This window comes from Sinohyriopsis cumingii, chromosome 1 (genome assembly GCF_028554795.1).
Source record: "Sinohyriopsis cumingii isolate HCF-2022 chromosome 1, ASM2855479v2, whole genome shotgun sequence".
In the NCBI taxonomy this organism is placed as follows: domain Eukaryota; kingdom Metazoa; phylum Mollusca; class Bivalvia; order Unionida; family Unionidae; genus Sinohyriopsis; species Sinohyriopsis cumingii.
In genome coordinates this window covers 69,677,349-69,749,437 of record NC_142961.1, presented here as the reverse complement: position 1 = coordinate 69,749,437, position 72,089 = coordinate 69,677,349, and the positions used below count along the sequence as shown (strand labels likewise).

At 36.6% G+C, this 72,089-nt stretch overlaps 1 protein-coding gene across 3 annotated transcripts; it reads right to left on the bottom strand.

The window, feature by feature from the left end:
- Positions 1–20,091: 20,091 nt before the first annotated feature.
- LOC149807078 (uncharacterized) lies at positions 20,092–63,602 on the bottom strand. Of its 3 annotated transcripts, XM_089961588.1 has the most exons (7): positions 59,380–59,486; positions 58,083–58,199; positions 46,972–47,056; positions 42,629–42,766; positions 21,920–22,060; positions 21,153–21,293; positions 20,092–20,535 (listed from the first exon to the last, which is right to left on the bottom strand). In XM_089961588.1, the coding sequence occupies exons 3-6, from the start codon at positions 47,021–47,023 to the stop codon at positions 21,166–21,168; spliced, it is 459 nt and encodes a 152-aa protein (XP_089817714.1). In that variant the 5' UTR covers positions 47,024–47,056; positions 58,083–58,199; positions 59,380–59,486; the 3' UTR covers positions 20,092–20,535; positions 21,153–21,165. The 3 variants fall into 3 exon arrangements, with proteins under 3 accessions (XP_089817714.1, XP_089817705.1, XP_089817696.1); XM_089961579.1 differs by lacking the exons at positions 58,083–58,199; positions 59,380–59,486 and adding an exon at positions 63,468–63,602; XM_089961570.1 differs by lacking the exon at positions 58,083–58,199 and having other exon boundaries at positions 59,380–59,516.
- Between the last annotated feature and the right edge of the window lie 8,487 nt (positions 63,603–72,089).

Sequence of the window (72,089 nt, the reverse complement as noted above, 5' to 3'; positions counted from 1 at the left end):
ATTCAAGATGCAAAAATGTAAATATATTTTTGCCATTCTTATTACCAACTTAACAAAACATGCTTATGCCTGGTCACTTGCATGCTATTGGTAGGGACCACAGCTAAGTTATGACCTGTATGGCGTCTATCGCTAGTCCAAATCCGAAACATTGCATCAACAAAGTTAACGCAGAAATAAGAATTCTTCGTCGTCATGGCTTATTGGCTCTGAGGCTCTTTCTTTTCTTCCCAAACCTTCAGTTGCATTTATCCCCACGAATTTAGTACTTTCACTTATAAAATGGTACGTCAATGATAGAGATGTAATAGTCCTTGTCCTCAGTATGCTTTTGTGTGCTATTTTTATATACCCAGAGAGCACTGGTCATTGTCTCAACCATTCCATTAACGAAAAGTTGCAAACAATTCTCATAAACAACAGTTTAAATGATCAGTGTGGTATTTTCAATAATGCGTCTCTCACGTTTTTTGTGGACATTTCGAATATCTCGTTAATTCATTTGCTTGTTTGCAATTTTAATTTGTGACTCATTAAACTCTTCCACACTGTTCACTGTATCATCTCTACTTTCAAATAAACGAAACAGCTTGTGTAGTTCTTCCACAAACACATCTAATAAACTAAAACCTAAAGTCGACTGCATGAGTGTTTATGGTTTGTTTACAAAGTAGTCCCTAATACATTATACTGTTTTTACTCACGTGTGTCGTGCACGTGCGTGCAATATCAAGGTGTTCAGTATCGTAGAATAATGCACATTTGTGACAATGTAAAGTTAATGGAGAAATAAAAGGAGTATATGATAATAACTTGCTTAATATTACTACATGTGCTTATAACCCGATGATGATGATGGTTATTATTATTATTTTTATTATTTATTTATTTATTTATTTATTTATTTATTTAAAATTTGACGTGCCTCTACATTGGGACAACGTACCATACTGGTGACAGTTTCAGATCTTCTGATGGATGCAATACGTGCGGCTGCAATAACGGGATTGTCTTCAGCAAGGAAGGGGATTGCTTTTGTGTCATCGGTTAAACTAGCCACAAGTCAAATGGTCTTGTTCCTAAAGAAAACAAATATTTAAAAAGTAAACGGTATTTTGTTATTATTATTATTATTATTATTATTATTATTATTATTATTATTAATTGTAGTAGTAGTAGTATTGATGCTGAGTGTCCAAATACACAGAGAGCATACTAGAAGGGGCAAATGCTACTGCAACGCTCGTGACTGCGGTAATGGGATTTTCGTAAATAAAACGTAAAGCCCTTTTTTGTATTTATAAATTCTATTTTAGCCATTTCAGTGATTCTTTAATATTCACTTGGGATGAGAAAAAGTAAAAACGACAATGTTCAAAAAAAGTTTGTCTTCCATAAAGTTCCTAATCTTTTAAAAGAAATTACTAACTAACGAACGACCGAAAATTCTTCACACTGAAGATGATTCTAATTATTTACGTCTTCATTCGTTTTTAGTAAATGTACTCCCGAATGACAATAAAATCTAATTTTAAACTTTCTTTTAATCACAAAATTAGTGATTGTGCATTAAATTGTCTTACAAGACTGACGTAAAAATATCACCTCATCAGATGATAACATGGTTTACAAATCTGGATGATTTTAATAACTATAAAAACAACGAGAACTGCAATAAAAACAAAAACGAAAAGACAACTTTTGCAATATTACAACATTAACAGCAGGAGTAAAATCTCCACCAATAGCAGCAAAAACTGCACCACAGTAACAAGGAACACAACATCAATAATAATAATAATAATGACAATGTTGAGTTAGGGGAGAAAGAGGAGGAGAAGGAAGGGGAGAACGTTGTCCACACATGCTGATTGTAGTAAAAAGCATAGTTTTCATAAGTCTCTTCTTTTTGGACATTCATTTCTGGCGTTATTGATATTTCCATACTTTCAAAAGCATCAAAGTTGGCGAATAATATAATTATAATTAAACACTGTTTGTACCCCTTTTGTGTTGACCTGTAAATACTGTCCTACCTAGTGCAGATATTTGGAATGTAGACAAGCGTGCAGCATGCTTGAATCGTGTAAAGATTGCAGCACGATGAAGTTGCCGTGTATGAATTCATTCATTGATTTAGCTTAAATGTGTCAAAGGATTATAGTGTGTGTGTGCGTGTGTGTGTGTGTGTGTGTGTGTGTGTGTGTGTGTGTAATTTGGACTTTTAACGTAGCTTTAAAAAAAAATCAGTCTGTATTGTGGTATTTTATAGTGATGTCTAGCACTGGGGCATCATGCTGCAGACATGTAGCACATATCCCGCTCAGTCACATTATCCTGACACCAGGCCGACCAGTAACCTCTTAATGTTGAGTGCCAAGCGAGGCAGCTGCTAGTAAAAACTTTTTTTAAATAAATCTTTGGTATTTCTTGGCCGGGGTTCAAATCAGCGAGCTTCCGCATCCGCGGCGGACGCTCTATTTAGACCACAGGAGCGGTTTCAAAGGATTATACAAAGAAACGTACGTTTGCGCGCAAGAAAATTTAAACACCTACAAGTCTAACCAAATTTTAAACCTATTAATTTGGAAATTAGATCTAAACTGTGGGTTGAACGCATTCCGTATGTGCATGTCAAACTCTCTTCCTGGTATATTTGCCGCCCCTCATAAAACACGACGATATCATTTCCGCTCACGTTTAATGAGTCCACTTTTGACCAAAGTTTAAATGAGTCCAAACTGACTAAAGTTTGCAACTTTATAGAGCAGAAAAATGATTCAAATCAAGCGTTTCTTTTCGTAAAGTTGATAAATGTGGGTAGAGTCATTAGATAGTAAATGTCAGCGTGAACATTGTTGGTAATTTCCAAAATTATTCCCACTTCGTGTAGGGGTACGAGAAGGCCACGAGCACACTTGTAAATTTATAAATCACTGCCATCCGGTAAAGAGGTATGACAACAGACCCCCCACACTTGTACATTTATATAGCACAATATTCATCGTAACAAATGTTATATATAATATGGCACAGTGAGTGAAAACATTACAATACACGTCTCCAAGAGAAACTATTAAATATCCCATGACCGTTCTTGGCTGTGTCCCAAGGAAATGCAAATTTTAACAGAATTAATCAGTTATTTATATATGTTAAGAAACGTACATCACCGCAATTTATAATTTAAGGTCCATCAGTGATATTTATTGAACTTATTGGTACAATTTTATGCAAAATAATCGAGAACTCTATCTTTATTTAGTGTATCACACACAGCCTTGCAACGTTATATTCAAATCATCCTGCTACCAATAAACGTAGGTTTTAAAGTACAGGCAGACACTACATCAAAGAAAGACAGGGTCCACAACCGAATGCTGAGTGTGCAATGTATGACGCAAAGCCCATCAGTGATATTTATTCCATGTATTGTATGTGAGAAAATGATATGCCAAAGTAAATGAAACCGATGACAATTGGAATCATTTTTAATATTTCCATAAAATTCCACCAGTTACATCAAAATACAATTTGAACAGAGAGATAATTGGCTTGACAGATGTCCGATTAAAATCGATATTGTAACAATTATTTAAACTGAAACTGATAAATCTGTAAATGCGTATAAAATATTGGAATGACAAGACAGAGGTGTGGATATAGACTATATTAAACCTGTCAGAAGAACTAATAAAGAAAAAGTCGGACACATTGCCGTGTTGATTCATATTCATTCCAAACAATTACAATCATAGAATGTATCATTATACTGAAATTATATATATTTTGTAAAATTGGGTTCGTTACAAATAAACACACATTAATGGAAGAAATATACGTATAAAAAGTGCTTGAACGTTTCTTACACAAGAGAAAAGTTATCAGAACACAAAGACTATTTTAGAGTGTCGACAACTCGATAGATATAATGCCTTTTTGAGGATTCAGTTGTAAAATGTTAAATCATCATCATTAGTTAAATGCTTCGTCTGTTCTTTTCATGATTTCAAATGCATTATCATTCCACAACATTACAACAGTGTCATGCAACAAGCATGCCGCATGCAATATATAACCTCTGGTATGGCAAAGGTACTACGTTCCAAAGGAACAACAGCAGAGCTGGACAAAGTAAACATGTTAACCTATTCCATCAACGTTCTGTACGTACCCCAAGTCATTAGATAAATGCTATGGGCCAATCGTTTACAGAGGTCTTAAGGTGTTTTACAACTGGTTGATTAAGACCACAAATATAGTGTGCGACCAATTAAGTCCCGAAATGTAAAACCTGTGGTATTCACAGAAGATAATGACAAATATAGTTAAGCAAACACATGTTATATTTGTGGTGAAATAATATTTAAAAACAGTGAATCTCGAGCACACAATGTTATTCATTATGTACCCATACTGTAACACTTTATAAGAATAGATCACGAGGAAGTAGCTTCAGATAAACGATACTAGTAACTATCCCATGCAAAACATAGTAGATACCTTTCAAACGACCAAAGATGTTGGTCCATTCAAGGATGAACTAAACGTTTCACGAACAAGAGAGTTTGTTTGTTTAAGGTCGAAATTGAATAAGTCAGACGAAGACGAAAATACTCTATTATATTTGCTGGACGCATTTAATTATATTCCTAGCAAAACAAAGTTAGTTCCCTTGCTTTGTTTCACTTTTTTGGTGCACCAGACAGATGCCCCCCCCCCCCCACTTAGCTAAAGCTTTTAAATAGCTTATGTGTATTTGTTACCCCCAAAGGTGTGTTGTTTGTGCTGTTTTTAAATAATTTTTGAAAACTTTTTATTTAGAAATTTGGAATGGGGAATTTCTAAGTTTCCTTAGTGTGTCTATAGGGTTGTTCATTCGAGAGTGATTTCTATTATCCTCTCGGAATTCCTTCCCTAGTAAATTTGTCGACCTTGCTAAGGTCACCTACGTCCCATGTTTGCTATGTGTGTGTGCTATATGTTCTGATTGCTATTTTTGTTTCCATGTTGGGACAGCAAACTATGCCAAATTTAAACAGAAAAACCCAGTTGTCTTATCTTCTCCGGTGTTAATATTTGTAAAATTGGGTTCGTTACAAATAAACACACATTAATGGAAGAAATATACGTATAAAAAGTGCTTGAACGTTTCTTACACAAGAGAAAAGTTATCAGAACACAAAGACTATTTTAGAGTGTCGACAACTCGATAGATATAATGCCTTTTTGAGGATTCAGTTGTAAAATGTTAAATCATCATCATTAGTTAAATGCTTCGTCTGTTCTTTTCATGATTTCAAATGCATTATCATTCCACAACATTACAACAGTGTCATGCAACAAGCATGCCGCATGCAATATATAACCTCTGGTATGGCAAAGGTACTACGTTCCAAAGGAACAACAGCAGAGCTGGACAAAGTAAACATGTTAACCTATTCCATCAACGTTCTGTACGTACCCCAAGTCATTAGATAAATGCTATGGGCCAATCGTTTACAGAGGTCTTAAGGTGTTTTACAACTGGTTGATTAAGACCACAAATATAGTGTGCGACCAATTAAGTCCCGAAATGTAAAACCTGTGGTATTCACAGAAGATAATGACAAATATAGTTAAGCAAACACATGTTATATTTGTGGTGAAATAATATTTAAAAACAGTGAATCTCGAGCACACAATGTTATTCATTATGTACCCATACTGTAACACTTTATAAGAATAGATCACGAGGAAGTAGCTTCAGATAAACGATACTAGTAACTATCCCATGCAAAACATAGTAGATACCTTTCAAACGACCAAAGATGTTGGTCCATTCAAGGATGAACTAAACGTTTCACGAACAAGAGAGTTTGTTTGTTTAAGGTCGAAATTGAATAAGTCAGACGAAGACGAAAATACTCTATTATATTTGCTGGACGCATTTAATTATATTCCTAGCAAAACAAAGTTAGTTCCCTTGCTTTGTTTCACTTTTTTGGTGCACCAGACAGATGCCCCCCCCCCCACTTAGCTAAAGCTTTTAAATAGCTTATGTGTATTTGTTACCCCCAAAGGTGTGTTGTTTGTGCTGTTTTTAAATAATTTTTGAAAACTTTTTATTTAGAAATTTGGAATGGGGAATTTCTAAGTTTCCTTAGTGTGTCTATAGGGTTGTTCATTCGAGAGTGATTTCTATTATCCTCTCGGAATTCCTTCCCTAGTAAATTTGTCGACCTTGCTAAGGTCACCTACGTCCCATGTTTGCTATGTGTGTGTGCTATATGTTCTGATTGCTATTTTTGTTTCCATGTTGGGACAGCAAACTATGCCAAATTTAAACAGAAAAACCCAGTTGTCTTATCTTCTCCGGTGTTAATATTTACATCGGAAGTGTTCATTTAATTTTGAATTTTGGCGAAGAGTGTTATTATATGTATAAATTTGAAACCTTATTGGTTTATATGTGTGAAATAAATTTATCACTCTCGCATATAAAATAAGATTAAACTGTGCTCGAGGTGGGGTTTATACTTTCTTTATTTTATGTATGTCTCCCATCTCGAGCAGGTCTATCTTTTATTTGAAATTTATGCCAAAGAGCCAGAATATTTCTACATGAAGATTGTCTTCCCTTTCGGGGTGGTTTGTGCAGTATAGAGCTGTACTATTGTTAGTAATGATAAGTAAAAAAAGTAAGAAAAAGTAAGATATTTTTAGAATATAAGGGGAGCCTAAGTTAATTAAATAAAATGTGTAATGTTGTTTAAAAGTCCATTCCATATGGGTTCCTTTTCCAGACTCTTTTATGGGCCTGTTCACTTCGCGTAGCGCCATGTGACATTGCCCCATAACGTCCTTATCTGTACTTTTCCTCATGATGGACTTTATCACTTCTTATCTATTATTATAACTTGACCGCATGCTTTCATTGTTGTGACTATAAAATTTGTTATTTTGTATAGTGTGTTTTTGCTAAAGTTTCCATCTGGATATAGGATATTTTATGGTTTGTATGCATCTTTTTTTTTTGTATTTCTGTTATTACTTTTTCTGTATTATCTTTTGTTTGTATGCATTGCAGCAATGTATGTTTTTTATTAAAGGAGCCTTTTTTTACACAGCGCACATTTGGGCGGTACTCTGACCATATGCAGCCTCTCCCGTCAACCACGCATCATACATGTATTTGAAGCAGAGGCTTTGAAGTTTTAGGGAGCCTAGTTTCGACCAGTGCCCCCTTGCCCTTTTCCAATTAACATACATATGCTCTTTTTCTATTTTACATGGTATTTTTCCTGTTATTTCCTCTCTTATCCAAGAATAAGTAAGTTTTTCATCAATTTCCCATAACTCTTTCCTATCTGTATATTTAAATTATAACTCTTTAATATTTCTAAATTTTCTAGGGTTTTCGAGCAGTTTGGTAAGATTATTCTTTTTTATAAATATCAATCCTATTCCTTAAAATAAAACCAAACCAGTATATATATATATATATATATATATATATATATATATATATATATATATATATATATATATATATATATATATATATATATATATATATATATATATATATATATATGTATGTATGTATGTATGTATCTATGTATGTATGTGACTATCTATCTATCTATCTATCTATCTATATATATATATATATATATATATATATATATATATATATATATATATATATATATATGTATCTATCTCTCTCTCTCTCTCTCTCTCTCTCTCTCTCTCTCTCTCTATATATATATATATATATATATATATATATATATATATATATATATATATATATATATATATATATATATATATATATATATATATATATTCCCTCCTACGGTAATTTGGGGTCTGCGTTTATTTTTTGAACCCATTTAAAATATTTGTTATTTTTAAAAGTATCGGGCTAGGTATTCCCATCCCACCCCTTTCATTGGCCCTATATAAGGTTTCTTTATTAATATAGTGCATTTTAAAATTCGATATGTATTTTATAATCTGATTATCTATATTATTTAAAGTAAGGTTATTTATGTCAATAGACGTCATGATATAATTGATATTAGCATACATATATGTTTTTGCCACTTGGGCTCATTCCATGATGCATAGCGGCGTTAGTGCCCAGATATCAACATTTTTTAAAATTTCATTTTCTATTTTTTTTTACAGTTTTCTTTTTTCTTCATTTAATCCAAAGTATACACCTAGTGCTTTAACTGTATTTTTAAAAAGATGTGCTGGTAAAACTGAGTGTTTACCTCGCCAGTTACCTATTTCTAAAATTTCTGTTTTGTCCTGATTAATTTGCGATCCTGATGCTTTGCCAAATTTTTCGAATTCCTTTATTAAGTGTTTAAAGGAATAGGGATCTTCTATAAAGTTTGTACAATCATCTGCATGTTGTAGCATTTTCACATCATCTTTTAAATTTTGAACTTTTATACCAACTATTTCTTTGTTGAGTTTTATGCTGATGCTTAGCATTTCAATTTCTATTACGTATGATAGCATAGATAGTGGGCATCCTTGCCTCACTGATCTTTGTATTTCAAATTTATCCGTCATGATCCCATTAACCTGTACTCTAGAGGTTATGTTATTGTACAGTATTTTAGTCCATTTTCGGAAATTGTCTCCGAAACCGAATTTTTCTAGAACCTTTTATATATAGTTATGTTCTAATCTATCAAAAGCTTTTTCTTGATCGAAAAGTACCATAGCAGCTTTTCTTTTATTTTCCTTTAGATAGTCTATAATTGTTTTTATATTAAGGATATTATTTTGTATATTTCTCTTTGACTTGGTCAGCAGGAAGGGCCTTTTTGAACTTCTGAGTAAGATCGGTTGCCCCCCAAAACTCCTCAGCATGATAATCTCTTTCCATGCAGATATGAAGGGAACAGTCCTGTATGATGGATCATCCTCAACTTCCTTCCCAATTAACAGTGGTGTGAAGCAGGGCTGCGTGCTGGCACCAACACTTTTTGGGATCTTCTTCTCCCTGCTCCTGTACCCTACGCCTTCGACACGTCCACGGATGGCATATATCTACACACCAGGTCTGATGGGAGCCTGTTCAACCTGGCACGACTGCGCTCAAAGACCAAAGTGAGAGCTGTGCTCATCAGGGAGATGCTTTTTGCAGATGACGCAGCTCTTGTGGCCCACACCGAGGAAGCCCTCCAGAGACTGGGAGACCGTTTTGCTGTTGCCTGCACGCACTTTGGTCTCACAATCAGCTTGGAAAAAACAAATGTCAGCGTGCAAGATACCACCATTGCCCCTTCAATCAAAATCAGCGGTGTCACCCTGGAAGCAGTCAACAACTTTACCTACCTAGGGTCAACCATCAGCAACACTCTCTCGATTGATATGGAGCTGGACAGAAGGCTTGGAAAGGCAAACACCATCATGGCTCGATTAACAAAGAGGGTTTGGGAAAGCAACGCGCTGACAGAGCACACCAAGGTCCGAGTCTACCAGGCCTGCGTTCTCAGCACCCTTCTATATGGAAGTGAGACGTGGAGTACCTACATGAGGCAAGAACGCCGGCTCAACTCCTTCCATATACGGTGCCTAAAACGCATCCTGAAAATCAGCTGGCAAGACCGTGTTCCACACAGCGAGATCCTGCAGCGTGCAAGAACCCCCAGCATGTACTCCCTGCTAATTAAACGCCGCCTTCGATGGCTGGGTCACGTCCGACACATGGAGGATGGAAGGCTGCCAAAGGACATCTTATATGGACAGCTGGCCACTGGCATGAGAAGAGTCGGACGCCCCTCACTCCGTTTCAAAGATGTGTGCAAGAGGGACATGAAGGCATGCAACATTTCACCCGATGGCTGGGAAGAGCTGGCTGAGGACCGAGGCACCTGGAGACTGATGGTAAACAATGGCAAATCAGTCGCTGATGCGAGGAGAGGCCAGTTGGTGGCAGAGAAACGTAAGAGAAAGAAGAACGCAACAGCAACCACAGTAATGCAGACTTCCCAGTATGTCTGCACCAACTGCAGTAGGGACTGTCACTCACGTATAGGCCTGCACAGCCACAGCAGACGTTGCCAACAGAGACAGGCAACACCCCAAGGGCGCTGTTCGCATGGTCTTTCGAGACCGAGTCGCCAATGATGATGATGTCTCTTTTGGGTCCGCATGTCTGGTGTATATTGATAATTTGGTCCATACCTTTTTTATTCTGTCTGCTAATATCTTACTTAAAGTCTTATAATCCATATTTAGGAGGGAGATGGGCCTCCAATTTTTGAGGTCTTGTCTTTCTCCTTTTCCTTTATATATTAAAGTTATAACTCCCTCCCTCATAGTTTCAGACATTTTATTATTTCTAAGTAGAATATTATTGTATAACCTTTTCAAGTATGGGCGACAACTCCCTACAGAATTTCATATAGAAATCTGCGGAGAGTCCATCTCCTCCTGGTGATTTCCCTTTATTTGCAGTTTGTATACTCTTTTATTTCCTCCTGCGAGATGAAATCATCACATAAGTCTTTATGTTCTGATGATATCACCTCGCAGGGGATACCTTCCAAATATTCATCAATTATTTTTTTCTGCTATATTCTGTGTTTTATATAAATTTGAATAAAAACCTTTAATGTAATTCATAATTTCCCTCTGATCTGTTGTTACTTTATTCTCCGCTAATTTTAGTTTATCCAATGTTCCACCCCCCCCCCCCTTTTCTTCTCTCTTCTCTTTTATACAAACCTTTTGCCTTTTTATAAATTTGAGTAAATTTTCCAGCCCTAATTTCCTTACCTCTCATTTCCTCCTCTATAATTTCATCTAATCTCTCTTTTAGTTTTGTTTCTAATTCACTACTATTTGTTTCTTGAAGTTGAAATTTAATAGATTCTTTATCCAATTTAAATTTCCTACTTTTAATATTTGAAAATTTAATCGCTATTTCTTAGAATTTCTGTTTTAAAATTTCCCATTTCATAATAATGTCTATATTCTCTTTTTGTTTAAAATCTTCTATTTCTTTTTTTTTATTTCATTTACAAAATTAATATTTTTTTAAAATTGAATTATTAATCATCCATTTTCCTTTTCCCCATCTTTTTTTATTTTTTATTTCTATGGTCATGAAAATAAGTTTGTAATCCGAAATTTTTATGTTTGATATCCCTGCTTCTTCAAGTATTTTTTCATCAAAATTTGTACATAAAAATTTATCTAGTCTGCTCCCTTTATTGGTTTTTTATTCGTATGTGTATTCCTTCCTTAAAATATTTAATCTTCTGTATACATCTACCAGTTTATGTTCTCTTAAAAAATGTTCCATCTCAGGTTTAATTCTTAAATCATTTGGAATTAATTCCCCTTCTCTGTCAATGTTTTCTCCTATCCAATTGAAATCTCCCCCTATAATAACATTCTCCATTGTATATTTTTCTAAATACTTTGTTAGTTTCTCTAAAAAGATTTTTTGTATAATCCCTATTGGCTGGCATATATAAGTTGATAAAATGAGTTTTATCAATAATAATATGTAAAAGCCTTCCTTTAAAACATTTATCTTCATTTATTTTTTCCCAAAAAATACCTGTTTTATTTTTAATCAAAATGGCTACTCCCCCCTTTATACCATCTCCTGTATAGTCATTAGTTAAAAGAATACCATTTAAATGGCTTTCACATAGTGCTTTAGTTTCGTTGTTAAAACCGTTATGAGTTTCTTGGAAAAACATAATATCATAATTTATATCTTTTGGAAATTTGAGTAATTTATTTTTGTCTATTCCATTAACATTTATGGACAGGAGCTGTAAGTTCATTCCTTCCATTCCTGTCTCTTCCCAGGGTGTCGCATTGATGGTTATACCTCTATATAAATATTGTGATTTATGGATTTTGTTTTATTGAATTAAATTAAATGGGGGCACTGGTTTCCCCACCCCCCTCGCAGGAGTTGGGTGTGGTTTCATTTTCTGATAATGTTGTTGGGTTTGTTTCCTGTAGTGTGCTGTTAGGTTCACTCGTTGTTCCGGTCATTACTGTTTCCTTTGTATCTTCATTGCTATTGTATTCTGCTTCTGTTTCAGGCTCTGTCTCCATCTCTGTTATTTCCTCGTCTTCTTCATCCTCATTTTTCCCTTTATTATTCTCATTGTCAGTTTCCTCATCTGTTTCTTCATCTTCTCTTTTCTTTTTGGGTTTGTTTTTCCTTTGCTGGGTGGTTTCTTTTCTTGGTGATGTGATTTTTTCTTGCGGTGATACTGAATCCGCTTTCCTTTTGTGTCTATTCCTTCTAGGTAAAGGTGTCGACGTTAGTGGTTGGATCCCCATGATTTCATTTTCCTCCTCTTCTTGTATTGATTCAATCTCCAATCCTTCAAATGTATTCTTTGTACATATGTTGCTCTCTTTTGCCGGTGTGGAAATTTTTCCAGTTTTATTTGGACTTAGGATTTCCTCCCATTCTGGGGTTTTCTGTCCTTCTTCGATGCTTGTTATATCGATTTCCGGTACTGTTCGTATCGTGTTCTCTGCTTGTTTCTCTTCTCTTATTTGTCTGATTAGTTCCAACATTTGTTCTGGGTACTCTGTTTGTTGTTGTTTTTGTTGTTGTTGTTGTTGTTGCTGCTGCAGAGGTTTGTTTGCGGCAGCTTTGCTTGCATAAGTTGCCGCTTTTGGTATATTTGTCCCCGGACAATCTCTGAGGCCGTGTCCTGTCTGGTGACATCTAGGGCACATTATCTCCTTTTCAGACCCCTTATACCAGGATTTAAGCCTAAATCCTAGCACATAAAATTAAACTGGTACTTTCTTGGCATCTTCTCTATTCACATAAATTAGTCTAATCCCAGATTTAATGGGGGCAAAGCCTCATACAGTTGCCATCTTGTGTGTGATAACATTTGCCCCAAACTTTTTTCGATCTTTTGAACTAGTTCGCTGTTTTCTACTTCCATTGGGAGTCACATAATGTGAATTTCGGTTGCCCTGGGCTCTATTTCTCTGATAAAGGGTTGAGTTTTTGTAACCTTGACCTGCATTCCTTTGATTTGTATGGTGTCTGTCTCAATTAGAGTGGTGTTCTGTTTGGGGTAGAGGTCCACTTGTGATTCTCCATTTTGTAGGGCGTCAATTTTCCCTGTTTCTATATCTATAGACATATATAATCTCTCTAGGTTGAAAGGTTACCACTTGTTGAATTCCTTCCATTTTGTTAGCGGCGTCAATTTTCCCTGTTTCTATAAAACAATGAGTCTTCTATCCTCAACTATTGTCTCAAAGTATTGTTTCAGTCTCGATCCCCGTGGCACTGATCTTGCTGGCATTGTTTCAGATTCCATTTTCCACAGGTAGGTGCTTGAGTTGTATTCAGAGATTACAGGTTGCACACTACTATATCTATGTTTATATTACTGAAACCTTGGTTTTTTGGGAAATTTAGGCGGTCAATGTTCCTAATTTTTGATAAAAAAATCTATTTTGAAGCTTTCTTAAGAAATATTTGCTGTTTCCTAAGTGTAAGTTAGGTTATTTACGCAAAAAGTCAAAACCACAGTGTTTAAACGGCGATGAGTATATCTCAGTCTTGTCGACTGCTTTAATCCCAGCGGGATTAATACATGCAGAAGACAAAATCAAGACAAAAATATGATTAAAAACAGTGTCAAAAAATACAAAGGGTATTAGTAATTTAAGCGTCTCACAAAATCCTTACTATGTTACTATGTAGATCCACTATTCCATTTCTTGCTTGGTACGGGCCATTTGCTAGAACAGACTGTACTTCTCAACAAAGAGTGTAAGAATTTTAGTTCTGAACACATGAATTCAGAAGTAATACGTTATATAAATGTATTTCTGCTTAACAAATCAGATTTTGTTTCAAAGCGAGTTTGCTTTGTTTCAAAGCGAGAACGGATACGCTCAAGCATTTCTGGTAGTGGGTTATATATAGACAAAGTATTGCCGCCTGCTGTAGAGTGTTCTATAGAGGCAACATTTTGCTAGTTGGTTGTGCTGAATTTCGTGGTCATTAACTAGATGCATTTTATAGGTTTTGTTATTTCACCAGTTTAGAAAATGAAGAAAACTTGGATGTTTGATAAAATGAACAAGATACCTACATCTGCTTTACCATTACGCATCAGTTCGTGAGTTTCATTTCTTTCACGAAGGATGACTCTATGAAGGGTGACTTCATCATCTGGTGGCGTTGCAGAATCTTATTTAAATGTTCTGAGGTCATTTTTTAAGTTTCAGTGAAAGTTTACCAAGTTGGTTTCCAAGGTCAACTGCACGTGGGATCTTTTGCTTTTTTGAAGTTACCGTTTTAGGTTCTTTGCTATCTTTCCTTTGATCTAGTTTTGCTTTGTTTTGTGATCTATTTGTTTTACAAATAAAGTAATGAGAGAGAAACATATGTCTAAATCTGAACGATTATTATTTGCAAGACGACATCTGATGTTTCTTACAAATAATTAAAACAACATGAAAACTAATTTATTTATAAAGCTTTAATCGACATTTATTTCCTAACAACTTTCTGTCCGCTTTTCTGAAATCTGAATATTTTAATTTATTTAGCTAGAAACCATTGCAGATAGAAGCAAACCTAATTTATGACAAAATCAGGCGAAGGGCTTGTTTCTGTTTGACCTATCGAGTCTTCTTGTATTTTAGTTTCTTAAATTCCGCTGGAAGAATTTTGCAAATTATTAAAGACCGAATTTTATTTATTTATTTATTTTCCAGTTTACCAATAACTTATCTTTTAAGTTTCTTTTGTTTCTCCATCGGTTATGTCTTTGAATGTTGCATTTACAATATATGGGTTCATGTACTATTTGAATTCATCAAATCTGGAACACTTCATTCCGTGACGTTTGTTCCTAGTAACTGGTTAATTATTTCGGGCTAAAGAATATTTCCACAGAACCGAGTTCCCAAAATCAAACAAGTAATCACAAAAATCTAAGAATTCCTTAAAACAGAGCGCTATAGCCAAATAAGCATACTCCAACTTTATTACATTACTGTCAATCTTGCAAAGTGGTTGTGCATATCGAGGTCTGTGACGTTTTTAAGATTTGCAAACAAATGTACTAATATTTCAACCCCACATTCCTAATATCATACATGAAGGCCATGGCATGAACGAAATAACGTACACCTTGGAAAGAAGCACTATCAGAATACGATATAAAACACTCTATTATGAAAAACATAATGGAACGTTATTTCAAATTTCGTTCTCAAATATATTTAGCACCCAGCACTGTAGCAAGTAAGCCTGGCAAGCACTTGTTAATTGAACTAGGTTGGACTAAACGATGTGCTGGTTTTTATTCTACTGACGCTGTGGATCAAAGCTCAATCGTCGAAGACACATTATCTACCAAACTGCATAGCAGCAGGAAGAAAATATCCACTTAAACCCATCTTTTCAAAAGACAAGAATACCATTCCCTGCTGAACAATAAATGCTAATAATAGATGCCGGGCGATAAACAGGTAAGATAATAGGAGGCGATAATTGACGATTACTGTGGAATGATTCAAAGTGAAGAACTTCCACATGCTTTGAAAATATTACTGATTACAGAAAAGTAATGAAAATGAAGGGGCTATGTAAATGACGTAAACGTTGTGAAATCATAGATTTAGTCTATCAAACCTGATCTTGAAACGTACGAAAAACATTCATTTTTTACAAAAGGCATCGATAAAGAACTGACCCAAACAAAGAAGCTGTATCGGGAAGGAACAGTGGAAACGTACTTTAAGTAAACGACCGCAGTGAGTTAAATATCTAATACAGCTGAGAAGCAACATCAGCACAACATTGAGAAAATCTATTAAACAAGGATGGAACAATTACCATTAGTGAAAGGTTGAAAGAATTGTTTAAAGAAAATGGGGTAGCAAAAGGAACACTTGCTATAGGTACAGTGATACCAATGGCTCTATTCTCCGTAGCCCTGTGTATAGCAAATTTTATAAAACTTTGGTGGATGTTGGAGGAAAAGCAAATGGTTGTAATTGATCATCTGGAGTTAAAGATTATTTGTTATTAAACAAAGTCAATAATGACTTAACAGAAATTAATAAGTATTTGTTTCCATTAACTAGAAAGTAGAACAAATGTTGCAAAGCATTTACAAGCGTTGAAGGTTAGTAAACTATTTAAAAAAGTAAAAATAGCAGCCCAATATCATGTATATTACAATAAATAAATAAATATCAGATCCAATATTAGGAACATCGTGATCAATGCCCATCTTCTATACACAGTTAGTACATATTTTGTATTGTTTTTTAATGTTCTCAAGAATTTCTTGTCATTCTGACGCAGGTTATTTATTAGCATTTGGAATATGGTTCTTTACTATTGATTGTAGGCTTTTACCCGAGTTTAAATGAGTCACTAGATTTCCGTAAATTGCTCGTACTTATCACCATATAATTTAGTAACAGAAAGATACCGTCACCACCAATAACACAGTCCAATTTCAGTTTTGATCTAGTTTGTTTTATTTACATGTTATCATAATGTTTTCATTTCCACTGGAACACTGCTCTCCTAAAAGAAACATCTCCGTGAGGTTTTAAACGGTGTATGAAGCTGTCCTAACAGCCTGTGCAGTATAAGGTTTGTTTTGTTTCGTATCTGTGAATCTCAAATAAAAAATCACATACAATGTAATGTGTTGATTAAACCTTGAAATACATTCGTCTAGCAGCTATTGTTAACCTGCAGGAGAAAAAACACCATATTCAAATTGATGGCTCATTTTGTCTGCCATAGAAATAATTTTTAATATCAACAACGGAAAGTTCTCAAGTATTCAACAGTGCCGGCTCAAATATTATATTTCATTTTGTAAGCAGGAAACAGAGCATCAGGTGTAGGCTCCAAATCCTTGTCGTACAATTGTATGTTTTTTTCGGGCCCATAAATCAATCAAGCATCTTATGTAGGCTCCAAATGCTTGTCCTACAGTTGAATGTTTTTCTGGTCCATAAATCAAACATCAGGTCTAAGCTCCAAATCTTTGTCGTATAGTTGTATGTTTTTTTCGGGCCCATAAATCAATCAAGCATCATATTATGCTCCTTATCCTTGTCCTACAGTTGAATGTTTTTCTGGTCCATCAATCAATCAAGCATTGGATTTTTCATTGAAGGTATTGTCACTCCTTTGGTGGAATTTTAAATGTGTTGCAGATCTGATTAATTTGTTTTCTATTATATTGCCATTTGATTTCAATGTATCGTTTTCATGTAAAGACTTTTTGCATTCAAACGGCAGTGTTTACATCTGGATATAAACCTTAAAGTTGTATACAGATTTAACAAACTTCTCTATATTTTTTCTATCAATACAAAAATCAACAGATTTCATGATCATCATTTTTCCATTGAGTTATCACAATCAAAGTTTAATGTGCAGTTATAGAAAATTTGTGATGGCTTGCATGTGAAAATTAAGCTTCGGTGTAGTAAATTTTTGTCCATTTAAATTCATTTAATATGCTAACTTGGTTAGGGTAAGTTAAATAATTAAATGTATAAAAACGAGTTGAAGGCAAGCGTTAGATGATGTACTTGTTAGTTTTATTTTTAATAAGGAATCCATCTATAATAAAGTACAGACAGGCTCTAATTCATCACCTATATTTCGAAAACTAGCATTCTGAATGATATACACCTATACATAGTATACAGAATTTTGGATTTTAATTTTCAAGTACATTGAGGTTATATTTATTGTTGGTTTTTATTCTCCACTTCAGGTGTAATTTTCTTTTGATTGCTTTCTCTTATCCGTGTGTTTCCTCTGTTGTAATTTGTTGAGTTTCGTGATCTATATTTCCTCTGTCAGTTTTTCTCTGTTGCGTTTGTAACAATTTACAACTACGTTTGTCCCTCTGAACGATGCAACAATAAACATACTGTATTTATATGATAGCATCATTTATTGCAGTAGTTTAGTTTCACTTAATGTCAATGAATGTTCTCTGAAAGCTTACCATTTCCATTGCACAAGTAAATATATTTTACCTTTTATTTGGCCTTCCAAATTTGTCACTTTTTGTGCCATCTTTATGTCATTTAGAGATAGCTCTAGTTGGTAAAAATACCATCAGTATCCTATAAATTTTACGTCTCTCGGTTTGTAAACAACCGGGTCACCTAAAATTATTTCCCTGACTTTCAATATGCCATCGTGAGGTTAGGAATGTGTTCTTTTGCAGACTTTTCTTTCTTAAATTTTGAAATTAGGAATTTTACACAAAAATTAATTTTGAATATACGAGTTCTAATATATATGAGTTGCCAAATATATCGAATAGATTGATCCATATTTTTAAATTTGTTTTCTTCCTTGCTCGCTTCAAACGGAGTGATATCTACTGTGTGATTAGTTTCATTGTATGTATAAATTAATTTTGGAACAACGTCAACGCGGTTCTAGTTTCAGTTTGTGCGAAATGCTTTCACATTTAATTCTTTATGAGTGTTGCAAAATCTTTGCATTGCCGATGTGCTATTTTGTCTGAGTAAGTTGCAAAGTACTCAATGTTTCCCTTCGCTATCAAATCATATACTTCACAGTTGAAAAGCACATTCCATATTCAACCTTTGTCTTTAAGTCTTTCTATTTATAACAATTTCTGTGAAAGAGTAGTTTAACGCTTTACTTTTCACTAGTCTTAAATGTGATTTTGAGAAAACATCTACTCCTGTCAAGATATAATTGTATCCATCTTTGTTTCTTTCGTATATTTGCATGTGAACAATATCTGCCTACCACAGGCTATATTCGCATGACTCTCATAGACCTTTTTGCATGTGCAAGTAGATTGCTTAGAGAATATATTTTTCTCAGTCTTCTTATTTTGTTTTCTTTTTGTCCCTAACATTGATTAATATTTAGGTAAGCAGCCGTACTTCTTGGATCGTAATAAAGATGTCTTATATACTGGCGTCATTTGAAACGGTGTAAAACATCAAGCAAATTATGTGACGCTTAACAAATTTCCTCGATGTCATTAGCAATCCAACTGGACATAGATCGACAACAAGAAGTTTTCTTTTCAGCAATCTGCAATATTTCTTTAACACTTCTAAGGTGTGAATGATTTCAGATTTGTTTCAGATTCTTATATTCTGCAATTCCAAGTTTTAGTTCAAAAACAGGTATATCATATTTGTAATTTATTCATTTTTATACCGGACTGTTTTAACATTCTTGCCATCAGAATTGACAATGCATGTTATCAACATTAAAGGTAGTTTGCAAAGCTTTTTTCTTCTTCAAATATTGCAGGATATACTTTTGATGCTTGAAATGTATAAATCAAATGTTTTGATTCTCGCCTAAGTTATTTAAACCATACATAGGTTTGATCTCAACTTCATACAATCAAAACTTGGAAACACAATGCACATTATCTCTTGCCACTGTTAAATTCAAAAAATATTTCAATCTCTGAAAATTTAAAATATCGAAATACAACAGCAATGTGTTATTATTTATGTTAAATAAAATGGAAACTATTTTCTGCACTATTCGGCATTCAGTCTATAGATCAGATTTTGCTTTAGGCAGTAGAGAGCGCTGGTTAAGTTTGAGATATTGATACGTTTTCTACATGTCATCAGTTGGTAGAGCATCGGACTCATAATCCAATGGTCGCTGGTTCGATTCCCCTCCACTCCCATGCTGCTCGCATATGCTGCCTAGGTGGGAAAAACACCTTTCATTTCCTTGGTATGATATATCCAATAATATGTTAAAAGTGCAGTTAAAACTATATATATATATATATATATATATATATATATATATATATATATATATATATATATATATATATATATATATATATATATATATATATATATATATATATATTTCAAATATATTAAAAGTACTAATGAACTGCGATAAAATGAACAGAAAATAATTTAAGAACAGGTTTAAAGGTGTGACGTGTAATGGCTTATTGACCTACCTTAAAATGGGCCCTTTTTAAGACACCAACAATCTTATTTACCTGGGTAATAAATAAATGAACAAATAAAATGCCAAAGTAGCGAACAAACGGGGTTTAATTGCATTGGGCATTTTCTTTGTTCTAAAGCCAGATATATTTGTGCACAAGCTCTTACACATTGCTGGAATAAAATAAAAACACTATTCTTTACATCATATCTCTTTAGCTTTATGAAAGAATACTACACTTTCACGGATTTTACAATTTTATACATTTGTCATCAACTGCAAAATATAAGAAAAGCGATCAAAACACTAACAAAACTAAACAATTTGACTCCAAGGAGAATCTCACCCACCCACAGAAACAAGCGAGTTATACGATCCGTTAATCATGCAATAACACTATTTTCAAACAGTGCGATATATTTTGTCAGTTAACACAAGTTTTCCGTTTCGGCAGAAGCATATGGTACGTCAGTCAAAGGTGTTGAATGTCCTGTAATGACGACAAGTCTTCCAATTGCAAAGGCAGGTGACATCTAATAAAAAAAATAATATTAATACTACAACTGATAATAATAATAATAACGTATACACAACATTTTTTGAGCAAACATCTAGAGTCCATACAACTAAAACTAAAACTACATACATTTTTTACAATGACAAGACTCGTTTTGTACAGTTCGAATATACTGAAATTTTAAGTCCATCAATTCCGAAGTTATAGGGCTCACAGAACAGATGTAAAAAAAATTACAAGACTACTAAAGAACCATACTTAACATACCAGATAGTGATGGCCTTCGCGGGAGTTTATTTTCACCATATTCGTGAGCAACGAGTCCTCCGCGAAAATAAATCCTTCATGAAAATGTAATAACATTAATATTATAATTCTAAAACCATTGAATGAAGTCAAAATAACAAAAGCGCGATATAAAATCATTTTAAAAATAATGTAAAATCGGAGGCACAAAATGTTTGCAATCCGAACATTAACCCCTGTAGGGTATATTGATATTTTCGTTGTGTGCTTCGTGGTTTGAAGTTTTTAACAGCTTAACTTTTACACGCTTAATCCGAACAATGACAACATAATGGCGCATCATGCGCAAAATAGTACTGATATTCTTTCGTTGCATATCATCTTTACCTGATACAACAGGTTACTGACAAGTATGGCCGCATCCATTAGAGCAACACATTTGACCGCCAGGACAGTCTGCATTAGACGAACACTGTTCTACACATATTCCGACGCCAGATGGTCTGGGGCAAGTCCTTGGACTTGTCACTTAAATTAAAATTAGATCTTTCATTCAAATATTTAACGATGCTAACCAAATTATGCAAGCCTGTACAATATTGCCGCACAAGGAAGATAGAGAAATGGAAGAAAGGAGAAACGCTACAGGAGTTTATTCGAATGTGATTCTACTGAATTATGTCACTCTAAGAAATCGAATGTACTTTAGAAACTACTACTAAATTCACGCTGCTAAACTCAATCTCTGCCCAATTCTACCTTAAGAGTTTGACCATTCTCATATTGCTTATATTGTTACAAATGAAACACATACTTGATGGCAGATCAGCAATGCGTAAGCTTAAACTCTTTACCAAGAATGTTGAAACTTTATAATTTTCCTAATTTTATCCTGAAATTTCAGATACAAAATGAAAAGTCTGCATCATAAAGAGGAATAAAATTTAGCTTAAAAGTAAAATAAAATAAACAAATAGTGTTATTTCATCAACTCGATTAGCGACACACTCAGTATTACTGCTCATCACACTGTGAAAACGTTACAATAAATAAAGAGGTCATATTGGCTAAGAAGGCCGTGATTACTTAGCTCCCGAGCCACTATACTTCTATAAGAAAAGAAAATCAGATAAAAAAAGTAAATGTTCCCACACCTAAACCTTTAGGAGTCTGACACGTGTGCCCGCATCCATTGGAACAACACTTCCGACCGCTAGGACATTCTTCGTCCGAGGAACATAGCTCTACGCACAAGCCGATGCGAGGTGGTTTGGGGCAAATCCCTGGTTTCTTCACTTCAATTAAAAAAGATCTTTCTTTGAATATTTAACGAAGTATTTCAGCAAGAGTCATATAAAAAAATATTGCAATGTGGCACAAAAAAATGAATTTATATTAGATCTGTGGTATAAAAATTAATATAAACTCTCGGCTTTACCAGAAAAATGTAACTTGAGTAATGGCAGCAATATTTTCCAACCGTATGTCTTAAATCTAAGCCAAAACACGATTTTGGCGACAGTATATGCTATCCTACTGGTGACAAAAATCGGTCATACCTTTATAATTTAATCTAGCTCATCTTTTGCTATTCTACCGGTGCCAGAGACATTCACAAATAAAGTTTACTAAACGCATTGCGTAAGCTGAAATAAGTCAGTTAACGAAAAGTGATTGTTGGTAGATCTTAGGTTTTTATAAAATTGATGAATGAAAAATGAGGCTGACACTGGAAGACTTTTTGAAAAACGGAATGGAGTGACAGTAAGCTGAGAAGTTTTTGTGATAACATTAAATCTACTCTTGGAAAATAAGAGATGCAATTTAATCAAGTGCAATTTTACAAAGACCGGTTTCCTACTAGAACAAGTAAAGCATTGTTTTGGAGTTGAATTTGTTTTACATGTTTTTCATATTTCATTGTAATTCTTGTTTTGAAAAACATACCACTCACCCATCCCCCATCCCCCCCCCCAGAAAAGAAGTGTCTCTTTCTCTTGATTTGATTTTTAAAGTATGAATAAGATATTCACGCAAACACACACACACACGTAATTTTACATTCTGTCTCTCTCTCTCTCTCTCTCTCTCTCTCTCTCTCTCAGACAGTCAACATCTCCATATTCAATTCTCTATCTCTTTCACCCTGTCTACCACCTCTTTCCCTCCATATTCGCTCTCTTTCTTTCTTTCTTTCTTTCTCTCTCTCTCAATTTCAAGCTTTGGATCAGAGTGCTGTCAGAAATATGATCACTGCCCAAACCCGATGAAAGTCAAGATCTGCAGAGATTGTCCACGATTGTCAAAAATTGATGAATAATATGAGAAAATACAATCAGGCCTTTGACTCAAAGTCTCTGATCTCCCGCTTATTTCTCGATTTTTATGAACCCTGCATACCACCCTAGTTGAAACTCAGTGTGGTCAAATGTACAAAGAAGTGTACCAAACCTGACACAGATGAAAGGAATTAGATTTTATAGATATCCTCTCTCTCTCTCTGCATGAAAGCCTAGGACTCAAAAGTGGTAGAGGAACAGGGAATGTAGTTCTGTATATAAGAGATGTTACTTCTACTTTTGCATACTCTTCGTATACGGTACACATATGATCAACATACGAGTGGGTGATGGTCAATCCTAATGGCGTGTTGAATAATCGGTATAGTTTAAACATTATATTTCACGTTATCTATGGAGACACAAACATGCCAGAATTTTGTTAACAGTTTGTCTTAACAGAAATTTTTCCAATTAAACGTTTGTGACAGGTTTTAAAGCAGCAAAATGAAAACGGGTACTGGGAGTAAGATATAATTTATTCGAGCACACACACACACACACACACACACACACACATATATATATATATATATATATATATATATATATATATATATATATATATATATATATATATATATATATATATATTAATAATACTAATGAGGACTTTGTATAGCGCCTAATCTTTAGAAGCTCTAAGCGCTTTACAACATTAGACAACACGTATAACATAAAAACCATATATAATGATTTGATTACAAAAAAACAAACACCGTGAAATTATTAAACATAAAAAGACATGCAGAAAATATTTAAGGTAGGAAACATTATTAGGTCTTTAAGCAGCAGAGGGGGCGAATCGGACATTTTGTCCAATCGTTATTTTGCTTAATTATTACTTTCTGCAACTCAACGATCTAGTGTCGTCAGCGCCTGGTAAAAAAAAAACGACGTCGTCGTTGGGGGATCATCCAAACGTCATTTGGTTTAATTAACACCTTCTGCGCGTCGATCCCCAGCGTCGTCAGCGTCCGGTAAACATATCGACGACCGCGTCGATGTCATCGCCCCCTCTGCTGCTATGATCTTACAAACAGAGTGATCACTAACTCCTCCTCTTGCAGATCAATTAGGTTATTTGACTGATCGGTAAGTCTGAAATTAATTCTCGTTAAAAACCGATCATGGCATCGCATATAGACCGGATTAATCGGACTCTCAATGATCAAAAATCCCGGAGGGGCTGTTGGTGAAAACGAATAAAGGATATACCCCTGTTGAGCTTGATTTGATTGCTTGGTATCCACCTGGTAACTTCCTTCGATAGCATCACACACTAGATTAATCGCTATCACTGATGCGATATTTACGTTGTATGGAGCAATATGCCTACCACCATCTCCGTTATCGTGTCTGAGGATAGTTGATGGGGGGGTGTCCGCGGGTGGATTCTCAGGCCATCCTAGTATGGTTCTTATTGAACTGTTATAGATATCAACCATATACCCCGGTGTGCTTATTTCAATTGTCGACGATAACGTCGGTTCATGAACCGTAATAGCGATTTTTGATTCCTTTCCTGTGATCGATTTTATCCTGCGTTGAAATTCTTTATTGATTTGTTCTATTTGGTATGACCCAGTTGGTATTGTAACCTCCTTCCAGTCTGGGGTCCCATCGGGTTTATTCGTCCATGCAAAAACCAGCGAGTTATTAGGTTGTTGTCCGTTAAATGCGTCCGCTCGGATATTAGGCCAACTGTGATATACTCGCAATTTTGCCAGCGCTATTTCCTTCACTGGAACCGGTGATGGGAAGTTCACACTGAATTCGGGTTTCGTTGATGTTATCGATATCATATTTGTTTGTACCGGAGTGGTATTCTCCGCGATCCGCTGAAGTAATTGAGACCCTTCGGGGTTCAGCGACATTATTATTATTCGTTGTCTTTAGTGTCTAATTTTAACAACCAGGTGGTTTCGGCTTCCAGTTGAAAATCCTCGATTTTTGACATCGCGGAGCTATACAACTGGACCATCGTGGAGAATTCAACATCGGATACGAACAAATTATCAATCGATAACGAGATCAACCCGGATAATTTCGAGTATGCGTCGGATACTATTTGATGTTTTACTGTATACTCGTTGAGTTTTTTCTGAAAACACGATGATATCTTCCTAGTGATTGCGTTGGCAACTCCAGCAACTGTTGTCATCGCGGAGATAGCGATTGGAACAGCGATCGGGGTTATCGTGGTCACCGTGGATAAAATAACACCGGCGCCAGCTACTATACCCGATACCGAGTACACGACCGCGTCGATGGCGGTTATTTTTCTGCGGTATTTTTTTATTTTTGCACGGTATTGTTCGGAAAGCGTTTTTAAGTTCGCGGAGAATTCTTTTGCGGTATCGAATCGATATTGATGTGACGTCGGTGATACCTCTGATTCAATTTCCTTGGTGGTCATTTTTATTTTAAAAGAGCTAGTGTTTTTAATTACTTAGATTCGCTGCAAATTCCACATACCATGTAATGTTTGCCCTGGTTAAATTTCCATCAACGGCATAAATTGTAAACTGTTCAGTTGCGTTCTTGTCTATAATTGTTGATATTGTATTGTTAAACCCGGATGAACTCGACGATAATATATTAAACTGCATCATTGAAACCAGTGTCAGTCGATAAATGCCCTTAACAGTTGCGGTGATATTTACTGTATTCTGTGTAGGAGTCCAATCGAATGATCCATGCCGAATTGTGTATACTGTGTTGATGATGTTCTCATGAGGGTTTTTTATTTTTTCGAGTTGCTCTGTTATTCTCGGTAGTTTTTCTTTAATCGCTTCAACATCAGTTATAACTATTCCTACTCCCCGCCAACTCGCGTCTATATTATTCTTGTTCGCTGCAACATTAGTTTTGATTGTTTCTATTTCCCGTGTATTCTCGGTTATACTTTTTTTGTTCGCTGCAACATCAAGTTTGATTGTTCCTATTTCATATGTATGCACGTCTATGCCTTTTTTGTTCGCTGCAACATCAGTTTTGATTATTCCTATTCCCCGCCAATACGCGTCTACATTTTTTTTGTTCGCTTCAACATCAGTTTTGATTGTTCCTATTTCCTGTGTATGCGCGTCCACACTCTTTTTGCTCGCTTCAATATCAGTTTTGATTGTTCCTATTTCTTGTGTATGCGTGTCCATATTATTTATGATCGTTGTAACATCAGTTTTGATTGTTTCTATTTTCCGTCCATGCGAGTCTACATTATTTATGATCGTTGCAACATTAGCGCCGATTATTTCTATTTCCCGTTCATGCGCGTCTACACTCCTTTTGTTTGTTGCAACATCAGTTTTGATTGTTTTTATTTCCTGTCCATACGCAGTGATATCATTTATAGTTATTGTAATCTCATCCGGCTTGGTATTTTTTTTACCAAAGAATTTATCAAAGTTGTCATCGATCCTGTTAACATTTTTTCGCAACGGGGGTAAATTGGCCGACATCTCCATAAGATCCGAAATAGCATTTTTTATTATTACAAGATTTGGTTCGTCTGCCGTCGGGGGTCCCCGAAAAAAACTATTGACAATGTCTCGCATTTCGCTGACGTGCGTTATCATCGACCTGAACTGTTCTCCATGAAAGTTAAATTCACCACGTAAACCCTTTAACGAATTTGACATGGTTATATAATTGTCGCCAAGTGTACTTATTTTTCCATTTATTGTCAAGATGGATTCACCCGGTTTGAGTCGTCCGTCGCCGGTATACAACGCGATAGTGTCCTCGGCGGCATCACGCTGTCGTATTAAAACGTCATTCAGCGACACATTACTGGATTTCAATTTACCCTGGCGGTCTTGAAATACAACTATTTCATCTGGGTCAACACTGGTTAAGTTCAACGTATCAGCGATTTCATCCTCAATTAGTTTTTTTATGTCATCGGTGGCGGGCGTTTCCGTGGGCTTTTTCAGCGCCGAAACCGGTCGTCCCCAAATATCAATCATCGTTATTGTAGAAAAAAACGGCGTTTCTAATTAACCCGCCGGGCTTCTACGACCCCACTAGTGTATTCGTTTACAACCACATGAGGTGGTTTCCGCGATGATGAAATCGCTGCGAGTACGTTCAATACCTCGCGGCCACATATCGGTGGGTCACTTAATTGCTGTGTTGGCAGCGTGGAATAAAAAACCCGGGCTGAACACGCCCGGGCTGAACACGCCCGGACATACCGCATGAACTCTTTCGGCGGAGCTAACCCGTATGAATCAAAATAGACGATCGCACGCGGATCAATCGCGTATGCAACCCAATGAGTTCCCGCTCCGGAGGACCCATCGAGGTTAATTATACCGGTTTCAATATTCCTTGGTGCCGCCGGTAATTGATCCCTCATAAAAACACCTCTGAAGTTTTTTATCGCTAGCGCGTTTGCGGCGTCTATTAAATCAAAATTAGACATTGGAGTTAATAAACGGTTCCCGGTAGTCTTAGACCCTTTCCCGAGTACCATGAATACGGGGTTCCCGGTAGTCTTAGACCCTTTCCGGCCACGGGTCGTTTTTTTTTGTAGCCTTTCCCGGTTGCCTTCTTCAATGCCATCCCCGCCGCGGTACCAACGGCTCCTAACGCCGCCGCCTTAGCCACTGCTGGTGCGGCCGCGGCAATCAACGCTGGAATCGCAGCTAACAGCGGAAATATCCCACCGGTCTTTTCCATGTTTTTAATTGCTGCGGCTGAAAAATCTATTTGAACACCCTTTTTATTCTTCATCGCATCATTGAAATGTTTTATTTGACGCGCCGTCAACGATATCTTATGATTACCACCTGCCATCTGTGACGGCTTCAGCGTTATTGTGGTTCCGCATTGTTTAGCCGACTTTGATCGTAATTTCTTGACTTGACCATCAGTCAACTCTACACTGACGACACTATACGACATTTTATTGTAAACGCGTTTTGTGCTTTCAATTACATGTTTTCCACTGGCGCATCAACGATTCTCATTCGTCCACCAACGCCTTCTAGCAGCATTGATTTATCGCTGAGAATGACAGCGACCGCTCTGTAATTAACACCAGCTGGGGCTATACGAGCTCGGAAGTGTATATCAACGACGGATTGTCTCGTTAAATCAAGATGTTCCAGCGAAAAATAATAAATCGGATACAGTTTTTTAAAATCAAGTTGTGATATTTGCAAACCAGTGTCGACGTTTTGATCACGACCCATATACGACAGCAATCGATGATATACACGTGCGATATGGTTGTCGCCGTAATTAAGCTGTATATCCTCGGATGGTTCCTGTTGTCCGTTTATTCTCAGCGAAACATCCCTGACTCCTAATTGATCAAATATCATATGGCTGTGTTCTTGACTGCCCAATCGTTCCCTATTCTGTAGCGCTATGAATATATGACGCGGGGCTGAAACACCCTGTTTTGATGCTAGGTGCCATGTAAACGTATCGGCGACGTTATCTTCTTTAGCATCAGTTGTTACCGCTAGCCAACTCAACAACGATTTCCCTCCCTGTTCCATAAATGCTAACAATCGTGCCTCCGTGGTAACTGATGGAGTCAGCACCGGCATCCACAATGCCATTTTAGTTAAAACAACCTTACCGGCAGCGACGCCAACAGCATGCCATATTGCATTGTTATCATCGCCCCTTCGCGTCAGCGCGATTGTATGCTTGGCCCCATAGATAACCTTCCTAACATTTCTGCAGAATCCAAATATGTGATGGAGTGGAATCGCGCATGAAAACTGTCGGCGTGGTCTTTTTAGCATCAACATTCGTGCTGCGAATCCCATATTGTAATTATCGTTAAGACTTTTTATAACAGTGAAATTAGCGCCTGGTTTTGTTCTGCGATCTGGATTGGTTGCTTCATCCTGGTCAATTGTGGTATTTTCTTTTATTAGCACGTTGATGTACTGAAAATGATCAGCGTTATTAGTGGTGTCCTTTGCGAACATTATAGATGGGCCCGCCGATCTTGTATAATCATCCGAGTATCTCGCCAACCCAATTATCGTCGTTGCAACATCAACCTCGCGTTCTATTGATTCAATTTCTCGCCCGTCAATAAGATATCTGGCGCTCTCAAATAACGCCATGATACCGTTGTTGACGAAACCAACTCGAACATGATCGTCATCTGCGTATGGTGCATTATCGGCGGCATTTGTCACAAGTTCTCCCTCAATTTCGATAAACGCTTCACACGGCAGAAAGTATTTACTGGTATCTTGGACTTGAAGTTCAATTCGCGATCGTAGGTCAGGTTGCGCTGCATAATAAGAATAATATTGATAATCACGGACAGAATCATCCCTGCGCACTGGGGCGTCCATATCAAACGCGGGATCAGCGGTTCGCGTAAACATTTTATTATTTATCATGTTGATGTTTTCAATTGCGATTTTTTCGTCGTAAATTCTTTGAATTCTGTTTAAGACCACTCTCCCGCTATTGCGTTCATGGGCGCGTTGGTGGATGACTGAGCCGCCAACGACTCTAGTTTTTCTTCCACGGCGTTATTTATTACTTTACTGACATTTGCAGGCATCACTGTCGTTGATGGCATCACCGGTGGTTTCTGTTTTTTTCTCCTCACCAACGACATTAGTTTGCCCCGCGCGGCTGAAAGCGCCTTTCCGGCAACATCTCCAATAGCGCTGATTCCCTTATCACGAATAACATCAATAGCCTTCATTCCTAATTGTTTGGCTAACGGCGCTACTTTTGGAGCCATTCTTGTAAATAACCCCGCAATGGTGCTACCGAGACCATCTCCATAGTACGCGCGGTAAACAGGCAATCGCGAGTTTACCACGTAGACGAGTACTGGTTTATCATGGTTGTAGTGTATGATCATCCTTATTAAAAACACCAGTTTTCCAATTAATCATCCACGAGTTCGTCTATGAGCGTTCGATATGCATTAATGTCTATGATACCGCCTGCAAATAACCGCTTGCAAATATCAGCAGCCTCATTGATTATTTCCGTAGAGTTATTTCCGGCTCGTTTTCCTCCAATTAATACCTCTAGCCGTGATATATCACTGAGAACACTATTAGGGCAGGTAACACTAGCGTTTTCAACTAGACCACTACCACTTGGATACCCCTCTCCGCTTGTTTTTTTAGAACCAGCTTTTTTTTGACGTTTTTCTCGGACTTCTTTTTTTTGCTGTTGTAGTATTTCTTGTTGTTGTCGTATATCATAATCATCAATTCCTTTTTTAAATTCTTTATATCCCAATTCTTTTGTATCCAAGCGATCAATCTCTTTATTCGTTTTATACAACCAATTAACCCAGTCATCTCGTTTTATATTACTGTTTTTATACTCGTCTTTTAAAAAGTTTTTTCTTGAATGATAGCTTTGAGCGGCAAAATTACCAAAAACCCTATACTCGTCGGATTTCAGTAATTGAGGTCGTTTTATTTGTGCTATAGCCTCTTCAGTGAGTTTATCTATAAAGGGGACTCCTTTTTGAGTGGAAATTTTTTGAAGTTCACCAACATCACCCTGTTCAGAATCATCAATATCAGCTAATCGTTCATACTCTCGTTGGGTTTTTATATCACTGGAAAGTTGTTTTATCCGTTGCTGTGTTTGTTCTGTCTCTGCTGCTATCTTTTCAAGTACAGGAAGAAGAGGCGCCTCTTTCCGTTCGCCCTCCTTAGGAATATCCCCATATATTGCTCGTTCTGTTGCAGCTGTAACATCCTTAGTCGCTTTAGTTACCGGGGCAAAGAGTTGTTCGCTTCCAACAGTAAAATCGGTTTGCATTTGTTGTCGCGTTTGAAGTTTCTCTCTCACCCTGTCTCGTAACGGTATAAACTTTCTAAGCGCTGCTAGTCGCTCTCTGGCTAGCCGAGTAGTAAGTGATTCACCTACCATTATTGCAAATTACTCCGCAAATTTCTAATTTTCCGCCGAGTGTACCATCGGGAGCTCCACGGAGTTTTCGTCTATAATCCTTCTAATGTTTTTGATCTTACTAGAAATCTCCCGGCGTCGTTCATAAACACGTCCGAGTTTTTTTCGTATTATTTCAACGGCAGTAAATAGTCCAATGAATGCATTTGCGTCATTGTGGTACAGGTTCTCATTAATCGTATGTTGTAATCGTTTTATAAAAAAATACTCGCGGGCCAGGGTAAAACGCCCCCGTTTCGACTGTTCGTTAATAATCTCATAATCGGATAATATTTTTTCACTGTCAGATAATTCAATTCCTTGATTTTTTAATTTTGAAATCTCAGTTAATATATTATTGATGTCTTCGATATTCATTATTCTTATAAAACATCTTATTTCTAATATCAAAAATTTTAATAAAATTATTGGGGTCATTTTTGACCCCGTTTTTTGTATGGACAGTACAATGCCGTAGATCTCCACTCGAGTGTTGTGGCAGATTACAGGCATACATGGACAGTACAATGCCGTAGATCTCCACTCGAGTGTTGTGGCAGATTACAGGCATACATGGACAGTACAATGCCGTAGATCTCCACTCGAGTGTTGTGGCAGATTACAGGCATATACATATACTTAATTAAGGACATTCACATCTTGGAACCCCAAAGCATACATCTCCAGGAGGGAGGCCTAGGGTGACAAACGTCATCGTAGACCGCCCAGAAGATATGCTTGGGGGACATCACTACATGTACTTAATTAAGGATGAATATATTTACAATGAAATGATTGATGGATGATGGGACGGCACAAGACAGCACAAACATAAAACGGCGGGGCGGAACTCTACGGCCAATTCAACCAATCAAAAGCAACCCAATTAAATTAACCCGGTTGCATGATTGTGAACAAAAGACAACCACACGCCCGGGTCAAGAGCGTGGGTTAGTTTTGATTAGTTGAATTGGCTTTCGAAAGCCCCAGGCTTATAACGAGTCATCTTATATATAAAGTGACTAATACAGCGGCGTCAGTCACAAGGTGTGTGTTAATTTGAATTCCCTTGAATCGTTTGAATCCTTATTAATGGTGTTTCACGGCATTTAAATGAAACCAAATACTCAAATAAAACATTAAAAAAAAGAATACAGCTGTTAGATAATAGCGTGTATTTCATTAGTTTTCATCGTAAAATGATTAATTAATCGCAACATTAATTGGACTTCAAGGGACGCAACATTAATTAGACTTCAAGGGACGTAACTCTTGTCATGCGACGCTATCACAAAACGAGTTATCTCCCTTTGATGTTATATATGAAAATCGAATTCTATGACCCGTCTTTTTTGAGATCGCTGTTTGATATATTCGTTCTGCAACAAATTGTATTGAGGCGATACAAATGTCAAAATATTTTCCTGCCTCATTCATCGACTGAAATATTTTTTCCTCGTGAGTTGTTGTATCAAATGACTTTACGGGTTTTGCTTTCTTTGAGTATTTACCAGTTTGGCCTTTTTTACTATTTTCACTCTGAGAGATGGCTTGCAGATTACACAGTCTATTATTTTGATAATTAGAATCAATGTGATCAATAACGAGACTATCTTTGATCAATCCGTGGAAACATTCATAGATGATTCTGTGACAGAGATATTTTTTCCCTCCAGCAGTAAACATTAAATACCCGTGATTGTTTTTCCATCCAACCGGCTTCTTCAGTCTGCGGTTTCTAACAATACCGTCGCGAGATGCCTCGTAATTGACGAGCAGGAGGTGCGGCTGAAATTCTTGGTCCATTTGTATAATAATACTACTTGTCTAATTTATTATTTGGTTTAATTATGAATCTTTCAACGTAGTCTTGGGGGGTTTTGATGACGAAGTCGGCGGTGGGGTCAATGACGGCGTTTTTAATTCGCTTGTCATAATAGCGTTTTAGTTCCCTGTATCGCTTTCCGCCACAATTGATACACAACTGCGATTTTCCTCTTACACCGACGTGGCAAACCAAGCACGGGAGGGGGCCAAGAGAACCATTACGAACGCTTTGTAAATGATACCCGCAGAATTCACCTCTACATGATTTATTGCACGGGGTTGTCGACCCAATCATCAACCATTTGCAGTGATTCATTATACTATATTCTTTCATTTAAATACTTGTTTTAATTATATGGATGAGTTTGAGAGATTGGCAGCAATTAAGCCCTGGAAAAATATTAAGTTTAATCTCGATAGAGTCCTCAAGGACACACCAAAAGCGTTAATAAACGATAGAACCCTGTTGAATAAAATACGCGATTGTATCAATGAATTCAAGCGTGATGGTGCATCTCATAGTTGGTCAACATTTCGAATTGATGGTGTTGTTGATGCTACAATGAACGACAACCGCGCAGCAACGATAATATCACAACTTGACGGTAAAAGGTATTTCTTCAGAGTAAAATTCATTGTCCGGGTGGAATCAGGCGATTGGATCATGCGTGATAAATTTGAACCAGTTCTCAGCGACAAGAAAACAGTCACTGTCAGCCGCGACTCCAAGCCGGGGTTGTTAACCGGAATTGACAGACCATACTATGAACGAGCGTATCCTGAAACAGCAGTTGTTTATGGAATATACCCGTTAAATAAGAAACCTGATATCGGAAAACTGAAACCGATGAAACAGTCAACGGGGATAAATTGTGTAGCAGAACGAATAATAGAGCATTTTACAAATGCATGTCGAGGAAACAAATTGACTGATTTACGACGTAGCAAAATCAACCAGTGGGAACTAACCGTAAAAGAGCGTGGAGCAACCATCAGCGACATAGCGAGATTAGAAACGTCGTTGAGATTTCCAATAACCGTTACAACGATAACCGGTGAAGTATTATACGAATCGAAGTATAAATCGAAGGGAACCCCAATCAAAATTATTGATCATAACGAACACGCATGGACGCCCGCGATCACAATATTTCCACGAGATAGAACAGTAAAGTATATACCCGAAGAATTCCTGGGAGAACAATTCTCCAAGGACGGTTTTCTCGCGGAGAGGAAACTTTTTGATGCTATCGCTTATTTGTGTAAAAACGACCCTGTATCAGTGTGGTTACTTCGCAGCGCTGAAAACGATGCGGATACCTTTGATCAGTTTGTAAGACCAAACGGCGAATTATATCGCACTGAAGCATTTCACAACAGGATGAAAAAAACCGCCATGGAATTTGAAGAGCATGATGAACAACTGCTAACAAATTGTTTTACGATTCCATCGGTTGTAGCTCATGTTGCAGCAAGGAAAAATGCGTGGAGACCAACGCGCAAGGAATTTCTGCCGGATGTACAATCCAGTTGTTTGGAATACTATCACGGTGGACTATGGAACACTGAATACAACCGCGACGCTATGATCTCGGTTGATATGGTTGCCTGTTATCCAGCGAGTTTTCTCGGGTATGGATCCGCCGCTGAGTACTTTAGACGATTTGGACACCCCAGTCATGAAATGACTCGTGTTGCTATTAATGGACCACTGCCTGATTTTGATTTAACCGGATTCGCTCGCATAGTATCATTTGAATTCGCGGCAGGACTCCATCGCTGTTGCTATATTTGGATCGGTAGACACATGGCTGAAAAGAAGTGGCTGCCAATACCGCTGCTACGGTATATGATTGATTGTAGCATGCTAGTTTCGTTGATTGTCAGTGACGCGATTATATCATACCGGGCACAGACTGAAGTCTGGTTACCAGAACCGGAGCGTCTAGATAGCATAATTGACGAGTCCAGAAAAAACATTGATGCCGACGAGGAATATATCATCGAATGGTCCAGGAGGATATTCAACCAACGAAACCACGAGGCAAAAGATCTCGGTAGAAGAATAATTGGTAAGTTTACACAAGGTGGAAAAAACTGCGATTACAAACGATATTGCTCACGGCTGATTATAGATGACGCAGAATATGATTTCGTAATCAAGGACGCAGTGGCGAAAAATAGATACGTGAACTGCAAAACAGCTTTCTTGTCCAATGGAACAAGGTTGGGTACAGTTGTTACCTACAGCGATGGAGACAGCCCGGCATACCCGCATTTGAGGGCGTCTATGCTGGGTTATGCCGCTATTAATTTATTCTCGATGATAAATAGATTTCCTGACACCGCGGTTAGAGTAGCCGTTGATTCATTTTATATTGACGTAGCGTATAAGGGAAACGTAGCCGAGTTTACTAGTCCGGACGAGAGTTGGGGTACATGGAGAATTAAAAATGAAATACGACGCGATTATTCCCCGTCAGCAGATGTCACCGTTGAGAACAAATACTTACGCGGTGATAAATTGTCAGAATGGTCTAATGCACCATCGTGTTCTGATCCAATTTGTAGACACAAGACGGTTTATTTAAGCGGCTGTGGCGGGTCAGGAAAGACGACTCGGGCAATTGAATTATTTCGAACGCGGGCAAGTATAATCGTGCTTACACCGACTCATAGACTAGCGCGAGAGATAAAACAACGAAATGTTGACGCCGTTACTTATCACAGCTTTTTTCGATACAGCGGCGGTGAGTGGACTCCTGATCGAATGGGTGAAAAATTTATTCCCGACATTATCATCTGGGATGAGATATGTACTGTTTCGTTAGATACTTTACAAATGTTTCTTGAGTGGTTGCTGCGCGCGAATACAGCGGTAATCATGTGTGGGGACCATGGTCAACCACCACCATTTGTCGGCGAGGGTCCACATGATTGGTTGAGCGGGTTCGTGGACTATTATGAAGAAACCGATACTGATTACCGAGCACTTGATGAACAACTGCGAGAGGTTAAAAAACTAATCAGATTACAGCCGGATAGAGTTCAGTGTGAAATAATCCGCGAGGTGATTCCGGAAACGCCGTTGAATGAATTCTGGGAAACATGGAGACCAAACGATTTGATTGTAGCGAGTAGAAAGATAGTCAGAGACACACTTCAGCGGAAGTTGTTTACGTTGCATAAGGAAAAGTTTCCAACGCGTCCAGTGCCGTTATGTTATAGACCCGCGGACACACGGCGGCAGAACATTGAAGTTGAAATTCCAGCCCCGACAGCGTCGGGGACAAAAAAACAAATTCTCGTGCTGAATGATATTGTGCTCGTTGATATCAGCGTCGTCGAGGACGCGCTACGTGCTGATAAATCCCCGTGGACGCTAGGATACGCAACAACAATACATTCCTCGCAGGGACTAACCATCACGGACACAATTGTTTGGATAGTTGATAATCGCATCGAATGGTCGAATCTAGTCTATCTTGCAGTGTCCAGAGTACGGAGGATAAATCAGCTTCGAAGAATTGTTATTGACGGAGCCGGTGACGGAGTCACTGACGGAGTCACCGACAAAGTCACCATCGATGCAAGCGTCATTGATAGAAAACTCTCGGGTTACCGCCAACAGGATAAAAAAAAACAGCGGCGTTTTGATATTGATGCCGAATTAATAATCTCGCTACGACAACAACAGAATAATCACTGCGCGAGTTGCAATTGTATAATGAGTTGGCGTTATTCGGATAAAGACACTCGCCAATTTACCGTGGATAGGATCGATAACAGTCTCGGTCATGTCAAAAACAATGTGAGGTTGACCTGTCTTGAGTGCAATAGACGCAACGGCGCTAGTTAAGACCACGTGGGGGCAATTGAGTATCGTTAGGTATCACTTGTAGTTGCTCGCGTGTAAATCCGCGCTGAGGAGCAGTTGAATCCAGTCTATAGATCGGTGGTCTACCAGTTGATCGTGTTATCGTTGATATGTTATGTGTGGTAACACTCCAAATAGGATCGGTAGCCCTTTTTTTACCGCCTTCAAGCTCTCCTGGTTCATATAGATATCTAACAGTGACATCGCCAAGAATCGGCTTAGAAACGCTATTTATTTTTAATTTTCCGGGTATATACTCGTATTTAATCGCGTCGCTGGGCTTCATGTTGATTACTCGGGTAATCTCGTTATTTAACGCTGCAATTACACCTGGCAACCTTTTAACCCATTCACGAGATCGTTTTTCTTGGATGAATTCCTTCGCGTATTGATATCCAAATAACCGTTCAGCGAGAGTCCGATTGAATCGTTCAACAATTGCCTGATCACGATGTAGCGCAGTATGACCTCGTCGTATCGCGACGCTATGATGTTTCAGCGTTGATAAAACAGCGCCGCGAAATTCACTACCAGGATCAACTTGTAATAGATTTGGCCAGCGCAGAGGACCTCTTCGATAAATCCGCTCAAACGCATCGGCTACTTCAGTTGCTGACTTTGTTTTCAACGGTTCCGCTTGTTTGTATCGACTCGCAACATCAACTACGGTTAGCGCGTATTTGTAACCGTTGTCATGCGGCAAAAATAGTATATCAGCCTGATGAACTTCATTAGGTACGCTGACATCAAAGCGCGAGAAGTTGATTTGTTTAGGCGGTGGTAGATAGATTTGCCATATAGCCTGTTTGGATAACCAATTAGCCGCAGTGGTCTTTGTTACCTTTGCAGCGCTTGCAAGCTTACCAATTGCGGCCTTCCCCTTCCAGTATCCTCTCGGAGAATAATAGATGGATTCCATGTTGTTATTATAAACGCTATCGTTTTCAATTACCAGCGCCAGAAGCTCCGCTTCCAATCATTAATTTACCTTTCATAGCCGATTTTACCAACCATGAGGCCAATTTTTCTTTGACGGATTTATCAGGAATAGCATTTAATGCGTGAATTAATTTTACATCCGCGATATGACGCTGTTGCAGATCGCTACTTTTGTAAGCAACATCATGAGCATGACACGCCTTATCGATAGCGTTTATTGGATACTCACCGGGTTTGGGCTGATTTTGATCATCGAGTCTGATATCTAATCGCGTTCCGGGGCCACAGTAGTTATATCCTGGGAGGTGTTTTTCTCCTGAATACTTTGCCCACGGTGTTCCGGGGAGTTTTGCCAATTTGGCTGCGATGTCACCTCCTCGCTTTTTTTTAAAACATCTCCGGGTCTAATAGAAATAAATCTAAATTTCTTTGTACCGCATTGTACACACTTGCCAGTAAGGGCCGATCTGTTATTTCTTGTTGTAGCGGTTGTCATATCATTTGTGCCAGTACGTACTCTACACTTCACACAATATAGATCCATAATTTATGTATAGAGATATGAATATAATTGATTTTTCGGCGACTAAAACAAGAGAACCAGTTAAGCATGTTGCAGCGTTACCAAACTCGATCCGGATGATTATCATCGGACCATCTGGATCCGGCAAGACGCAATTCTTACTCAATTTAATAATGAGATGGATGAAGTGGGATAAGTTGTATTTGGTTGCTCCTAGCGTAGATGATCAACGATGCTACGAGGTGTTGAAAGATTTCAACGAGAATGCATCAGCGATCGCTAAAAAAAATGTTATTGAGTTTATTACGGATATCAATGATGCACCGGGTATTGATGATATTGATGGCGACGTTAACAATCTAGTCGTGTACGATGATGTTATGTTAGACAATCAAAAAAACCCAGCTAGGATATTTTCCAGAGGCAGGCATAAAAACACTGACGTGATATATGTCACTCAACGATACACTCAGATTCCAAAAGTAATTAGAGACAACTGTAATATTCTTGCTGTGTTCAACGGCGTTGATACACACACGCTACGAAATATTTGGCAGACATGGTGCGGCGGTGACATGGACTTTAATGTTTTTCGAAACTTTTTTAGTCATGCTCAGTCGACCCCACATGGATTTGTAACGATAAATTTACATGATCCTCGGACACGATATCGTATCGGACTTGACCAAATATTCGGTTAGTTGTAAATAATTTTCATTGTAAATAACTACTTAGCAGCAGGGGGGGGCGATGACATCGACGCGGTCGTCGATATGTTTACCGGACGCTGACGACGCTGGGGATCGACGCGCAGAAGGTGTTAATTAAACCAAATGACGTTTGGATGATCCCCCAACGACGACGTCGTTTTTTTTTTACCAGGCGCTGACGACACTAGATCGTTGAGTTGCAGAAAGTAATAATTAAGCAAAATAACGATTGGACAAAATGTCCGATTCGCCCCCTCTGCTGCTCTTTAAGTTTCTTCTTTCAGTCGAAATGGGTGAGTTTTAAGAGTACTCTTGAATGGGATGACTGTGTCTTTATGTCTAAGTCCAGTTGACGATTCATTCCACGTTGCTGGGCCCTGGTATGCAAAAGAACGTTGTCCATATGACTTCGTGTTCATAGTGGGAATAATGAGTGAACGATTGTCAGAAGAGGAGCTTAAGTATCTTGCTGGTGTGTACACATGGGTGAGGTCAGATAGGTATGTTGGACTGGAGTCCGTCAGTTAAACATAGCACATAGAACAAAGTTTTTTTTTGATTCTGGATCGAATGGATAGCCAGTGTAGGGCACAGAGCAGCGGGGAGGTGTGCTCTGATCGTGGTACTTTAAGGATGATCACATCAGCTGTGTTTTGAACTTTTTAAAGTTTCTGAAGTAGATATTGAGATGAACCAGACAGAACTGAATTGCAATAGTCCAGTCTTGAAAGTACTAATGAACATACAAGTGTTTTAGTGGCATCAACTGAAAGATATTTGCGAATGGAGCTGATGCGTCTCAGCTCAAGATATGCAGCCTTGTATATGTTCATGACATTTTGGTGCAGTGTGAGAGTACTGTCCAGAGTAACAAAAGGTTTCGTACTGATTGTGTGATTTTAATGTTGGTGTTGCTGATATTGTTTGTTTGAGGTAAAGGGTGTGAATGAGAAAGTCTTTGTGTTGTGATCAGAATGGCCTCAGTTTTATCATCGTTCATCTGCAGCTTGTTACATGTCATCCGAAATGTCACATCATAAATGCACATCTCTACACATTGGATAGGAGCATCAACTTCATTGGGTGGCTAGATTTGTATATTTGGGTATCGTCAGAGTACAATTGGTGAGACACTGGATGATGATCTATGACACTTGAGAGCGGCTGAGTGTATATAATGACGAGAACAGGTCCAATAACAGACCCCTTTGGAACACCACAGCATAGATCAACTTGGCTGGAGTGTATTCCATTTGCAGACACAATTTGTGTCCTGTTAACCAAGTAGGACTGTATCACAAATGCTAAATACATGCTGGAGACGATGAAGTAATATATAATGGTCTATTGTGACCATTGCTGAAGGCAAATCAAGGAGGGTGAGGAATGTAATCTTTCCGCTATTAAAAGCAGAGAGAATATCATAACTATTTTTAGAAGTGTCGTTTCAGTACTGTTGCAAGAACAATATGCAGATTGTACATTGCTAAAAAGACTGTTAGAATTCAGATGAGATACAAATTGGGATAGAACAACTTTTTCTAAGATTTTTTATATGAATGGGAGATTAGAAACTGGGCGGTAGTACTTTAAATCGTTATGGTCGAGTGCTGGTTTCTTCAACAGAGGCTTTATAATGGCAGTTTTGAAAAATGATGGGGATTCCCCGAATGAGAGAGAGGTATTAATAACATCAGTTAGTGAAGGCAATACTGGATTTAAGCACTCAAGCAGCAGTGATGTTGAAATTGGATCAACTTCATATGACTATGGTGTTCTCTTCATCACGATTGTAGGAACTAAATCCATAGAGACAAGTTCAAATGTTGCTAATGGTTGCCGCTGAAATTATGTATCCCAACTGTATGGAGACGACTTGTCAATTGAAATTGTCAAGCATATCTCTAATGGTTTGTACTTTCTCACGGAAGAAATTTGAAAACAGGTCCGGAAGATCTACTGGAGAGAAGGTAGTTGGAAGTGGTATACATTTGTTCCTTGACATTAGCTTGTTAGTAGTAATCTCGAAGGGCCCTTTGCAGCTGAAACTTTCCATGATCTTAGCACTGTAGTGGGCTGATTTCGCTGCATGGACTATATTTGTGACATTCTTCTTAGCGGCTTCATAGATTTGCTTATGAATAGCAAGTCTGGTGGAATGCCAAAGCCTCTCAGCTTTAGGGCGGTCTCTTTTAGCAGTGCGAAGCTGGTCCCTAACACTGCTATATCATGGAGAACACTTTTGAATTGATACTCTGCGCTTGGTGGCTGGGTCATGTTTGTCAAGCAATGAACGCTGGCAGTTATCAAGTTGTTCTGCTATAGGAGGTAAGCAAGTTCTTAGGTTTGCTTGGATGTCATGCATTAATTTGGTTCTATTTATCATACACAGGTTTCTCTTAGTAGCAAATAAAGGTGGACGGTTAGGGACTAATATGTCAAGATGGCATATAATGTAGAGGTGATCTGATGCAAGTTTGTGGGATACCAGGGAGGACCGTAGAATATTATCATCAGGTCTATGAAGAATCCAGTCTAAAATGCGACCATGTTTATTGGTCAGTTGCTTAACTGACTGTTTGAGGTTGAACATTAATGGAATCTATGAGTTTTGATGTGTTTGGGTTTCCAGGACAAAGTGAAAGTTGAAATCTCCAAGAAAAATCAGGTTGCCACCTATCGAATTTCCATACTCAAGGAGATTTGAAAACTGCTCCAAAAAGAGATATTCGGTCAGCTTGTTTTTTCTACTAGGAGGAGGGGGGTATAGGAAGAAAAAATGGACTAATCTTTGTTCCAGTGTCACTGTGGCTTGGACTAGTTCAAACGATGTGTGGTAGAAATTGAAAGTTGGTGTGGTTAAAAAGGTTTGATCATGGAGTTCTTAGTGATGACAGCAATTCCACCTCCGCGAGAATTACGGTGGAATGACTTGATGGAGTAACGGTGGGTGTTAGATCAGCGCAATATACATACATTGGCTGTTTCTACAGGAATTGAACCATTTAACCGTATTATGTTTCAACTAGTTTATTTCAGCTTGTTGCTGATACTGGAAAATATTTGTATTGACCTAGAAATTGATGAGCCATAACGACATCTGTTATATTATGTAAATGTATGTAATCGTAAATTATATCCCAGATATTTCATTGTGATAGTAGTCATAGGCTATTAAGCAAATATAGAGAATTATTTAAAAGAAAATGTGTCGGCTGCAAAAGATAATTTTCTTTGGGCAAGGTTGTCTTTTTCTAGTCTTCTTGGTTTAAACCGCTTGTTTTCAATGTTCTAAGGCCGCGTATCCAGTAATATTCCTTTTGTTATATCACTGAAAGTGTGGCCAGGGGAGGAGAAGTGTTCTGCGACTGGGTATCACACACACACACACACACACACACACACACACACACACACACATATATATATATATATATATATATATATATATATATATATATATATATATATATATATATATATATATATATATATATAAGAATAAAATTACATTTTAATACATCACATTGTACATGCATGGAGCCATTTATTCAGTTTCCAGTAAGCAAGCTGCTATGGCGGTTACTTGCCAAAAACACGCTGCCTCTTTCTCGACTAACTTAGATCGTTATTGTACATATGCGTGGTACGGAGGTATGAATAATGTATTCAGCCTTCTTTGATATCACTGCAAAATCAAATACACTTTACTTATGATAGAGTTTAGTATGCTTACGAACCTTGTGGACAACATACGGCGAATCTGTCCAGTGGATCTATATTACAAAAATAACCACTGGGACAGTCTTGACGGTTTGGTCCGCGGCCACAGAAAACAGAAGGCAAAGGCGATCCAGACTTGCATATCTTCTGCGTATCTACAACGATAAATGTATACTCAAGGAAAGCAAACACTTGTCGGTATGGCAGAAAATTAGGAAATATAACAAGAAAACAGACCAAGTTTTAAGGAATGTGAACCATCGTCTACTCGAAATTAAATCCTTCTTGAAAACAATTATGGACCCACTCCAGAGATGTAAGGTATCAATGTGAGATCTGAAACAAATATTATTGTTTTTCTGCTTCTTTCATCCTCTAATAAATAATGTCACTGGATTACAAATGTACCAACAGTGATTTAAATATCACAAGCGCTGTACAAAGCACATAGATCGTACAATGCCTGTGAAGTCTTGAACCAGAGGATGATGTAAAATATTAGACCAGACAATTAACACCCAATCTCCTCACTGCTCGTTTAGAAGGAATTACTTTAAGAAGGTATTTCAGCAAGAGTATATATCCAGTGTAGACAATTCTGGCAAGACACATATGTTTGGAAGGAGGGTTGGGGTGGTTTTTTTTGAGGGGGTATTTGTTTTTTTTAATTGCTGTCAAACACTTTATTTCACTGGGTCAGATGCACACATAACTTCGACGAACCACCGAATCACTGTACACACTTTAGATCCCTCTGAAGTTAACTTTCTGAGTGCCCAAACAGCGTTGACTCTAAATATTTCGGAAAAATCCACGTGTCGTTGACCTCGAAAATGTCACCGGTAAACGAGATTCAGCAATGAGGAACACGTATACAACATATAGGAATAAATTCATACTGACATACACAACATAAAGGAATAAATTCATACCAACACATACACAACACAGGGGTAATTTCATACTAAAATATAAACGATACATGGAATAAATTCATACTGACACATACACAACACATGGGAATAAATTCATACAGATAGATATATACAAAACACAAAGGAATAAATTCATTCTGACACGTACACGACACATACGAATAAATGCATGCTGACACATCACGTTATCATTAAATTAAAACTGACACATACACAACACATATTATTAAATTCATGCTGACACATACACAACACATATTATTAAATTCATGCTGACAAAAACTGTTATGTATATTTCATTTGCTTTATTTGTTAGTTATTGTTTTAATTTTTTTAAATTTCATTATATGCTGTGGCAATGAAACATTGTGTCTAGTGGCTGACCTTGTCCAAAATCAGTGACAGTTTTGGTAAATATTGTTTTCCTCAGAGTGAGGATCAGTATCTTAAGATGGGACAAGGACATTCTATTTTTATAGCTAGGTTGCGTGATGATTGTTATGTTTTATTGTGATTTTGGTTAGGTACTTTCTAATTATAGCTAAGATCTTTCTAGAACAATTAACTTTTGATCCTCATCCTGGGTATTGTTTTGCGCCTTAGTTTGTCATATAATTGATGTTTTTAATTCTGAAAGTCTCGTATTCGTTGCTTTAAGATCTAGCATAATCAATATGAGCTATTGTGGTGTTCTGTAGATTATTTGGGCTGGAATTTATTTTTTCAAATTATTCAGTGCAAGTGATTTTTTCTGTAAAGGAAATACAGGGTACTCATAAAAATACTCTTGGTCAGTGACATTCACTAGGATTTATAGTAAATTCCAACATGGAATTATATTACAAAGTTCTGATAAAATATTCTTGGTATAACAGCACGATAAAGGCCGCCACATTGATATAACACCTTCAGCGTTTGATTGAATTTGTATTTGTACTAACGTTTATTCAGAACTTTTTATTATTATTACTTGTGTCTGTAATTCAAGGATTATTTGGGATTTACTTCTCTATTTGTAAAACAAAATTACGCTTTTAACTTTGTATTTTAGAGAAATAAATTATTTGTTGAAGCTTACAAAGCTTGTTACTTTTCACTATTTTCTGTTACTTATTTTAATAACATATACTCGTAACCCATACACAGCAAATAGGAATAAATTCATAGAACCAAAACGCATTTAAAAAGTTGATTGTTCAATGTACTTAAAAAAGTGCTAAATTATTACACTATTTGAATTTGTACAAAAATATTCTTAATAAACTCATCTGTACTTACATAAAGTGAAATGCGAACAACAAACCCCATTCAATATCATTATTTCTGTCACTAAACATGTAAAGGTATATATATATATATATATATATATATATATATATATATATATATATATATATATATATATATATATATATATATAAGATGTTTCTGACCGAGTTTAAATACGAAACATTTTAAATCGGTTGGACAGGCTTCTTAACAAAAAAGAATAAGAATACAATATGTATGAGACTGCATGGGATCGAATGGGAATTTAAGATTGCACAGTTAGTCTGACAGTATGAATTTATTCACATGTGTTATTCATGTGCAAGCATGAATTAAATTCCTATGTGTTGTGTATGTGTCAGTAAATGTATTGCTATGTGTTGTGCATGTCAGCATAAAGTGAATTTATTCATATGTGTTGCATATGTCTCAGTATGAATTTATTCCTATATGCTGTGTATGTGTAAGCATGAATTTTTTATAGTGTGTTGTGTATGTGTCAACATGAATTTCTTTCAATGTGTTGTATATGTGTCAGCTTGAATTAATTCCAGTGTGTGTTGTATATGTGTCAGCATGAATTAATTCCAATGTGTTGTATATGTACGCATGAATTAATTCTAATGTGTTGTATATGTGTCAACATGAATTTCTTTCAATGTGTTGTATATGTGTCAGCATGAATTAATTCCAATGTGTTGTATATGTGTCAGCATGAATTAATTCCAATGTGTTGTATATGTAAGCATGAATTAATTCCAATGTGTTGTATATGTGTCAACATGAATTTCTTTCAATGTGTTGTATATGTGTCAGCATGAATTAATTCCAATGTGTTGTATATGTGTCAGCATGAATTAATTCCAATGTGTTGTATATGTGTCAGCATGAATTAATTCCAATGTGTTGTATATGTAAGCATGAATTAATTCCAATGTGTTGTATATGTGTCAACATGAATTTCTTTCAATGTGTTGTATATGTGTCAGCATGAATTAATTCCAATGTGTTGTATATGTGTCAGCATGAATTAATTCCAATATGTTGTATATGTTTCAGCATGAATTAATTCCAATATGTTGTGTATGTGTCAACATGAATTTCTTTCAATGTGTTGTATATGTGTCAGCATGAATTAATTCCAATGTGTTGTATATGTGTCAGCATGAATTAATTCCAATGTGTTGTATATGTAAGCATGAATTAATTCCAATGTGTTGTATATGTGTCAACATGAATTTCTTTCAATGTGTTGTATATGTGTCAGCATGAATTAATTCGAATGTGTTGTATATGTGTCAGCTTGAATTAATTCCAATGTGTTGTATATGTGTCAGCTTGAATTTATTCTAATGTGGTGTACGTGTATCAATACAAATTTATACATATATGTTGTGTATTAATTTCTTCATATGTGTTGTCTAGGAATTTATTCCAATGTGCTGTATGTGTATCAGCATGTGTTGTGCATGAAATTATTCCTATGTGTTGTGTATGAAATTATTCCTATGTGTTGTGTGTATATGTCAGTAGGAATTTATTCCTTTATGTTGTGCATGTTAATATGAATATTTTCCTTTGTGCTGTACATGAAATTATTCCTATATGTTGTGTATGTGTCTGCATGAATTTATTCCAGTGTGTTGGATGTGTATCAGTATGAACGTATTCCTATGTGTTATGTATGAATATATTCCTATGTGTTGTGTATGAAACTAATCCTACGTGTTGTGTATGTTCCTTTATGTTGTGTATGTTAATATGAATATTTTCCTTTGTGTTATGCATGAAATTATTCCTATGTAATGTGTATGAAATTATTCCTATGTGTTGTGCATGAAAATGTTGATATGTGTTGTGTATGAAATTATTCATATGTGTTGTATATGAAAGTATTACTATATGTTGCGTATGTGTCAGTATGAATGTATTCCTATGTGTAGTGCATCAAATTATTATAAGTGTAGTGCATGAAAGTATCCATGTGTTGTGTATGAAATTATTACTATGTGTTGTGTATGTGTCAGCATGAATTTATTCCTTCATGTTGTGTATGTTAATATGAATATTTTCCTTTTTGTTGTGCATGAGGTTATTCCTGTGTGTTGTGTATGTGTCAGTATGAAAGAAAGATGTTGCAGAATAAGGTAATATACCGGCGGCATAGCTGCACACAACAAGCAACACTATGACGACGTTTTGCTTCATCTTCTAATTGCTGTACTCCTCTCTTTAGCTAACCTTGAATGGAAAAGTATAAAATTAATAGATGCGAACTGGCAATGAAAATGACATCAAAAGATTTACCCTTCTCTTACACACCCGTTATGAATAATATGAATCGATCTAAGAAATATTAATAGGTACATGTATATAGGCTGACATCTATCAACTGTTTACCTCTGTCACATCTTTATCATATTTACACCTTAGTAAGCTGTTTACCTGTCTCATCGTATTTACACCTTAGTAAGATGTTTGCCTGTCTCATCTTTATCTTATTAATAAGCTGTTTACCTGTCTCATATTTATTTTATTTACACCTTAAAAACTGTTTACCTGTCTGATCCTATTTACACCATAATAAACTGTTTACCTGTCTCATATTATGTACACATTAATAAACTTTGTACCTGTCTCATCTTATTTACACCTTAATAAACTGCTTTCCTATTTCATCGTAGTTGTATTTACACCTTAATAAACTGTTTACCTGTCTCATCGTAGGCGTATTCCACCTTAATATACTATTTACCTGTCTGATCTTGTTCTTATTTACACTATAATAAACTGTTACGTGACTTATGGTCATCTTATTAACTCCTTAATAAACTGTTTACATGTCTCATCTTAATCACATTTACACCCTAATAAATTATTTACTTGTCTCCCATTAATTGGGAAGCAGCCATATTTACCATTCAGCCACGTAAATATCTACGAATAACTTCGAATTTCATGGTTATGTTGTTATCAACGTGAAACTGAAATTATTTATCGTGATTCACTCTAATGAATTATCACAATTATTTTACTTGGAAAATCCAACAATTCACGACCTAGCATGAAATAAATTTAAATAATGCTATGTTGTTATTTGTATGACTATTATATAAGCAAGGTACACCTTAAGAAATATTAAACTGTACAATGTCCATGTGCACACGCTGGTGATTACGTACAACAAACACTACCAAAGCTTAGACACATCTGTGACTATAAATGCAGCACTCATTGATTTCATACACTTGTTATGGACTTTATTATGAAAAAGGTGTTTGAAATGAGTTAACATTTTTCACTACTTCAGTAGAATAATGTAAGCTATGTTACTTTAGAAGAAGAAATAAAACATACAAAACACGTAAGTTCGGAGCCAGCTTCCGAGAAAATCGTAATAAGACAGGGAGCTTAATTTAAATTAGTGCTTTCATCTAAATCTACCACTGTAATTGAAATAGATTAATACAAAAAGCAGAGAAAAATGTTAATAATAACCGTATACAGCATAAACAAAGACGTTATTGATGTATACAGAAATAAGATTCTACTTGTACCAAATACAAAAGGCTCAAAAGGAACGCTCTCGAGTCTTTCACCAATATTCGAAACATGAAAAACTACTACCCTTCGCCATTGTGATTAACTATGCGCCGTTAACTTATAGTCAAACAAAATAGTTGCAAACACTTTTTACTGTGCTTGTTGCGATGACTTGCGAAGGTACATGTACTATGTATCTTAACTGTAATTTGAACTGAGAAAAATTCTTCGTAAAAATGTACATTTGTTATGGCAAAACTTAAAATTTTCCATTCTGATTGGAGCACTTTCTTTCTCAAATTTTCAGTCTGGGAGATGCTGAGGTTTTACACGTCATCAAGCTCTTCATTTTCGTTGATAAATAAATCTTGTATGTTGACTGCAGTCCATATTGCTTAAACGGAAGTGATCGGTTTTGAAATATACCGGAACTATTGAAATTTGGAAATACTACAGTAGTTGTCATTGCATATACATGTACTTTGTTTTACCAAATAAAGACATACGCACGTCACGAAAATGATAGCAATCGTTAGAGCGATTTATCGATTTAGACAAACTTATGCCTTGGCCTAAACATTCCTAATATCTTCTTTGAAGTATAAGCGTACAGGAAATTTACATTTACTGAATTTTCGCTAATAATGTCAAAAAAAAGTATAAGGATGCATTTCGTATGTTTTCTAGTCTTTTTCTTTACTGTTTGCCTTTGCGTGTTACTGAGTTCTCCGCCATTTTCTATAGATTTTCTCCATTTTACGTTTATCACCCAACTGATATGTTTTAAAAGTGAATCTTGCTAAAAATGACATGATGTGTTCTAATTGACCCACGACCAGTGAAATAGAAATGTAACCAGAAATTACAAAGGGAAAGGGTCCCGTACATAACTTATGTGATTGATACAAGTACAACAACACTGTACGTAGCGCATGTGGCCTAAAATGTAACAGAAAGAATATGTCATCAACATACCAAGCTACACAGAGGTTCGAGTACAACAGATTTTTTAAACTAACAGTTAGGGTGGTAAAACAGACATAAATCTAGCGAAGAGAAGATGGACTGGAGGCTTGACGAAAGCACCGAAAATGAAAATAGGAAAGATAATAACGGCATATTAAGTAGTGAAGATGACTGAGACATTTATGTTAAACAGCAATTGCCTTTTCATTAAATATAATACATTCAAAACAATGTAATTGTAACTGGTCTGGGACATGCTCAGTCATTGAGAGGTGATATGAGAAAGTAGCAGCATACATTGGTCCGTCACTATAAAGCCCCTCAGCAAGCCGTTTCCCCTCTTATAAAGTTTGTTTTATCATTACTACTGAATTTATTTCCTTTTTTAACGTTAGTTCTTGACTCATGAGAATCAAATACATCGAGATTTTGCATTGTAAAATACTATATGTTTGATGTCACTGCAGTATTTAAAACAGTTTCGTTCTACCACAGATCATTATTAGGCTTTTCTCGATATTGATAGTTTGTATGGCTCTCAGTAAGTATGATACAGAGAAGAAGTGTTACAAATCAGAAGCAGATTACTATCAACAAACGGTGTTTTAAAAGAGACTCATCGACATCCGTTTTGAATATAAAAGGAAGCTGAAGAATCATTGAATAGTTTAAGGAACATGTAAATTCCATATACAACAACAGCAGGATGTTAATGGTGGTTTTGCATGTTTGTCACTGATCTAAGTCAAAGTGTTCTACACCCCACCCCTGCACACACACACACGCATGCAAACCCGCGATTGTAATTGTGATGCGTGTGCGTCTCCACCAGGCGCACATGCCAGAGGATGTGGGTAGAATAGTTCAACTTAGACCAGTAGCCAACAAAACCGCTGTTATAATACGACTCTGAGACTGTCAGATCGACGTAACAGGTACAAAATACATATACAATACACAGGTCCAAGTACAACGCACACTTACAGTAAAAAAACACAGATATGTGCGCAAGTACATCCATGTCCACATCCACTGGCCCTGTCATGATTTGCTTCAACGCTGTTGTGGTAAAAAAAGAAACGACCACTATTATCGGAATTATATTACACACAACTTAAACACATGAGTGTAGCCCCCAGTTCTCAGTGTAGTCGTTGCTAGGTACTGTTTGCAGACCGATTAATATTTACATGCAATGTAGTTCTCTCTGTACCTGTTAGTAATGTTATACACAATTAAATTACATTTTATGTATCTGGCTGATATCGTGATCATAACTGAGGGATGTGAATGAATTAGTGCCTCTGACGTGTGCCATGATATAAGTAAACAAAATGTTTATGTGGGAAGAATTTAAGTTAATAGTGTTTGCAATAAGACTAGGATTATTAATTTTCCATTGTAATTTTTCCCCAGAGCACTCTATTCCGACATAGGTCAAGTCAGATATATATGTAAAGAATATTTGGGAAACAATTATTCATTTCTGTTGAATATCAGTCATTCGGAATTTATGTTCAGAGTTTATTGTTGTGTTCAGGCACAATTTAAAATTAAGTTTTGCATTTTAAAAAATTCATTGGAATTACAAAGTGACCATTCTGTATTGAATATTATAAAAGAAGCTGATAGACCTATTCGTATATAGCAAGGTCTGATAGCAAAATTCACCACAAAAGCAAGTTGGGGTGGACATGGTGTCGAAGGCAAGTTAGGGGTGGAAATGGTGTCGAAGGCAAGTTGGGGTGGAAATGGTGTCAAAAGCTACTGTTGATGATCAAGTTAATCATAAATAATAGTGATGTAAGCAACGAAATAATAAGCAAATATTTATGACAATTATAGGATGGACGGGTAGGGAAATTTTGGTAGTACCGGGTTCGGATTTTACCGAATTGGGCTTCTCTATTCCCATTACGTCCGGTTTCCATAACCCCTCACCCCGATTTTTGCCAACCATAAAACAGAGTGTGGTTTTTGTCTACGCGGGAGGGGGGACCGACACGGCAAGAAAATATTCTGTTTCTTAAAACCGGGCCGATTCGAGTATTTCCGGGTAGTGCCAAACACTCCGGGTCCGGGTTTTCGCACCGGGTACGCATCCACCCTTATAAATAATATACTTGTGCTAACTTTATATATTATAAGGAGAACTGGGGAATATAAACGTTATTATTTTTCTCTTAAACGTATCGTAGACGAAGATTCCGCTCTCACATGCTGACATACGCTGAGGCAGACTGGTCTTCTTGCCTTTTACGTAAATAAGCCTTCGGATATGGAGCTTGTTATGGAACAACCAGGTTACTTTATTATGTATATTAAATTTTTATTGTTTGTTGGCTTTAACCTCCACGATTACATGCTATGCATAATTGTATTTTGGAACAGATCTTAGTCCAAAATCAACTACATTGTTACCTGACTCGGGACATTGATTTCGTAAACGACATAGTACATCGCTAATATTTCTCTGGGAGCATAGATTAAACATTAGGATCATTACCAACGAAGGTAAACATTTTTATCTTAATCTTATTCTAGGAAATTGGAATTTCCCCGATGGGAAAACATGGTGTGCCTGATGTTTGACATGTTCTTTGTTATAATTTTAGTAATAGACTTTATCTTGTTTATATAATGATGTTTACCTGATAAATTACTCATTCTTTCCTTAACATTTTGAAGCAGAATCATTCTCTTCAAATTTCATTTGGGTAAAATTATTCATTGAAATTATTATTCACTGGAAGTGCAAAAGTGCTCATCAGTAATATTCTTGGACTGTAACATTAATTTGGAATTATAGTGAATTCAGACAAGAATATTTTTGGATTATATTATTGTGATACATCAAAAGACTGTTAGCACATCATCACAATTCAGGCCATTTTCACATTAACACGTTGGAGACTACTGGCATATCAACACAATAAATAGTTTAACTTATTTTGGAAAACCAATGGAATTCAATTGGAACTTTCTATATTTGGACTTGTGATAAACCTTTTTCGGACTATTTGGGATTAATGAACAATACTGACAGTGTTTTTAATTTTCACTTTGTATTTTGGGGGGAAAATTTTTTTTTTTTAATTTTACAAAACTTGATAGTTTTTGCTCTATTCTATTACTTAGTTTTGACTTGATTAGTCCGATCGCCTGAGCGCTTGAATTAACCAAACAAACATTCTGAGGGTAAGGACCAAATGGTCCATACAGTTACACCTCAACATGATGAAGAGCTCTTTACAAATTAAACTCATGATGAGTTCAAATACGAGTTAATTTTGTATTCTTTTTCTGTGATCTAACGGCGGTTAAAAAGTTTTTATTTATCTCAGTCTTTGATCAATATTTGCAAAATTAAAGAGCTTTTCCGGTTTGGGAACAATCGTATTCTTTCTGCCGACTTTATCCTCCCGATTTCCCGGAGCGTGGGAATAACGGAATAAATAAAGAAAAGAAAATAGTCGCAATAATTACATTTAATTATTTACGCGTCCTAGATATTCTAATCAGTGTGTTTATTATATACGTATATTTATTGATAACTTGGCATTTTCATGGTTAGAAAGGATACATGATTCTTGTAAAATGTCTCTACTACTACCACTACTACTACTACTCCTCCTACTACTACTACTTCTACTACTACTGAATTAATGGTAATCTAACAGCTAACATCATATATAACACTTTAATCAGTAGAGTAATTAATGGAGATTGATATGCACAATTTGACGGATTGACTGCATTTTAAGTGTATATAGCGTGCGAGCCAAGTAGTAGATCCGTTAAAAAACAACAACAGAAATCATGCTTACTTGTAAACATTGACGTCTACCTGTCAAGATATAGAAACAACCTTATGTAATCCGTTCCCATTGGCTGCAACCTACGACGCTCTACATTTCAAACATGAAGTATTTCGATCTTTGCCTATTTTTTGTTGAAAACAGACTAAGCTGTTTGATCTGCATTTACATGTACATCATTTGCGCACCTTCGAGTCCTGGTTTACTGTGTGCAGGGAGTGTAATAAGAAATCCAATACATATAGTACATACAGATAAGTATGTGCCAGATAAAGTAGTATGCAGTCATTAAATCTATGCCAGATAAAGTGTTATACAGATATTTGGACCAAAACCCCACTAATTTAGCATTCTTGTTATTTATAATAAAGTCATGGTAAATTATTTCGGGCCACTTCTCTTATTCTAACTTACACTAATTATACGGTAAACTAAAATATTTAGGTGCTTTTCAGCCTTTCGCAATTTATAACGTGTATGTCTCTTAGTGTGTATTAATGTCGTTTTTTTTTTCTTTACCAAAAGCACGTGCCATTGATGACCAGATGCCAGTTTCAAGTGGTTATGTTTGTTTCCAATGCAACATATTTCACTCTGTGCAGAAATATTCATTGATGCACGAAGCCAACCTGAGCAGTATAATGTTCCAAACCAATGTTGGTCTTCGTGGTCTACTCCTCATATGGCAGTGACCATGTCATCTTTTCTTGTTAACGATCAATTTTCGTCAACTTTGAGGCAGTGACGTTTGACTTAAAAAACGTGGGTTGAAATAAAAAAGTTCTGTAACAAATGCTGTAAAAAGGTTTACTGAACTGTTTAAAATAATGTGAGTAGTACTTTTCAAAGCAACATTATTTTGACTTAATGCGTTTCTCTCATTTTGTACCCCATGTCCTGAACAATGGTAGAAGCCCAGTAGCGTAAAGCATTCGTTGCGATCCGGCGATTGCATCCCTTTGTTCTTTTCAGCTGATAATGGTTTTCCCATAACGAACCTTTCAAGTTTGGAAAAAAGTTAAGTTGGGTTGTATAGTGGGTGAGTTACGATTTGAAGACCGATTTTTTGTAACATCTGCAAAACAAACTTGCACATGTGTACGGAACATGATCCTGCTGAAAAATGAAGTCAGGTAGGTATGAATACCTTGACGAATAGCAAGATGTAAACTATATCAGATTACTGTGGCATTGTTCTGCCCATTCACAGCGATATTCCCTGGTACGATGTGGTTAAAATACCCACAGTCATTCCGTTCCTCAGCCGATTAGTTTCTCCTTCTTAAGTTTATGTGAATTGTATTTTCCTTCAGTGGATATGTTTTGTTCTTTCTATATTTGAACTAATACAAGAGAATAGTTTTATTTTTCTCTTGCCTCTGAAATGAAACCGAGTAAATTCTGACAGGTACTTTGGAAATTGTTGTTATTCAGTTTCAAAGTATCTGTATAGCATGTAGAATTTTTAAGTGTGGTCTACTTTGCTTGGAATAATTTACATTGCATTTCTATGTGCGGGTATTCATTTGTCACAAGATTAATGGCCTCTGGGGTGGGACAATGAGGTCAGTATATACCTAATGCACTGCTTGTTGGTAATAACCTTCCGCAGTTAATCGCTAGGAGAGTTTTTCCGGTTCTTAGTCTGTTTCTAATTTTTAAGTCAATAATATTGTGCAATTTGGGTGCTTTATTTTGTTCATTAACGTCGCTTATGATCTGTATTTTAGTTTGTTATTCCAATCCCTTTGCCAATTAAGTTTAATCTTTTTCTGATCAAGCTTCATTGTCCATCGGTAGTGTATGATAACGTAGGGACTTCGGGCTCATTTAAAAAGAGTTTCGCTTCTTCTAACTTAAAGACAAACACAAAGACAGACACATTTTGGGAAATGAATAGTACATCTTTTCTAGATTGTTTTGGGTATCCCTGAAACGATGTGCTTTAGTTGGGGGTTGTGACAATCTCTTATCGTCTAAGATTGCGTCCCCTTCTGACTGCAGGCTTTCCCACAAAATAGGGTCCAGGATAGGGTCTGCTTCTTCGGAAGGAGAAGGAGAAATATCTAATTAAATTCAAGTGGGGTTCAAAATAAGATCCAACGCTGAAGTCGATGTGTCTGTAGTCTCGAATTTAGTAATATTCAGTGACTTTAAGAGGGATAATGTGCTAAATCGTCCAATTAATAAAATAATATAATCCATGATGTCTTTGTGTGAATTCACTTCGATTCCAAGTTAATGTTTCTATCCAAGACTATTTTTAAGAGCACTTTGTATTTCCAAGAATTAATAATTTGAGCGTATTAACCCTCTACCGCTTTAAATACTGTAGATTTGTTACTCTTTCCTAATCGCAGTTTGAACCTTGGCTTTGCAGGGTGACGAAAACAGATTAACCATTACGGATAGTTTCCCTGCATGTTTTCACTCTAACACATATTTGGATTGCTGTACTTGTGCATATACTTGTGCATCGTACTTGTGCGTTGTACTTTACCTGCACATTCTACTTGTACTTATGCATTGTGTTTTTCTTATCAAATTGACGGACAGTCTCAAAAAAGTGTGCCGAGTAGTATGATAGTGGCGGTTTAATTGGTTACTTATCTAGGTTGATGTCTTGTACTCTACATGACAATCGTCTGACATGATCGCCTGTTGGAGGCACACGCGAGTTAAAATCACGGGTTCGCATGCGTGAGCATGTTATCAAGGACACAGTCAAGGGCGGTAGAAGACTTGAACCAATCTCGGCACCTAAAATGCTGTTATCATGCTACTCCAAAAGTAAGATTGGTTGAAAATGGGGCTAAACAATTTTGAATTCCTTTACACAAAGAAGATGTATGCTAGAAACAAATGTATATGTATTCCAAAGAGACAGGCACTTAAATATATACAAGGGCAATTTCAGCCTATCATCAAGCGCTGGTCCAACAGTGAGACAATAAAGACTTTATACGATGAGAGAAAATCTAGGAAACAGTTTAATACAGACAATAAAGAACAACTGAGTAGGTTTAAAATCCGTTGATTAGGATAGACAGGCTGCAAAGAAAAGGATTACTAAAAGAACAGAAATAGAATGGAAGAAAATAACAAACATTACTTCTTAAGCATTTAAACACCGATCATCATTGTACAAATATAAATTTTTAAAAAAAAGAGATTGGATACAAATAAAGAAGATGCGAGAAATACTCAAAGAATCCCCACTGATATCTTAAAGACGTGATAAACATCAATGGACAACTCTTACTGAAGAATATTGGGAAAATGTACTTAATGACGAAATATGAAGGATGTCAAAGACGGACTGTCCTATGGAACATGTAATATAGCGATATACAGCGCAAACAAAAAGAGAAATTAATCCTGGTTGCCTCATCCAAAATCCACTGACACTCGAAGTTCAATTCTGGTCTTTCCACTCAGTATTCGTATCAGTGTGAATTGGATTTCAAGACAATACACAATGATTGTAAATGTAAGGAAAGCATAATGTTCCCATATTTAGGTAACCTGTTGCCATTATTTTGCAAAATTACGGGTGTAGCCTGCCAAAATAATGCCTGTTGAAAATGAACTTAATAATGATGCTTACATATATATTTATATTGCACAACGGCCTAAACCTAGTAATTTCGGAGAAGGTGAGGATGCAAAATCATACCTGTTAGAGAAAGAAAAGAATTTCCACAGACTAAAATATGTGGTAAAGACTCATTTAAATAATTTGAAGAAAACTTGAAATAAACTCACGATGAGTATTTTAAGTGACACATTACATGGATCTAACATTTTCTTGAAAAACTTCATTCAAAGAGGAGTTAAGATTTTAAAATCAAATATAACACACACATTCCTGGATCTGTTACATATTCCATGAAATTGTAAAAGAAAAAACAACACAACACAAATGAATTTGACATAGTACAGAGTCTGAGGTAAAATGATTTAGTTCAACAACAAAAATTGTATAATCGTTACAACATTATGAATCATCACAAGGACGTGCCTGTAAAAGTTTGGCAATGAAGGACCAATGTTGTAAAACATTTAGTAGAAAACATGCAACAACTATCCATAAATATTCAGCAAATGCAGAAATGACCGAAACTGTAAATGGTTTAAATTAGCTCAGACACAAAAAACACCAAACAGCTTAACTGTACAACTTTCGAGAACAACAATATACAGAACCAACGAACATATCTGGATTTATATTTAATATTGCGTCTCTCTCTCTCTCTCTCTCTCTCTCTCTCTCTCTCTGGGCCACCAGTGGCCCAATGGTCTAAAGCGCTCACCGTTACGAATCACTGCCATCTCACTTCTGTCTGCGTGGGTTGGAGTCTCGGGCTAGGCCAATGTGGGTATGTGGAAAAGTTTTCCGGCAACTTCTCATGGGTCAGAGGTTCTTTCAGGGGTTTTCCCAGGTTCTTCCTCCACCATTAATACTGGCCCCCATGCATAGCCTGTGCTGTAAAATGGGGTTAACCCTACAACAACAATTCTCTCTCTCTCTCTCTCTCTCTCTCTCTCGTTTATCGCCCATTAATAACCTGGCAGAACTCGTAGGCCAATCCCTTTTGTTAAATTGTCAATTAACGCCCGTCTTCATAACAAGGATATACCTAGTACATTCTGAGGCAAAATTAGGAATGTTGCATAATAATGTAACAAACATAAATCAAGCGAAGGCAGAGACTCTCCCATAAGATTTGAAGCATACTTTTGAATATTAGTAGTCACGGGATTTGTAACTAGAAAGAAGTATAACTGTTGAATTTAAAATATAAAAAATTGCATGTAACTCGTTTCAGTTTACAGAATATAAATGTTAACTTTATTCTGCTTACTGGTATACATTAGTATGAAGAAATGTTTTTCTTTTTTTTTTAAATTTAGACTTCAAGTCAGTAATAATTATTTACCTTTATTTAAGACAAATAATTTCTTTTCCAAGCAGGGATAGATCAGCTTAGGCGTCGACAAGTATATTTTTCTTGGGACAACCTGGGATTTTCTTTGGAGCCCAAAAGTTTTCCTACCTGAGGATAATTATATTTTTGTGTTTAACAAATATTATGGATATAATGATTTTTGTTGTTATTAAAAAGCACAACAAGAATATTTTTCGAGCTATTTGCGAACCGGAAAATTCTGAGAAATAATTACATGGTCGATCCCTTACGTGTAATTGATGCCCTAACATTTTTTTTGAATGTAATCCACCCATGGACTGTATACTGAAGGCAATTACTCTCAAGTATACCCAGAGAGTGGGATTCTGCATTGAAAATTGTCCGGGAAGTTGGTAGTCTTCAACGTATGTACCAAGGTCTGAGAGTATATATTCGCTTAAAATATACGTTTGGGTGGAAATGATGTAGACAGTTACTATGGACGATACATTTAATGATAATAGTTATGCGAGAGACCAAATAACAGGAAAATATTTATCATAATATATTTTTATTCTTAACTTTACATATTATAAGGGAAAATATGGAAGATAAACGTAATTTGTCTCTTAAAATTATCGTCGTCGCAGACACCTCTGCCACATGTGGCACACTGTGACGCTAGACTGGTCTTCGTTCCTTCGACGGAAATTAAAATACGAATATGAAGCTTGTTAAGGAATAAAAATATTACGTGACCAGTTTAATTCCCTGGGTGCTTGGATTGACTAAAAATATGTTCAGGGCAAGCACCAAAAATGGCCTATACAGCAATTCTGAATGAAGAATTCGGCAACCTTAAAAAATTCAGTCAATAACTCAATACATTAAACTCACGATGAAGTCAAATACCAGTCAATTATGTATTATTTTTTCTCTACGATCAAAATTATTGGTTCATCTCAGGCTTTGATCAATATTTGCAATATTAAGGCGTTTTTCCTGGTTGGGAACGAACCTATATTTTTCTTCAGACTTTTTCCTCCCGATAAATTGGTTGAATGGGAACCCTGGAACTGTTAAGAAGGACACCCACCCCCTCAAAAAGGAAAAAGAAACCTTGCAATAATTGCTTTTAATCATTTACGTATTCTAGGTGTAATTTAGCACAATTTGTATATATGTATAGTTATTGCTAAACTGGCATTTTACAGCAAGAAAATACTGACATATCCTAATATTCAAACTGCAATTACCATTTTAGAAAAAGATAATTCTTGTATAATTTGACTACTACTACTAGTACTAATTGTAGTGAAATACTTACTTGTAGTCCAGATGACACTCTTATATCAGACTTTAATTAGTAGCTCATCCGATAGCAATTGAGATAAGCGAACTGACAGAATGACTGCAATTTTAGCTTATATACCGTGCGAGCCAAGTATCATATCCGTTCTAAAAGAAATAGCAAAATAACGGATGCATGTTTATCTGATACATTAACGTCTACCTGTCCAGACTGAGAAATAACCTCAAAAATCCGTTACGTTTGGGAGCGACCTTGGCTGGGGAGCTCTGCTTTTAAACATAAATTGATAAAATCTCTACCTGTTTGTCGTTGCAATCATAAGTTGGATTTTATCTACATTTACATAAACATCATTTGCGTACGTTCAAGTCCGGGTCCTTTGTGAGCACGGATTGTTAAAGGAAACTGAATGCATGCAGTATGCCAGATAAAATGTATGGATTGTCATTTTTAATTTTATATCTGAAATTATTATACAGTTGCTTGGACCACGTCTCCGCTATTTTCAGCATTTTGTTATTTATAATTGCTACGTTTACATCTTATTAACAAAGGTATCTGAAAGAACCAAAATAAAAATGTTTTGCAAAATTCAAGAAACAATGTATTTTCCTAGAAAACGAAGTTTAAATTTTAAAGGAACGTAAATTATTGTGAATTAAATCCAAATAATCCGAAATGTTATATCAGAAGTCCAATAGTATATAACGTTCCGAATGAATTCCAAGAATATTGAATATACTTATGTGATGTATTACAATGACTTTATCCAGAGTGTCTTTGAATGAGTCATCAGTGATCCCAAAGAAGTATTTTAGTCAGAAAAGTCAGTATGCAGTTTGTAATTCCAATAAATAATAAAACAATTAAATTCTTCTAAACTTATATCTGAACACAACTTAAAGTGATTCCACGAAGACTGATATTAAAATAGGAATGTATTATTGTTTACTTGGTCCTCTTAATATCAGACTATTCGCTGACTTGTGACACAACATAATGATCTGGACCTAGGTCATTTCCAATATACATTTCTATCAAATTCATAAACAAAGTCAGGCCTGTTTACTTAAATTTTAACATACAATTTGACCCAAAAATAATTAAGTAGACCATATAATTTCCAAGGATAAAAACCTCCAAAACACAAATTCAAGTAAAATATTTTTAGAATTGTATTAGTCAGGCAGACTCACTCTCCCATTCTCAATTACGGACAAAGGTCAAGCACACAATGCAAATTAATGTGCATACCAATAATAAAGTCATAGCAAAGTTGCTACCCTTTTCTTGTTAACGGTCAAGTTCTTGTCAAATTTGAGGCAGTAAAAGTTAGCTTAAAAAAAGTGGGTTTATCAAAAAGTTTTATAATAAACGATGTGAAAAGGGATTACCTAACTATGTTTAATAATTTGAATAGTCCTTATAGAAGTAACTCATTTTTGACCTAGTGCACTTTTCCCATTTTGTGACTGCCGTCCTGAACAACGGCAGCATTCCGTCAAATAACAAACACTCTAATTAAACTCAGATCTCCACTGCCCCACGTGAGGATCTGACAGCGACCGCTAAGGAGTCATGTTATGGTGACTTTGAGTTAGCCGATGGAAATGCATCTTGCAGAAATTTGAAAGTGAATCATATCGTTCGGCACATATTAATGATATTAAGCCATACAGATCAGTCTCACAAACGCAAACGTAAGAGACTTTCTATGATTGAACGATAAAATTAGCGAATATGGTCATAACACAGGTCACCAGATCATGACCCCAAGGCGGTCGATGTCTCATCGTAATGTAGGACAGGATATCTGATTTTAATCAGGTTGCGTAACAGCATTCGTATCGATCCGATGATTGCATCACTTTGTTATTTTATGCTTTCATAATAGTCTTCCCATAACGAATCTTTCAGTTTTTAAAGAAACCTTGAGTTGGGCTGTATCGTGTATAGTGTGTTATTTAGGATTTGAACCTCAAGGTTTAGTAAGATCTGCACACACACACAAAAATCTTGCATATGTGTGCGGGGTGTGATCCTGCTACAGAATGAGGTCAGCTGATATGTCTATTACGTTTATCAGAAGTTATATAAGTGTAGCCCAAGGTGCGGTAAAATAATACGTCAATGGAGAGTCGCAGAGTTACACCCACCACTACACTTACTAGCTTCATGAGGATATATCAAACTAATATTAACCAGCGTGGAAGTGTTATAACGTTATAACAAGTAGTCAGTTTAATTTGTGTGTTATGGGTGTGGATTACTTAGACTTCGACCTCACATCTTAAGGTGCGCGAGCCTGGATGGTATTTGTTCATCGTATGTTCACATAGATGTAAGAGCGGTACAATGACAATTTTCAACTACGTATTGTTACATCAGTAGCTACTATAGACAGACCAATCGGGCCGTGTGATTGGCATCACTGGTACAGTAATCTCGTTATGCTGCATTTGCAAATAGGTGTTGTTTCATAACTTTTCGCTGGGGCACAGGATAGCCTCAATACAATTATCAAGCTGTACTCGATGACAATCGAAGATAAAATGACTAGCATGACTGAGTTAGACACCGTATTGAAGGAAATGGGAAACCACCGGGTGGAAGTGGATTTACAAGCAGTAAAAGTCAAGTAGTTTCCTTTTAAAACATTAAAAGTATATAAATGCCAGGGAAACAAGCACACTATACAACGCCGAGTATTGCCGAAAAACGGCGCGTGCATGGTTCCTTTCCTACAAAAGATGTCCAAGAAATATATGGAACAAGTTCAACCAGATTATATCAGATATCGAATACTCTCAAATACTGCAAACTGTAAAATCATGTGGTATAAACCAGAAGATCTACAACACAATAATTGATCGTACTATGTCCACAAAGCATCGGATATCGACCAGGGAGATCTGCAGCAAATAATTGATGGTATTAAGAGTCATTGGTAATGCATAATTCAATACAAGTGGGTCGGGGATGGTATTCTGACTGTGAAGAAATGGCTAAACAAAGTATGGTAATTGTGATGTCCCATTTTTTTTCAGTAAAGTAGTATGCAAAATTTAGCGGTCAGTGCGTGAATCAATAACTAATAATAAAAAACCATGCCATGTTTTGTCCACGGACGTTGACACAGTGGACAGCAATATCTAGTTTGTAAGCAGTGAAAGTTAAATGCCATGGACGATTGTCAATAATACATTTACTGGCAAGAAGAAGTGGATTTTGTATAACACTTGGAGAAATTGAACATAAGCTGTTTTTTTTTCTTGCACATACTGTATGCAAATAACATCGATTTTAGTCAGTCCTACAGCATCGAGAGTGGGTTCCTGACACAGTAATACAAAAGTCTGTATTGGGTACGAGCAGCATTTTATGATGAAGACATTAACACAATTCCCAATTTATGTTGGCAATACTAATTATGACACAATTTTAGTCCGAAACATTATGATGATCCCTAAAATGAACTGTCTATAAATATTCTCTGCTTATATGTCTTTCTGTGCATGCTGATTTATCTATTCTACCACAATTGGTAATTCAGTTTTCTCTACTTTATTAATTAATGAATCTTGAGCTTCAATTTGTAATCACTTTATTGGTATCCTAATAATGGATTCAAGGCCAAATGTCCAAAATGTACGTCTTTGGTCTAATATTTCCCCTCATGTAGACCAACAGACACATTAGGCTGCCTCCTTGTATCATGCTTTCTAAAGCACCCATTGTATTTGCAAATGAATTCACCGTACATTTCAACTAATTTACACAGCGTTTGAATGTCATACTCAAAACAACATGAATAACTGTTTATCGCGAATGCAGAAACATGTCAATAAACCACTACTATTATGTATTTACGTAATTGTAAATAAATTATCATCTCATTCCCTACACATGGCGTGTTCGATACACCGTAAAAGCCCATGTAGATAACCACACGGATGATATATACATGTATTCATTTTATATTTTCAGTCACTAAGCACCTTTCGCTAGTCTTAGTTTAATATTCACGATTAGTGGCAATCATAAAATCCAACAGAGCTGAACTAAGTACTAAGGTATGCAATTGCTCATATCATATATATTACCTGATCAAATCGTAATTTTGTAAAACTTGGCCTCTTCTTAATTCAGATCACACTCTTGCCTTGCCGGAAGTGCCTTCTCACACACTAGCGGAAACGCTTACCACAACTAGAATAGTTAACATATTTGATATTAAATTCAATATACATCCCGTTTATGCTTACATAAAATGTTTATTTAAGAATAATACCTAATTGCAAGTACTTTTCATTATCATTAGACTGATATTAAGAAAGAATGTATGATGATATCCAAATATACAACTTTTGTCGATTCATATTTATAGACTTACAATGAATAAAGAAAGAAACGAAGTCAAATGTAAACAAGCATATAAGTCATTTGATAGTTTACTGGAATGTTTCGGATTTTTCTTCACTATTATCAGTACAGACCACAAAACCCCACAAATGTACCTTTAATAAGGAAAGGTATACCATTCAGTTATAAGTTTGCGTGTAATATAACTGTCAGTAAGGGGGCCCGGTTGACTGTAAGAAGACCAATATGGCGGCCCCGACTACAAGGCATCGTGATGTTGCCACGTACATTGTATCCAAGACCTAATGTATATGAAAAATGTAACTCTAGTTGTTCTTGCTTAGTCTTCAAGCAACAAGATAAATACAATGCAATAGCTCAATAATATCTCAATGCCATAATCTATCGCCATAATTAAATATAAAACTGTGTGTGTGTGTGTGTGTGTGTGTGTGTGTGTGTGTGTGTGATTTGGATTGTTAACGTAGCTTTAACAATTTTTCAGTCATATCTTTACAATGTCTGCGTATGGCAGTTTATAGTTATGCTCTGGGGCATCATGCCGCAGACATGTATCATGATGACCCACCCAGGCAAATTATCGTGACACTAGGATGACCAGTAACTAACACTAACCTCTTAATGCTAACCGCCTTGCAAGGCAGCTGTTAATACCATTTTTCTTATTCTTTGGTATGACTCGGCCGGGTTCAAACCCGCTACCTCCCGCATCCGAGTCGGACGCTTTAACCACTAGGCGACCAGAGCGGTCCAATAAATAATTGCTCATTTAAATACATTGTCAGCAAAACATATTGACCCTGAACATTTAAATGACAGTTTCAGTAAATAATTTGTAACTTTTCCCCTATTCCTAGAAACTTGTACCGAGTAGTATGACTGTGGAGGTTTAGCTGGTTACTGATCTTGGATGAAGTCGTGTACCCCGCTTGACTATCCTCTGGCATTTGTGCCTGTTGGAGATGCAAGCAGATTTCAATCGCGGGTTAGCATGCGTGTGCGTGTGACAGTGGTCAGTGCACTATGGACAGCGGATGTGAAAATGGATGTATTTGCGTATACTTCTGCGTCGCAAACATGTATTGCACTTGTTTTTGTACTTTGTCACGTCGACCGACAATCTCAGTGACGCGTACAGAGTAGTATGATAATGGCGGTTTAGTTGGTGTGGTGTGAGAACCACGTTATGACAGTAGCAAAAATTAAACAAAATACTGTTATCAGACTACTTCAACAATAGGATTGATTTAAGATCGGACAATACAAAACTTGAATTTCTTGACACATAGAAGTTGTATGATACAGACACATTTCTGTTTATTTCCAATAAACATACACAAAAATGTATACAAAGGCAAGTTCAAACTCTTAGAAAGCACTGACCTTACAGTGAGATTAATAAAGATTGTATACTATGAGATAAATTCTTGGAAACATTTGAAAATGGACAAGACAGGAAATAACTACTGAGTAAAGTTCGTTGATTCTGGCAGACAGACTACAACTGACACTCCAAGTACGTACTTTTCACACCTTACTCGAATGTTTGACAATTTTATTTAAACTCACTACTCAATAATTGTAAATGTACAGATAGTATAATGTTGACTAAATAAGATAACTTGTTTTTTGGTGATTATTTTACAACATTACGGGTGCAGCGATTGATTTATAGTGAATTCTGATCTTTCTCAAGCATCTCCAGCAACTTCTGTTAAGGTGAAAGATTCATGTTAAATCCCGGCTATATGTAAACAACATTCCTACAATAAACAGAAAGACATGCCTGCAACAATAAAGTGTTTCAATAATTCTGTTTACATATATACTTCTACTGCATATGAACCAACACGATTTTGTATGAAATGACAAGATCTTTGATAGTGACATGCTGGCGAAAGGACGTGTTCCAGAGAGACTCAACATCCGGCGCACAGTCGTGTACACAAAAATAAGGATATGTGAAAGCATTTCAGATTAGAAGAACATATTGTACAATGATCAAAACCTGCTGATTTCGGGAAGGCAAGGAAGTAAAACTTGTCTCTTAGATTAATAAAAGAGTTTTACAGATTAAAAATATGTGGATAGAATAATTTTAAATAGTTTTGTTGAAATCTTTTAATAAAACCACGATGAGTATTTTAAGCCAAATGTTGCATGAATCTAACATTTTATTAAACAAATTGATGTAAAGATGAGTAAATATTTGTATTCATATAAAATACACAGCTTATTATAACTGTTACCTATTGCTTAATTGTAAAACTATCAACTGCAACAGCATTCAGAACCAACGAACATACGTGTATGGAAGGGCCAGAAGTAGACTTGAATTACATTGGGTTAAACACGCTTTGAAAGATGATTTTCCTTGGGTTTTTTTTAAAGATGAAATTGATTCTATATGTATTCACGAATGACCATAGCTAAACGGAATTAACAAGAAACTGGCTTGTTTCATTTTTAGACTCTTTCATAACATTTTAATTAGACAGGTGAATATGTACTAACATAACAGGATATGCTGTTAGAAACAAGTAAAACTAGTCAATTTCCATAAAACCCATTTCAATTTTCAAGATAAATCTTTAGCTTTACTCTGCTTAAGTGTACTTGGTGGTACGAGAAAACGTTTATCAAAAAGGGGCTTTAAATCTTGACTAAACTGCAATAAAATTATATACCTTTAAAGAAAAAATTAACTGAGATTTTAATTCGTTTTGGTTCTGAATCCACATCGAGGCCGACAACTAAATTTTCGGAGGGGTCCATGGATTTTCTTTTAGCCAGGATTTTTCTACCTCTAGATAATTATATTTTTTTCATCAAATATTTATTGGATATAATTATTTCTTCTTTGTTGCTAAAAGAAGAGCAACAGAGCAATACTATTCTTGGAAGCTGTTTGGCGAGCCGAAGAATTTTGACGTTTATATGGTGGGTCCCTTGTTATATTTAATGCAATCATAGTCACGTACACCAGTATATTGGCATTCTGTACGGAATATTGTAACATAAATTGAAAGACTTATTCGTATATAGCAAGATCTGATATCAAAATTCACCACAAGGGCAAGTTTGAGGATGGAAATTGTGTTGCAGGCAAGTTGAGGGTGGAAATCGTGTCGAAGGCAAGTTGGGGGTGGACATGGTGTCGAAGGATACTGTTGATGATACAGCTAATGATAAATAATAGCGATGTAAGAAACGAAATAATAAGCAAATATTTATGACAATTATAGGATGGACGGTTAAGGAAGTTTTGCAGATACCGGGTTCGGATTTTACCGGATCGGGCTTCTCCACTCCCATTAGGTCCGGTTTCCCTAACCCCTCATCCCGATTTTTGTCAACTATAAAACAGTGTGGTTTTTGTCTACGGGAGAGGGAAGGACAACAGGCCAAGAGAAAATTCTTTTTCTTAAAACCAGGCCGAGTCGAGTATTTCCGGGTAGTGCAAACCCCTGCCGGGTCCTGGTTGCCGGACCGGGTACGCATCCATCCCTATTAATAATATATTTCTGTTAACGTTACATAAAAGGAACTGCGGAATATAAACGTTATTATTTTGCTCTTAAACGTATTGTAGTCGCAGGTTCCGCTCTCACATGTTTTAGGATAAAGAACAACATAGACGCCGAAAATTATGTGCAACTAGTTTCATCAAAACTTGTATCCCGTCACCTCTGCATTATACGCCATCTTGACGTACCAGTCCCTAACCCTCCACCTGTATCTGCTACTAAGAGAAACCTCCGTATGATAAATAGAACCAAACTAATGCATGACATCCAAGCAAACCAAACAACTTGCTAACCTGATACAGCAAAACAACTTGATAACTGCCTGTGTTCATTGCTCGATAAACTTGCCCCAGCTACCAAGTGCAGAGTATCAATTCAAAAGTGTTCTCCATGGTATAACAGTGTTAGGGACCAGCTTCGCACTGCTAAAAGAGACCGCCGTAAAGCTGAGAGGCTTTGGCTTTCCACCAGACTCGCTTTTCATAAGCAAATATATGAAGCCGATAAGAAGAATGTCACAAATATAGTCGATGCAACGAAATCAGCCCACTACACTACTAAGATCATGGAAAGTTCCAGCTGCAAAGAGTTCTTCGAGATTACTAACAAGCTAATGTCAAGGAACAAATATACACCACTTCAACTACCTTCTCTCCAGTCGACCTTCCGGACATGTTTGCAAATTTCTTCCGTGACAAAGTACAAACCATTAAAGATAAGCTTGACACCACAATTTCAATTGACTCGTCGTCACCATACAGTTGGGATACAGAATTTGAGCGGCAACCATTAGAAGCTTTGGACCTGTCTCTATGGATTTCGTACGTACAATCCTGGTGAAGAGTGCATCAAAGTCATGTGAACTTGATCCAATTCCAACATCACTGCTGCTTGAGTGCATTGATCCAGTATTGCCTTCACTAACTGATGTTATTAATACCTCTTTCTCATCAGGGGAATTCCCATCATTTTTCAAAACTGCCATTGTAAAGCCTCTGCTGAAGAAATAACACTAGACCATAAGAACTACCGCCCAGTTTCTAATCTCCCATTCATATAAAAATTTTAGAAAAGGTTGTTCTATCCCAGCTTGTAAATCATCTGATTTCAAACAGATTTTTTTAGTAACGTACAATCTGCATATCGCCCTTGCCACTGTACTGAAACTACTCTTCTAAAAGTAGTTAATGACATTCTCTCTGCGTTGGATAGCGAAAAAATTACAGTCCTCACCCTCCTTGATTTGTCTGCAGCATTTGACAAAATAGACCATGATGTATTACTTCACCGTCTCCAGCATGTATTTGGCATTCATGATACAGCCTTACTGTGGTTCAAGTCATTCTTGGTCAACAGGACACAAATTGTGTTTGCAAATGGAATACACTCCAGCCCAGTTGATCTATGTTGTGGTGTTCCACAGGGGTCTGTTCTTGGACCTGTTTTTGGACCTGTTTTCTTCATTCTATACACTCAGCCGCTCTCAAGTGTCATAGATCATCATCCAGTGTCTCACCAGTTGTACGCTGATGACACTAAAACATACAAACCTAGCCACCCAACTGAAGTTGATGCTACCATCCAAGGTGTAGAGAGGTGCATTTCTGATGTGAAATCATGGATGACATGTAACAAGCTGCAGATGAATGATGATGAAACTGATGCCATTCTGATCACAACACAAAGACTTTCTCATTTACATCCTTTATCTCAAACAATAAATATCAGCAACACCAACATTAAAGTCACACAATCAGTACGAAACCTAGGTGTTACTCTGGACAGCACTCTCATATGCACCAAGATGTCATGAACATATGCAAGGCTGCATATCTTGAGATGAGACGCATCAGCTCAGTTCGCAAATATCTTTCAGTTGATGCCACTAAAGCACTTGTGTGTTCATTAGTACTTTCAAGACTGGACTATTGTAACTCAATTTTGTCTGGTTCATCTCAATATCTACTTCAGAAACTTCAAAAAGTTCAAAACACAGCTGCTCGGATCATACTTAGTGTACCACGATCAGAGCACACCTCCCCGTTGCTCTGTACCCTACACTGGATATCCATTTAATCCAGAATCAAACACAAAATTTGTTCTCTGTGCTATGTTGCACTAACATACTCTAGTCCAACATACCTATCCGATCTCAGGCACATGTACACACCAGCAAGATACTTACGCTCCTCTTCTGACAATCGCATACTCATTATTCCCACTATGAAAACAAAGTCATATGGACAGCGTTCTTTTGCATACCAGGGCCCAGCAGCGTGGAATGAATTACCCACTGAACTTAGAAACAAAGACACAGTGATCTAATTCAAAAGTGCTCTCAAAACTCACTTATTTCGACTGCAAGAACAAACTTAAAGACCTAATAATGTTTCCTGTCTTAAATATTCTCAGCATGTTTTTTATGTTTTCTAATTTATGGTGTTCGTTTTTGTAATCATATCATTATAAATGTTTTTTTTTTATCTTATAAGTGTTATCTAATGTTGTAAAGGGCTTAGAGCTTCTAAAGATTAGGCGCTATACAAAGTCCTCATTATTATTATCATTATTATTATTATTATTATTATTATTATTTAATTTATGCTTCTTCAGACACGAAATGTTTTGAAAACAATGGATGACGTCTTTTAATTTAAAATAACAATTACGTCATTACGTAACGTCATAAATGATATGCATCGTTGAGTGTGTGTTGATTGATTACTTGGCTTTACGTCGCGTGCGTCCAAAAGGGCATGTGCGACTTGTTTATTCCAGCACAGCGGGATACTAAATGTTCCTGGGGGAAGGAATTAGTGCCACATCGCACAGGCGTTTATGTGCTCAAGGAGCACTGCTAATTTAGCCGTCAGGCCGTAGGACTATATGTCCCTAACGACCTGAATAAAGTGCTTTCATGAGTTGGAATGGGCCAAACACACACTCATGTTAACAAAGAGTCATGTTGTGTGTGTGTGTGTGTGTTTGGGATTTTTAACGTAGCTTTACATGTAGCATGATGTCCCACCCAGTCATATTATCCTGACCGGGCCGACCAATCCTAACACTAACCTCTTAATGCTGAACGCCTAGCGAGACAGCTGTAAGTACCAATTTTATGAGTCTTTGGTATAACTTGGCCGGAGTTCGAACCCGCGACCTCCCGCATCCGAGTCGGACGCTCTAACTACTAGGCCACCGGAGCAGTCTTAAGCATCGTTGATGCAAACAGACTAAACTGTTTGATCTGCATTTACATGTACATCATTTGCGCACCTTCGAGTCCTGGTTTATTGTGTGCAGGGAGTGTTATAAGAAATCTAGGACATATAGTACATACAGCTAAATGCATGCCATATAAAATAGTATGCAGTCATTAAATGTATGTAAGTACTGAAGTGGGGTACCCTAGCGACAATGGGAATTAGCATTACAGACCCCCCCCCCATGGCAACTCTAGCGACAATGTAAATTTAACATGGGGAAAAATCATGGGCAACTCTAGCGACAAGGGAAATTAACATGGGAATAAATCGTGGGTCTGTTTAGCGACAAGGGAAATTAACATGGGGAAAATTGTTGGGTCACTCTAGCGACAAGGGAAATTAACATGGGAATAAATCGTGGGTCTGTTTAGCAACAAGGGAAATTAACATGGGGAAAATTGTTGGGTCACTCTAGCAACAAGGGAAATTGAACATGGGAAAAAGTTTTGGGCCACTCTAGCGTCAAGGGGAATTGAACATGGGAAAAAGTCTTGGGCCACTCTAGCCTCAAGGGGAATTGAACATGGGAAAAAGTCTTGGGTCACTCTAGCCTCAAGGGGAATTGAACATGGAAAAAAAATCTTGGGTCTGTTGAGCGACAAGGGAAAATGGAACAGGGTCGGGACCCTATTTTAATATGGTCCCGACCTGATGGGTCTATGAAAAGGGAACATACGAAAATTGAAACAGGGAGGGGTCTCTATTTTTAAAAAAAAATAAAAAATAAAAAAGGGTAGGCAATGAAAGTCAAGATCTTTTCGAGACCTATGAATGGCTCTGAAAAGGGCCTTTGGTTTTATGTTCATATATCCTTAATATTATATCGTGGATAAACACCCATGTATCTATTTATAGCTATAATCAGCTTAAATTCCTATGAAATCTCACTATCTATTTATACTACAACTTGTGGGTTATTCCTTTGGAAAATCCCACTATCTTTTTATAGCCTCAGCTTGAGTGACGTTCCTGTTTATGAACTCTAGTACATATGTATAGCTACAACCTATGGAAATCCCCAAGCCCATATTTATAGTCTCAAAATTTCCAGCGTCAGTGACGTCACTGTACTGAACACTAGGGGATAAATGTCAAGAGTGTTGCAAGTGGCTGACCTGAATACACGCTACTGTAGGTAGGTAGGTAGAGTGTATCTGATAGGGATAAAGTGAGTTTTATAGGGACAAAGAGAGACCAATACACACACACACACACAAGGTACGTGCGCAGACATACACACACACACACACACACACACACACACACAGGAAAGAGGAAAAAAACAAAACCAAACATACTATCCATACAAACGTACGCGAACGCATACAAACCCCAAATATACTATCCACACAACGTCGCTAACGCATAAAAACCCAAATATACTATCCACACAACGTCGCTAACGCGTACAAATCCCAAATATACTATCCACACAACGTCGCTAACGCGTACAAACTCCAAATATACTATCCACACAACGTCGCTAACGCATAGAAACCAAAAATATACTATCCACACAACGTCGCTAACGTGTACAAACACCAAATAT

What these genes read in the sequence shown, in the direction of transcription:
- LOC149807078 (XM_089961579.1), bottom strand. Translation starts at nt 47,023, where the DNA reads ATGAAGCAAAACGTCGTCATAGTGTTGCTTGTTGTGTGCAGCTATGCC. An exon ending in TGTGTGCAGCTATGCCGCCG is followed by an intron (nt 42,767 to 46,971) that starts GTATATTACCTT and finishes TTATCGTTGTAG; the next exon opens with ATACGCAGAAGATATGCAAG. An exon ending in TCAGACTCCTAAAGGTTTAG is followed by an intron (nt 21,294 to 21,919) that starts GTGTGGGAACAT and finishes TTTTAATTTAAG; the next exon opens with TGACAAGTCCAAGGACTTGC.